This window comes from Ischnura elegans, chromosome 2, assembly GCF_921293095.1.
Source record: "Ischnura elegans chromosome 2, ioIscEleg1.1, whole genome shotgun sequence".
Classification (NCBI taxonomy): Eukaryota; Metazoa; Arthropoda; class Insecta; order Odonata; family Coenagrionidae; genus Ischnura; species Ischnura elegans.
This window is the reverse complement of record NC_060247.1, coordinates 136,308,398-136,380,486: the sequence shown is the minus strand read 5'-3', so window position 1 is coordinate 136,380,486 and position 72,089 is coordinate 136,308,398. Positions and strand designations below refer to the sequence as shown.

Sequence of the window (72,089 nt, the reverse complement as noted above, 5' to 3'; positions counted from 1 at the left end):
GTGTCATTTTGCATTTTTCTCACATCGCACTGAAATTCTGTCTCTATCGATAAAATTCAATTTTTGAGTTTCAATTTACATTTTTCTCACATCTAACTGAGATTCTGTTTCTAGCAATAAAATTTAATTCTTGAGTTCCATTTTGCATTTTTCTCGGATCTCATAGAAATTCTGTTTCTAGCAATAAAATTTAATTCTTGAGTGCCATTTTGCATTTTTCTCAGATCCCACTGAAATTCTGTTTCTAGCAATAAAATTTAATTCTGGAGTGTCATTTTGTATTTTCTTCACATCGCCCTGACATTCTGTTTCTAGCGATAAAATTCAAATTTTGAGTTTCAATTTGCATTTTTCTCACATCGCACTGAAATTCTGTTTCTAGCAATAAAATTTAATTTTGGAGTGCTATTTTGCTTTTTTCTCGGATCTCACAGAAAATCTGATTCTAGCAATAAAATTAAATTCTGGAGTGTCATTTTGTATTTTCTTCACATCACACTGAAATTCTGTTTCTAGCAATAAAATTCAATTTTTGAGTATAAATTCGCCTTTTTCCCACATCGCACTGAAATTCTGTTTCCAGCAATAAAATTTAATTCATGAGTGTCATTTTGCATTTTTCTCACATCGCACTGAAATTCTGTTTCTAGCGATAAAATTCAATGTTTGAGTTTCATTTTGCATTTTTCTCACATCGCACTGAAATTCTGTTTCTAATAATAAAATTTAATTCTGGAGTGTCATTTTGCATTTTTCCCACGTCGCACTGAAATTCTGTTTCTAGCAATAAAATATAATACCTGAGTGCCATTTTGCATTTTTCTCGGATCTCACAGAAATTCTGATTATAGCTATTAAATTTAATTCTGGAGTTTCATTTTGCATTTTAATCACATCGCACTGAAATTCTTTTTCTAGCGATAAAATTCAATTTATGAGTTTCAATTTGCATTTTTCTCAAATCGCACTGAAATTCTGTTTCTAGCAATGAAATTGAATTTAGAGTGCTATTTTGCATTTTCCTTTGATTTCACAGAAATTCTGATTCTAGCAATAAAATTTAATTCTGTAGTGTCATTTTTCATTTTCCTCACATCGCCCTGAAATTCTGTTTCTAGCGATTAAATTTAATTTTTGAGTTTCAATTTGCATTTTTCTCACATCGCACAGAAATTCTACTCATATAAATAAAATTTAATTCTGCAGTGTCATTTTGTATTTTCTTTCCATCGCCCTGAAATTCTGTTTCTAGCGATAAAAATAATTTTTTAATTTCAATTTCATTTTTCTCACATCGCACTGAAATTCTGTTTCTAGCAATAAAATTGAATTTGGAGTGCTATTTTGCATTTCTCTCGGATTTCACAGAAATTCTGATTCTAGCAATAAAATTTAATTCTGGAGTGTCATTTTTCATTTTCTTCACATCGCCCTGAAATTCTGTTTCTAGCGATAAAATTTAATTTTTGAGTTTCAATTTGCATTTTTCTCACATCGCACTGAAATTCTGTTTCTAGCAATAAAATTTAATTCTGGAGTGTCATATTACATTTTTCTCACATCGCCCTGAAATTCTGTTTCTAGCGATAAAATTCAATTTTGAGTTTTAATTTGCATTTTTCTCACATCGCACTGAAATTCTGTTTCTAGCAAACAAATTTAATTTTGGAGTGCTATTTTGCATTTTTCTCGGATCTAACAGAAATTCTGTCTCTAGCAATAAAATTGAATTCTGGAGTGTCATTTTGCATTATTCTCACATCGCACTGAAATTCTGTTTCTAGCAATAAAATTTAATTGTGGAATGCCATTTTGCATTTTTCTAGGATCTCATAGAAATTCTTTTTCTAGCAATAAAATTAAATTCTGGAGTGTCATTTTATGTTTTCTTCACATCGCTCTGAAATTCTGTTGCTAGCGATAAAGTTTAATTTTGGAATGCCATTTTGCATTTTTCTCGGATCTCACAGAAATTCTGATTCTAGCAATAAAATTTAATTCTAGAGTGTCATTTTCCATTTTCCTCACGTCGCACAGAATATCTACTAATAAAAATTAAATTTGATTCTGGATTATCATTTTGCATTTTTCTCACATCGCACTGAAATTCTATCTCTAGCGATAAAATTCAATTTCTTAGTTTCAATTTGCATTTTTCTCACATCGCACTGAAATTCTGTTTCTAACAATAAAATTTAATTTTGGAATGCCATTTTGCATTATTCTCGGATCTCATAGAAATTCTGATTCTAGCAATAAAATTTAATTCTGGAGTGCCATTTTCCATTTTTCTCACATTGCCCCGAAATTCTGTTTCTAGCAATAACTTTTAATTCTGGAGTTTCATTTTGCATTTTTCTCACATCGCACTTAAATTCTGTTTCTAGCAATAAAATTTAATTCTTGAGTGTCATTTGCATTTTTCTCACATCGCACTGAAATTTTGTTTCTATCAATAAAATTTAATTCTGGAGTGTCATTTTGCATTTTTCTCACATCGTCCTGAAATTCTTTTTCTAGCGATAAAATTCAATTTTGAGTTTCAATTTGCGTTTTTCTGACGTCGCACTGAAATTCTGTTTCTAGCAATAAAATTTAATTCTGGAGTGTCATTTTGCATTTTTCTCACATCGCACTGAAATTCTGTTTCTAGCAATAAAATTTAATTGTGGAATGCCATTTTGCATTTTTCTGACATCGCACTGAAATTCTATTTCTAGCAAAAAAATTTAATTATTGAATGTCATTTTGCATTTTTCTCACATCGCCCTGACATTCTGTTTCTAGCGATAAAATTCATTTTTGAGTTTCAATTTGCATTTTCTCACATCGCACTGAAATTCTGTTTCTAGCAATAAAATTTAATTCTTAAGTGTCATTTTGCATTTTTTTTACATCGCACTGAAATTCTGTTTCTAGCAATAAAATTTAATTTTGGAGTGCCATTTTGGCATTTTTCTCGGATCTCACAGAAATTCTGATTTTAGCAATAGAATTTAATTCTGGAGTATCATTTTGCATTTTTCTCACATCATACTGAAATTCTGTTTGTAGCAATAAAATTTGATTCTTGAGAGCCATTTTGCATTTTTCTCGGATCTCACAGAAATTCTGATTCTAGCAATAAAATTTAATTCTTGAATGTCATTTTTCATTTTTCTCACATCGCACTGAAATTCTGTTTCTAGCAATAAAATTTAATTCTGTAGTGCCATTTTGCATTTTTCTCGGATCTCACTGAAATACTTTTTTTGTATTTTCTTCACATCGCCCTGAAATTCTGTTTCTAGCGATAATATTCACTTTTTGAGTTTCAATTTGCATTTTTCTCACATCGCACTGAAATTCTGTTTCTAGTAATAAAATACAATTTTTGAATATCAATTTGCATTTTTCTCACATCGCACTGAAATTCTGTTTCCATCAATAAAATTTAATTCTTGAGTGTCATTTTGTATTTTTCTAAGATCTCACTGAAATTCTGTTTCTAGCAATAAAATTTAATTCTGGAGTGACATTTTGCATTTTTCTCACATCGCTCTGAAATTCTACTTATAAAAATAAAATTAAATTCTGGAGTATCATTTTGCATTTTTCTCACATCGCACTGAAATTCTGTTTCCAGCAATAAAATTTAATTCTTGAGTGTCATTTTGCATTTTTCTAAGATCTCACTGAAATTCTGTTTCTAGCAATAAAATTTAATTCTGGAGTGACATGTCGCATTTTTCTCACATCGCTCTGAAATTCTACTAATAAAAATAAAATTTAATTCTGGAGTGTCATTTTCAATTTTTTCTCACATCGCACTGAAATTCTGTTGCTAGCAATAAAATTAAATTATGGAGTGTCATTTTCATTTTGTTCACATCGCACTGAAATTCTGTTTCTTGCGATAAGATTCAATTTTTGAGTTTCATTTTGCATTTTCATACATCGCACTGAAATTCTGTTTCCAGCAATAAAATTTAATTCTTGAGTGTCATAATTAACATTTTTCCCACATCTCACTGAAGTTCTGATTCTAGCAATAAAATTTAATTCTGGAGTTTCATTTTGCATTTTTCTCACATCGCACTGAAATTCTGTTTCTAGCAATAAAATTTAATTCTTGACTGCGATTTTGCATTTTTCTCGGATCTCTCAGAAATTCTGATTCTAGCAATAAAATTTAATTCTGGAGAGTCATTTTCAAATTTTTCTCACATCGCACTGAAATTCTATTTCTAGCAATAAAATTTGATTCTGGAGTGTCATTTTCATTTTGTTCACATCGCATTGAAATTCTGTTTCCAGCAATAAAATTTAATTCTTGAGTGTCATTTTGCATTTTTCTAAGATCTCACTGAAATTCTTTTTCTAGCAATAAAATTTAATTCTGTAGTGACATTTTGCATTTTTCTCACATCGCTCTGAAATTCTACTAATAAAAATAAAATTTAATTCTGGAGTATCATTTTGCATTTTTCTCACATCGCACTGAAATTCTGTTGCTAGCAATAAAATTTAATTTCGGAGTGTCATTTTCATTTTATTCACATCGCACTGAAATTCAGTTTCTAGCGATAAAATTCAATTTTTGAATTTCATTTTGCATTTTTCCCACATCGCACTGAAATTCTGTTTCTAGCGATAAAATTCATTTTTTAAGTGTCATTTTGCATTTTTCTGACATCGCATTTAAATTCTTTTTCTAGCAATAAAATATAATTTTGGAGTGTCATTATGCATTTTTCTCACATCGCACTGAAATTCTGTTTCTAGCAATAAAATTTAATTCTGTAGTTCCATTTTGCATTTTTCTCGGATCTCACTGAAATTTTTTTTTGTATTTTCTTCACATCGCCCTGAAATTCTGTTTCTAGCGATAATATTCACTTTTTGAGTTTCAATTTGCATTTTTCTCACATCGCACTGAAATTCTGTTTCTAGCAATAAAATTTAATTCTTGAGTAACATTTTGCATTTTTCTCACATCGCCCTGAAATTCTGTTTCTAGCGATAAAATATAATTTTTGAGTTTCAATTTGCATTTTTCTCACATCGCCCTGAAATTCTGTTTCTAGCAATAAAATTTATTTCTGGAGTATCATTTTGCATTTTTCTCACATCGCCCTGAAATTCTGTTTCTAGCGATAAAATTCATTTTTTAAGTGTCATTTTGCATTTTTCTGACATCGCATTTAAATTCTTTTTCTAGCAATAAAATATAATTTTGGAGTGTCATTATGCATTTTTCTCACATCGCACTGAAATTCTGTTTCTAGCAAGAAAATTTAATTTTGGAGTGCCATTTTGGCATTTTTCTCGGATCTCACAGAAATTCTGATTTTATCAATAAAATTTAATTCTGGAAAGTCATTTTCCATTTTTCTCATATCGAACAGAAATTCTACTTATAAAAATAGAATTTAATTCTGGAGTATCATTTTGCATTTTTCTCACATCGCCCTGAAATTCTGTTTCTAGCGATAAAATTCATTTTTTAAGTTCATTTTGCATTTTTCTGACATCGCACTTAAATCCTTTTTCTAGCAATAAAATTTAATTCTGGAGTGCCATTTTGCATTTTCTCGGATCTCACTGAAATTGTGTTTTTGTATTTTCTTCACATCGCCCTGAAATTCTGTTTCTAGCGATAAAATTCAATTTTGAGTTTCAATTTGCATTTTTCTGACATCGCACTGAAATTCTGTTTCCAGCAATAAAATTTAATTCTTGAGTGTTATTTTGCATTTTTCTCACATCGCACTGAAATTCTGTTTCTAGCAATAAAATGTAACTCTGGAGTGTCATTTTGCATTTTTCTCGCATCGCACTGAAATTCTGTCTCTAGCGATGAAATTCAATTTTTGAGTTTCAATTTACATTTTTCTCACATCTAACTGAGATTCTGTTTCTAGCAATAAAATTTAATTCTTGAGTGCCATTTTGCGTTTTTCTCAGATCTCACTGAAATTCTGTTTCTAGCAATAAAATTTAATTCTGGAGTGTCATTTTGCATTTTCTTCACATCGCCCAGATATTCTGTTTCTAGCGATACATTTAAATTTTGAGTTTCAATTTGCATTTTTCTGACATCGCCCTGAAATTCTGTTTCTAGCAATAAAATTTAATTTTGAAGTGTCATTTTGCATTTTCTTCACATCGCACTGAAATTCTGTTTCTAGCGTTAAAATTCAATTTCTGAGTTTCATTTAGCATTTTTCCCACATCGCACTGAAATTCTGTTTTCTGCAATAAAAGTTAATTCTTGAGTGTCATTTTGCATTTTCTTCACATCGCACTAATATTCTGTCACTAGCGATAAAATTCAATTTTTGAGTTGCAATTTGCATTTTTCTCAAATTGCACTGAAATTCTGTTTCTACCAATAAAATTTAATTTTGGAGTGCTATTTTGCTTTTTTCTCGGATCTCACAGAAATTCTGATTCTAGCAATAAAATTTAATTCTGGAGAGTCATTTTGCATTTTCTTCACAACGCCCTGAAATTCTGTTTCTAGCGATAAAATTCAATTTTTGAGTATAAATTTGCCTTTTTCCCACATCGCACTGAAATTCTGTTTCCAGCAATAAAATTTAATTCATGAGTGTCATTTTGCATTTTTCTCACATCGCCCTGAAATTCTGTTTCTAGCGATGAAATTCAATTTTGAGTTTCAAATTGCATTTTTCTCACATCGCACTGAAATTCTGTTTCTAGCGATAAAATTCAATTTTGAGTTTCAATTTGCATTTTCCTGGCATCGCACTGAAATTCTGTTTATAGCAATAAAATTTAATTCTGGAGTGTCATTTTGCATTTTCTTCACATCGCCCTGACATTCTGTTTCTAGCGATACATTTAAATTTTGAGTTTCAATTTGCATTTTTCTGACATCGCCCTGAAATTCTGTTTCTAGCAATAAAATTTAATTTTGAAGTGTCATTTTGCATTTTCTTCACATGGCACTGAAATTCTGTTTCTAGCGTTAAAATTCAATTTCTGAGTTTCATTTAGCATTTTTCCCACATCGCACTGAAATTCTGTTTCCTGCAATAAAAGTTAATTCTTGAGTGTCATTTTGCATTTTCTTCACATCGCACTGATATTCTGTCACTAGCGATAAAATTCAATTTTTGAGTTTCAATTTGCATTTTTCTCAAATCGCACTGAAATTCTGTTTCTACCAATAAAATTTAATTTTGGAGTGCTATTTTGCATTTTTCTCGGATCTCACAGAAATTCTGATTCTAGCAATAAAATTTAATTCTGGAGAGTCATTTTGCATTTTCTTCACATCGCCCTGAAATTCTGTTTCTAGCAATAAAATTTAATTCTGGAGTTTCATTTTCCATTTTTCTCACATCGCACAGAAATTCTACTTATAAAAATAAAATTTAATTCTGTAGTGTTATTTTTCATTTTCTTCACATCGCCCTGAAATTCTGTTTCTAGCGATAAAATTTAATTTTTGAGTTTCAATTTGCATTTTTCTTAATCGCACTGAAATTCTGTTTCTAGCAATAAAATTTAATTTTTGGAGTGCTATTTTGCATTTTTCTCGGATGTCACTGAAATTCTGATTCTAGCAATTAAATTTAATTCTGGAGAGTCATTTTGTATTTTCTTCACCACGCACTGAAATTATGTTTCTAGCAATAAAATTCAATTTTGAGTTTCAAATTGCATTTTTCTCAAATCGCACTGAAATGCAGTTTCTAGCAATAAAATTTAATTCTTGAGTGTCATTTTGCATTTTTCTCACATCGCACTGATATTCTGTCACTAGCGATAAAATTCAATTTTGAGTTTCAAATTGCATTTTTCTCAAATCGCACTGAAATGCAGTTTCTAGCAATAAAATTTAATTCTGGAGTGTCATTTAGTATTTTCTTCACATCGCACTGAAATTCTGTTTCTAGCGATAAAATTCAATTTTGAGTTTTAATTTGCATTTTTCTGACATCGCACTGAAATTCTGTTTCTAGCAATAAAATTTAATTCTGGAGTGTCATTTTGAATTTTTCTCCCATCGAACTGAAATTCTGTTTCTAGCAATAAAATTTAATTCAAGAGTGTCATTTTGAATTTTTCTCACATCGCATTGAAATTCTGTTTCTAGCAATAAAATTTTATTCTGGAGTGTCATTTTGCATTTTTCTCACATCGCACTGAAATTCGTTTTCTAGCGATAAAATTCAATTTTGAAATTCAATTTGCATTTTCCCCACATCGCACTGAAATTCTGTTTCTAGCAATAAAATTTAATTCTGAAGTGTCATTTTGCATTTTCTTCACATCGCACTGAAATTCGGTTTCTAGCGATAAAATTCAATTTTTGAGTTTCATTTTGCATTTTTCTCACATCGCACTGAAATTCTGTTTCTAATAATAAAATTTAATTCTGGAGTGTCATTTTGCATTTTTCCCACGTCGCACTGAAATTCTGTTTCTAGCAATAAAATATAATACCTGAGTGCCATTTTGCATTTTTCTCGGATCTCACAGAAATTCTGATTATAGCTATTAAATTTAATTCTGAAGTGTCATTTTGCATTTTAATCACATCGCACTGAAATTCTTTTTCTAGCGATAAAATTCAATTTATGAGTTTCAATTTGCATTTTTCTCAAATCGCACTGAAATTCTGTTTCTAGCAATGAAATTGAATTTTGGAGTGCTATTTTGCATTTTCCTTTGATTTCACAGAAATTCTGATTCTAGCAATAAAATTTAATTCTGTAGTGTCATTTATCATTTCCTTCACATCGCCCTGAAATTCTGTTTCTAGCGATTAAATTTAATTTTTGAGTTTCAATTTGCATTTTTCTCACATCGCACAGAAATTCTACTCATATAAATAAAATTTAATTCTGCAGTGTCATTTTGTATTTTCTTTCCATCGCCCTGAAATTCTGTTTCTAGCGATAAAAATCAATTTTTGAGTTTCAATTTCATTTTTCTCACATCGCGCTGAAATTCTGTTTCTAGCAATAAAATTGAATTTTGGAGTGCTATTTTGCATTTCTCTCGGATTTCACAGAAATTCTGATTCTAGCAATAAAATTTAATTCTGTAGTGTCATTTTTCATTTTCTTCACATCGCCCTGAAATTCTGTTTCTAGCGATAAAATTTAATTTTTGAGTTTCAATTTGCATTTTTCTCACATCGCACTGAAATTCTGTTTCTAGCAATAAAATTTAATTCTGGAGTGTCATTTTGAATTTTTCTCACATCGAACTGAAATTCTGTTTCTAGCAATAAAATTTAATTCTGGAGTGTCATTTTGCATTTTTCTCACATCGCACTGAAATTCTTTTTCTAGCGATAAAATTCAATTTTGAAATTCAATTTGCATTTTCCCCACATCGCACTGAAATTCTGTTTCTAGCAATAAAATTTAATTCTGAAGTGTCATTTTGCATTTTCTTCACATCGCACTGAAATTCGGTTTCTAGCGATAAAATTCAATTTTTGAGTTTCATTTTGCATTTTTCTCACATCGCACTGAAATACATTTTCTAGCAATAAAATTTAATTCTAGAGTGTCATTTTGCATTTTCTTCACATCGCCCTGAATTTCTGTTTCTAGCGATAAAATTCAATTTTGAGTTTCAATTTGCATTTTTTTGACATCGCACTGAAAATCTTTTTCTAGCAATAAAATTTAATTCTTCGATGTCATTTTGCATTTTCCTCACATCGCACTGAAATTCTGTTTCTATCAATAAAACTTAATTCTGGAGGGTCAATTTGCATTTTTCTCACATTGCACTGAAATTCTTTTTTTAGAAATAAAATATAATTTTGGATCTTCAATTTGCATTTTTCTCACATCGCACTGAAATTCTATTTCTGGAGATAAAATTTAATTCTGGAGTGTTATTTTGCATTTTTCTCACATCGTTCTGATATTCTGTCTCTAAATATAAAATTTAATTCTGGCGTGTCATTTTGCATTTTCCTCACATCGTACTGAAATTCCTTTTCTAGCAATAAAATTTAATTTTGTGGTGTCATTTTCATTTTTCTCACATCGTACTGAAATTCTGTTTTTAGCAATAAATTTTTATTCTGCAGTCTCGCTTCGCATTTTCCTCACATCGCACTTAGATTCTGATTCTAGCAATAAAATTTAATTCTGGAGTGTCATTTTGTATTTTCTTCACATCGCCCTGAAAAATCTGTTTCTAGCAATAAAATTTAATTATGTAGCTTCAATTTGCATTTTTCTTACATCGCACTGATATTCTGTTTCTAGCAATAAAATTTAATTTTGGAGTGTCAATTTGCATTTTTCTCACATCGCCCTGAAATTGTTTCTAGAATAAAATTTAATTCTGGGGTGTCATTTTGTATTTTTCTCACATCGCACTGAAATTCTGTTTCTAGCAATAAAACATAATTGTGGAATGTCAATTTGCATTTTTCTCACATCGCCCTGAAATACTGTTTCTCGCAATAAAATTTAATTCTGGAGTGTCAATTTGCTTATTCTCACATCGCACTGAAATTCTGTTTCTAGCAATAAAACTTAATTCTGGAGTGTCAATTTGCATTTTTCTCACATCGCACTGAAATTCTTTTCCAGCAATAAAATTTAATTCTGGAGTGTCAATTTTCATATTCTCACATCGCACTGAAATTCTGTTTCTAGCAATAAAACATAATTGTGGAATGTCAATTTGCATTTTTCTCACATCGCCCTGAAATACTGTTTCTCGCAATAAAATTTAATTCTGGAGTGTCAATTTGCATTTTCCTCACATCGCACTGAAATTCTGTTTCTAGCAATAAAACATAATTCTGGAGTGTCAATTTGCATTTTTCTCACATCGCCCTGAAATACTGTTTCTCGCAATAAAATTTAATTCTGGAGTGTCAATTTGCATATTCTCACATCGCACTGAAAATCTTTTTCTAGCAATAAAATTTAATTCTTGAGTGTCATTTTGCATTTTTCTCACATCGCACTGAAATTCTTTTCCAGCAATAAAATTTAATTCTGGAGTGTCAATTTGCATTTTTCTCACATCTCCCTTAAATACTGTTTCTCGCAATAAAATTTAATTCTAGAGTGTCAATTTGTATTTTCCTCACATCGCACTGAAATTCTGTTTCTAGCAATAAAAGTTAATTCTAGAGTGTCAATTTGTATTTTCCTCACATCGCACTGATATTCTGTTTCTAGCAATAAAATTTGATTCTGTAGTGTCATTTTGCATTATTCTCACATCGCCCTGAAATTTTTTTTCTATCAATTAAATTTAATTATGGAGTGTCAATTTGCATTTTTTTCACATCGCACTGAAATTCTGTTTTTAGCAATTAAATTTAATTCTGGAGTGACATTTTGCATTTTTCTCAGATCTCACTTAAATTCTGTTCCTAGAGATAAAATTTAATTCTGGAGTGTCATTTTGCGTTTTTCTCAGATCTCACTTAAATTCTGTTCCTAGAGATAAAATTTAATTCTGGGGTGTCATTTTGTATTTTTCTCACATCGCACTGAAATTCTGTTTCTAGCAATAAAACATAATTGTGGAATGTCAATTTGCATTTTTCTCACATCGCCCTGAAATACTGTTTCTCGCAATAAAATTTAATTCTGGAGTGTGAATTTGCTTATTCTCACATCGCACTGAAATTCTGTTTCTAGCAATAAAACTTAATTCTGGAGTGTCAATTTGCATTTTTCTCACATCGCACTGAAATTCTTTTCCAGCAATAAAATTTAATTCTGGAGTGTCAATTTGCATATTCTCACATCGCACTGAAATTCTGTTTCTAGCAATAAAACATAATTGTGGAATGTCAATTTGCATTTTTCTCACATCGCCCTGAAATACTGTTTCTCGCAATAAAATTTAATTCTGGAGTGTCAATTTGCATTTTCCTCACATCGCACTGAAATTCTGTTTCTAGCAATAAAACATAATTCTGGAGTGTCAATTTGCATTTTTCTCACATCGCCCTGAAATACTGTTTCTCGCAATAAAATTTAATTCTGGAGTGTCAATTTGCATATTCTCACATCGCACTGAAAATCTTTTTCTAGCAATAAAATTTAATTCTTGAGTGTCATTTTGCATTTTTCTCACATCGCACTGAAATTCTTTTCCAGCAATAAAATTTAATTCTGGAGTGTCAATTTGCATTTTTCTCACATCTCCCTGAAATACTGTTTCTCGCAATAAAATTTAATTCTAGAGTGTCAATTTGTATTTTCCTCACATCGCACTGAAATTCTGTTTCTAGCAATAAAAGTTAATTCTAGAGTGTCAATTTGTATTTTCCTCACATCGCACTGATATTCTGTTTCTAGCAATAAAATTTGATTCTGTAGTGTCATTTTGCATTATTCTCACATCGCCCTGAAATTTTTTTTCTCGCAATTAAATTTAATTATGGAGTGTCAATTTGCATTTTTTTCACATCGCACTGAAATTCTGTTTTTAGCAATTAAATTTAATTCTGGAGTGACATTTTGCATTTTTCTCAGATCTCACTTAAATTCTGTTCCTAGAGATAAAATTTAATTCTGGAGTGTCATTTTGCGTTTTTCTCAGATCTCACTTAAATTCTGTTCCTAGAGATAAAATTTAATTCTGGAGTGTCATTTTGCGTTTTTCTCACATCGCCCTGATATTCGGTTTCTAGCAATAAAATTTAATTCTGGAGTGTCTTTTCGCATTTTCCTCATATCGCACTGAAATTCTCTTTCTGGTAATAATGAATGCATGCAACATAAATGAAAAACTATTTGCCGTCAAGAAGTTTAGATTCTTGCATTTGATTTCAAGTTTTTTTGTAGAGCATTTAAAACTAATTTTACTGGGGACAATAGATTCGAAGCATATTTAATTTATTTCTAAAACCTGGGAAAACTTTCGTCGTTAACAATTTGTATTTCATGAATTTCACGTTTAATTTAGCGCATTAAAAATTGATTTTCACTGGTGACAATAGATTATAAGCCTATTTAATTTAATTTGTAAACCAGTCAATCCCATTTTTCATCGTGAAATTTCAACTCGTAAATATATTTATATATAAAGGTTCAAATCACAGTCACTAAACATAGACACAAAAAAAGGAAATACTCACACGAAAAATATAACTGGGAGACTTTCGTAGCTGTAGCCACTTCTTCAGCCAAGGAAATAATGAGTAGGGAAGGAGTGTGTTGGAAAAGGGAAAAGAGGGGGGGGAGATGGGAGAGGTGTATTGGGGCGGGGCTAACTCAACAAGATACATTCAAACCCGGGTGCTTGTTGGCTTGCAAATGCCAGATGCACGCCAATTCGAGGGTGTGGAGATTGAGGGGCGAGTCAGTGGGTAACAGGGAGGCAATGATTGAAACAGAAATAAATAACTTGAACCAATCAACAAAAACCAACATACACAAAGAATTAAATTCAATCAAATACAGCAGAAAACAACTTGAACCAATTATCAAAAATTTACACATTACAAAAATTTCAGTTCAGTCTAATACAATGTATGAAAATAAATTGAAAGACACGACAGCATTGAAAATTTACAAAATTTTAAGTCAATCAAAATAGAGCATAAGAAAAATATACAAAACAACAATATAGTTCACACAAAACACGTCTATACAACGTACAAGCAGCCAATCAAGATGAGCTGCCTAACACCAAGTATAGTCTATTGCGGAACACTTGTAGGGATGAAGATTCCATTAGTGTGATGGTGAGGCTATTCCATAATTTTGAGGCGGCAACAGTAAATGACTTTTGGAAGGTTGTGGATGTATATATGATGTATAAAGATAGTTCGGATCGGCTCTGGTAATGGCATTAGGTAAAGTTGTTCTTTTGGGATAAAAATCTATGGTGAATTGCGGTTCGTTATTTTTAAACAGGGAAAACATGAAGCATGCCAATTTAAACTTCCTTCTTGTTTTAATATCAATCCAGGAGAGTTTGTTAAGATAGGGGGTTATATGTTCATCTTTTCGCAGGTTATATTTCATATTTTACAGAGGAATTCATCAGGCGTTGAAGCTTAATATGGAGTTCGGCTGTGAGATCATAAAACACCAGGCAACGGTAGTCGAAGTGTGAAAAAATTAATGTAGAGACAAGCTGACTTCTTACATGGATAGGCAGTAGTTTTTATGGAGTTTTAGTTGATGAAGAGAAGCATTTGACACGTATAAAATGTGATCTTTCCATGAAAGGGTATAACTAAAGATGACCCCTAAATTTTTAGCCGTTTTTGTGTATGGTTTTGAAATTCCCTGAACTTCGATCGTTGGCATATCGGCAATATTTAGCCTAGAAATTACCATAGAGTGGCCGATTATCATTGATTTGGTTTTATTACTATTTATTTTCAAGCAGTTGTATTGAGCCCATGACACAATAGCAGTTACATTGTCGCTTACTAATTTAATAATTTCGGAGAAATCGTGCGGGCACAGTGTATATAAATTTGGAGATCGTCAGCGTACATCATGTATTTGCATTTTTTGATACATGCAGGAAGGTCTCCCACGTACAGCGAAAACAGTAGTGGCCCATGAACTGACCCTTGAGGTACTCCATGAGAGATGGACACCCATTCAGACAAATTATCATTGGAGTCTTTTACTGATTGGCGTCGTCCGGTTAGATATGAATTAAACCAATTTAATGAAGAACAGGAAAAATTTAGATTTCTCAATTTTTATAGGAGCAACGTATGGTTTACACAGTCAAAGGCTTTGCTAAAGTCGAAGAGTATGGTCAACAATTTTTTGTCAATGGAAGATCTGATGTCATCAGAAACTTTGATTAAAGCCGTTTGAGTAGAGAGGTTTTTGCGAAAACCTGACTGAAATGGGTCAAATGACTTATTTGTTGTAAGGTAATCAAAAGTTTGTTGAAATACTGTCTTTTCGAGGCATTCAGAAGTATTGATATAGGGCGGTTATCACAACGATAAGACGGAATTTTGACTTTCTTAATCGGACGAATAAGGGAAAATTTCCAAAGTGTGGGAAAAATTCCAGATATCAGCGAAGAGTTGAATATTTCAAGTAGAGCAGGAGTCACAACTTCAGAAGTAACTTTCAAATATTTAACAGAGATGTCATCTATACCAACTGAATTAGATTTCGACGCAGTGAGTACCTTACGCAGAGCGTCTGGCGTAGCATAATTAAAGTAAAAGTTTTTATCGCTATAAGGCACAAAGGCGACAAGAGAAGGAAGGTTTGTCGGGTGAGCATCAGCTGAGTTCATGGGAGGAATACCACCCGTTGAAAAGTAGTTGTTTAGTTCATTTAGAGAGAGCCCGCTTTCGATTGAATTGTCCGGTTTTCTAATGAGTCCCAGGGTTTTAAGTTTTTTCCAGAATTCATTGGGATAGGCTGGTTTAGAGAGAGCATTTGTGTAGTACTCTCATTTTTAATTCATCAAGGAATTTTTCACAAGGTATGACAAATGATTGGTAAGAGGCAGGATTTTTCGTCCGAACGAAAATGCGTCTGGAAAACAGAGTTGAAGCTTTGCAGCATTGTATTAACATTGAGAGAATTGCACACATTTTTCCAATCAATGCTCAATAAGTATTCTTGGAAAGTTTCAGCATTGAAACACGCATTACTTATAATAATCAGAGGAGGCTGAGATTTTTTGGTAACATTTAATTTATAAGTTACCACAGACAGAACTGGAACTGGAGATTGACTAAAAGAAGAGACTTTATCTTGCGAGTCAGCAATGAAAAGATCAAGGAGCGTGTGGCTATTTTTCGGTATGATGAGTGGCATTCAACGGTAGATGGCAAAGATCATTGGAATATATAAAATTATGCAAGAATGTGCTGTAATAGGTATCGCGGTAAAGTCTGCATTGAAATCACCAACAAGTATAATATTTTTAAACGTTGGGCTAAATTTAGAAAATACATTTTCAATGTCTGACATATGCCCAACCTTTGGGGGTCAGTAGATAATGAATAATAGATATTTAGAAAATTTTACCCCCGCTATTTCGATGACCAGGAACTCGGGTCGTTTCTCGTGGACCTGAGGCGATGTATCCAGGACCTTTGAGTGCAGCCTTTGGTGTATAAAGGCACCGACCCCACCACCAACTTTGTTAATGCTATCGTGACGGATTTCAACCACGTTTCAGTCAAGCAAATAATATCAGCTGGATTACATGTGAAGTGGTTTCGAAACTCGTCAATATGACCCACCAGAGAGTGACAGTTAACGAGGCTTACTGTTATTTCACTCACAGATGTTTTGAATTTGGGAAGCAGTGGGGGGCCTCATGTTAATAGATATTACTAAGGTCTTCTTCCTTGGAGATTAAAATACGCTCACCACCGTCGCGAACTCGCGTATAGACACGACCATTGCGTACCCATAAATATTTAATCTTCCCTTCCGATTTTAAGTTTTTGGTGGCGGCGTACATCTTCCTGTTTAGTGGGGTCAGCGATTCATTTATATATAAACGAGCGTGGCTTGGGCCAGCGTCGGTGTTTATTTCACCAAGTGTTAAGTTGGGCATATTTCGCTTGGCTTGAATGAAGGCATTGGCAGTGCCAGACCTCACAAAACGTACAATTATTGAGGTCGGCTTCGGAGACTGGGAGGAACTAAATGAGCTTGCACGGGGTTTTAGTCGATGGGAAAAGTCGATGTCTTTGTTGTCAACCTGAAGCCCAAGGCCAAGGCCAACTTTGCACACTAGTTGTTCGACGTTCTCTTCATTCGAGACAGGGATGCTGGGCATGGCATGACGTAACCGGTTGTTCCACACGATTTAGTTGTTGTTCCAAGTCACCGAGATTTTTCTTGAGGCTCGTGTTTTCACTACTCAAGTGACTCAGCGACGCGTTTATTTGGGCCAATGAGGAATGCAAAACTTCAAGCAATTTAGTGTAATCACTGAGCTTATCTTGCCAAATTGACATAGAGTTGCGTATAGCAATCTGCTCCTCGCGGATTTCTCTAACTGCGATAAGCACCTCCTCAAGCATACCACTGGCACTAGGTATAACTAGGATACACTCCCGGGCCGGTTTTGATTGGTGTATCGTCACCACGTGCAGAACGCGCCGTAGAAAGACAGGGGTCACAGGTCCAGGTTTTTTGAAGCTCACCGAGTAATTGAACTTCATCTGCAGTAATTGAGGTAGACCTGATGTGATAGACTTCACGGCACTTATCACAAGAGACAGTGGGGTTGCCTCGTTTGATTGTTTGCCTGCAAGTAGCACAGCTGGGCACTTCGTAAGACAGGAGCGAAAAACGAGCAAGGTTCTACGGTCCAATCCGTTCAAGAGCTGCGCAGCGACTGAATGGGAAAATGGGATAGAAGCATGATAAATTTTATTAGTAAACATGGAAAACCATTTGCCGTCAAGAATGTTTGAATCTTACATTTGAATTCGCGTTTTTTATGTAGAGCATTCAAAACTGATTTTTACTTGAGACAATAGAATCGAAGCCTATTTAATTTATATTTAAACATGAACAATGTCTGTCGTTAAGAATTTTTAATTCTTAAATATGAAATCAGGATTTTTTCGCTCTCCTTATTGATTTTTACTGGTGACAATAAATTTCATACATATATAATTTAATTTGTAAACATGTGAATATATTGTCGAGAAATTTCACCTCTTAATTTTTGAGTTCACGTTTTTTTTTCTTTCAAAACTGATTTTCACTGTGGAAAATGTCGAAGGATACTAAATTGTATTTGTATACTTGAAAAACGATATGCTGTCAAGAATTTTTCAATCTTACATATGAATTTACGTTTTTTATGTAGCGCATTGAAAGCCGATTCGTACTTTAGACAATAGATTCGATGCCTGTTTAATTGATTTTTAAACATGAAAATACTTTCGTCGTTAAGAATTTTTAATTCTTAAATTTGAATTAATGTTTTTTTTACCGCATTAAGGATTGATTTTTACTGGAGACAATAAATAATATTGCATATTTTATTTATACTTAAAAATGAAAAATGACTTTCATTAAGAATTTTTAATTCTTAAATTTGAATTCAGGATTTTTAGGGCTAATTATTTAATTTTACTGTTGACCATAGATTCGAAGCATATTTAATTTAATTTGTAAACTTGAAAACCCATTTGTCGTCAAGATATTTTAATTCACAAATTTAAGGTCACGTTCCATTTAACATAATTAAAACTATTTTCACTGGAGAAAATGGATTCAAAGCATATATAATTTGATTTGTAATCATGAAAATGAAACAAGTATTCTAATTCTTAAATACGTGTTCACGTTTTTTTATCGCATCCCAAACTATTATTTACTAGTGAGAACGGAGTGCATTCAATTTTATTTGTAAACATAAAATTCCATATGCCGTCAAGTACTTTTAGTTCCTCAAATCGAATTCACGTTTTTTGTTTGGCATAATCAAAACTGAGTTTTCCAAGAGGCATGGATTCGAAGCATATTTAATTTTAAAGAATTAAAATTATTAAAGAATAAATTTAAGAATTAAAAACTCTTGACGACAATTGGTTTTCAAGTTTCAATCAATGGTTCAAAGTTTCAATCAATGTTTACAGATAAAATTAAATATGCTTCGAATATATTATCTCTGGTAAAAATAGGTTTTGAATGCGCTAAAAAAAGAGTTGAACTCAAATTTAAGAATTAAAATTGCTTGACGACAAACGGTTTTTAATTTTTACGAATTAAATTAAATATGCTTCGATTCAATTGTCTCCGTAGAATAAAAACGTGAATTCAAATTTAAGAGTTGAAAATTCTTTACGTCAAATCGTTTTCATGTTTAGAAATCAAAAACTATATGCTTCGAATCCAATGTCTCCAGTAAAATTAGTTTTGATGGCATCAAAAAAATAGGGTGAACTCAAGAATTAAAAATTCTTGACGGCAAATGTTTTTTCGTGTTTAAAAATAAATTAAATAGGCTATTCTATCTATTGTCTGCAGTAAAAATCAGTTTTAAATGCGCTACGTAGAAAACGTGAATTCAAAAGTAAGATTTAAAAATTCTTGACGGCAAATGTTTTTTCATATACACCAATTAAATTTTATATGCTTCGAATTAATTTTCCCCTGTGAAAATCAGTTTTGAATGCAAGCAAAACGTGAAATCAAATTTTAGAGTTGTAATTCTTTCAAGATAAATGGGGTTCACATGTTTACAAATTAAATTAAATGTGCTTCCAATCTATTGTCTCCAGTGAAAATCAGATTTTATGCGTTAAAAAAAACGTCAACTCAAATTTAAGAATTGTATTAAATACTACCACTGCATATTGTTTTGGTGCAATAAATTTATATACTCATAGTGGTGATAATTCAAACAACGAAAAAAATTAATTCAGAACTACGCAAAATTGGATTTATAAATTGGAAATAATATAACCTGCTCAACAATATCACCTTATGCGGGAGGTGAAATTAAAACTGGAGTGATAAATTCTTGTTCCAGCCTTTTTTGATTGTCAATAGACGTAACTTCATATTGATACAGCCCAAGTTTAAATTTTACCACTGCAAGTTATATCGGAACAACAAATTTATGTTCTAGGTATGCTGAGAATAGAAACAGCGGTAAAAAAATGTAATGCTGAAATTTTGAGAATTGGATTTTTAAATTGGAAATAGAACCTTCACAACAATTTTATGTTTTGTGATAGGTGTAATGAAAACTGACGCGAGAAAATTTAGTTTCATATTTTTTATGTCTCAAATGTAGCTATCGTATCAGAAACAGTCCAGGTTTGAAATTTTAAGACTGCAAATAACATCTACGGAACGAAGTTACATCATAGTGGAGGTTAACATTATAGTAACGAGGAAATTGGATATAAACTGTGGAGAATTTGAATTTATCATCGCAAATTAAAAATGCGCTACAATATCACTTTTTAGGGGAGTTGAGGTGAAAATTTGCAGGGGTGAATATCTTTTTCAAAATGTTAAAAGTATCAAAACAGAAATATGCTGATTTTAAACTTTATCGCTGCCAATAAAACGTGCACAAGAAATTAAATTAAACGGGAGATGAGGATAAAAACAACGAGAAAAATACCATGATCCAGGAGTTTTTTTACTTTCCTGTGTCAGGTTATTGCATAATATGAGCAGCGCATAATATGATTTCATAATAGTAAATAAAACCTGCACAAAAACGTTTGGTTTCTGCAACTCTAAATAAAATCTGCGCAACAAATTCACATTTTACGGGAGGTGAGAATATTTACTACGAGAAAAAATCATGGTTTAGGATCAATTATCGTGCAAATAACACCTTGATATTTCGAGAAATTTTTACGTAGTTAATCAATTTTACAATCTATGTCCATAATTATTGACAAGTGTGAACATTTCGAACTTAAGCTCCCATAAAGCTGATGTTCATTTCAATGGAGAAAATGATTGAAAGACTTAAAAATAACAAGAGAAAATTAGGATGGTGGACCTCTGAAATGACATTGTTTTACGAACACAATGTGAAATAATGTAATGTTGCCGAGAATGAAACCTGAACAAAAACAGTACATTCCTCGGGGTGAATGCAACGAAAATATAACTACAGCGAAAAAAAACGGCGAAATTTTTTTCTTTAATTTCGCAAGATATCTGAGAAATTTTGTGACCTTTTGATCTTTAAAAATGATAATTTTGATTTTGTTCCTGCAAAATAAACCAACAATGGAAAAAATAACGGCTAGCATATTTTTTTACCTTTTACGAGACCTGTTTTTGTGTCATAATGAGTGTGAATTTGGATTCTGTTCCTGCATATGAAACCTGTAACACAATCTCTCATTCTCTTTGGAATTCAGAATACATGTAACAAATGAAAAATCATGTTTTTTATCTTTTATACGACATATTTTTGTATCATTGTCAATGTGATGATAGATTTGGATCCATCTAATGAAGCCTGAAAAATAATTCCACATTTTTGCAAGGTGAGAATAAAGCCATCGAAAAACAACTAAGGCCATTTAATTAATTTTATATGTTGAAAATGACACATTTTTGTATCAATAACAAGAAAAAGTTGAATTTTGTTTTTGCAAGTAAAACCTGCAAAACGATTCCACATTTTACGACTGGTGAGAATAAAAAAACGAGAGGGAATCGTGGTTGCTGTGGTGAAATTATAAGAAGCAAGAGAAAATAACGGCAGAAGAATTTTTTAGTGTTTCCCAGGAGTTGATTTCGTATCATTGGGAATGTGAATTTGGGTTTTGTTCCTGGAGATAAAACTTGCAGCTTGTAAAGCACACATTTCGGGAGTTTGCAACGAATGAAATTAGAGACAAGAATCCTGGGGGTTCAAGGGGAACCCTATTAAGGGCACAACACACCGGGGCCAGGAACCAAGCCACTGGCTTATACGCCCAGACACCCGGGGAGGGGGAGGAGAGGAAGGAAAAAGGAAAAGAGGCGTCGCCGCGATGGGAGCCCGACGACGCCTCTGGGAAAGGGATAGGGTTGGAAGGGAGGGGAGGGGGAAAAACACCTTAACGCTACAGAGCGAGAAGGGCCCACTAAATATCATTTTCTTAATGCCTTTTAATGCCAATGGGCTTTTTAATCATGTCAACGTGAATTCGTGGAAGCGTAAAGCAACTTTTAATTATCTGCCAAGTAGAGAAATGGGATTGGAAAGAGAAGAAAAATGTGAAGGGTTCTACTCGAATTACACTATTGCAAGATACCACGAAGAAATGAGGTCGACAAATGAATATTACAGAAAAAAAGATTAAAGCATTAGTTCAACATTGAAACTATTAACGCTGTTCACGCACAATTGTTATTAATTTAGGAAGGTGATGAAAAAGTAATACAACGAATTGTTTGGTGTGCGCGTAGTAAAGGGACTGTTTTTTTTGTTATTTATGATAATTTTACCGCTCATTTAGATTGATCTAAATAAACTCGTAATAAAGGGAAGAATATATTTTTTTCAAATAATCTGTAACTAAAACCTTATAAATAATTTTAAAATTTTCGGGTGATAAATAATTGTACATTTCACTAATGAACCGAAAGAAAATTTCATTATTTTTATTTATTTTATTCTACATGAACCTACGCAATGTTCTCATCCTTTTGGAGTTGAAAAGTGAAGGTGAAAAAGAAATTTGAAAGATAGATACCTTTCATGTGATAAGTTTTTGTACTACTAACAATGTATACTTTTATTTCATATTTGTGCATTAATCCTATAAAACAAGCCCAGAGTTTTTTTTGAAGTGAAAATTAATGAAGCAAAATGAAATAACGACAATATTTTCTACGCATCACGACAAGGTTACTTTTATACTTTAAAAATCCATGTTTTTTTTTACCTATATCGATGTGATAATAGATATGGATCCTTCCATTGAAACCTTCAAAATAATTTCACATATTTGCGAAGTGAGAGATAAATTTCTTCATAAGATGTGCTTCATAAAAATAATAAGTCATTATTAGAAGGGAAACATATATCAGGTGCAGAGAAATTATTACGTTCCGAAGAGTGAGTTTCCGGAGATTTGAGGACAAAATATATATTTCCGGCGAATGACCGGCTACTGATGAAAAAGAATTTCATTGAGACAAAAGAAGCCTATGTTTGAAAAGAATATGTTTTTCGGTGCTTTTTAGTGTTTGGGATAAATTTTTTTCCGGAGATTAGAGGAAAATATGAATATTTTATGAAAGAATCCCTTAGCATTGAATAAACATTTTCAAGTACCAAAGAAGAACATTAAAGGCGCCTAATTAATTTTTTAATTCCTAGGAGGGAATTTGATATATTTCGGCATGCTGTACACATGAAAATTCATATTTAATACATTAACATATTCCAGGCATAGGAATTCATAGAAAATTCTAATTTCTGTTAAGAAACTCTTTCATTATGAATATTTAAAACTGCTCCTTTTTTAAATTTAAAATTTTTTTTTGCATCTCTGATGTCTTGAAATCACGGAATGTCTGTGACTCTCAAAGGTAAAAATTATTCCTCTCTATTTTTTCTGCTTCTATGATCTTCTGAGGGCTCGCCTAGTAAATGAAATTTCAAATTCTCTTGGGAAAACCTGGATTTGATTTTGTGATTTTTTTTAGTACGAAACCTCACACACAAATGGACATAATCGCATGGTCTTTCAGCTGAAAAATGGCTATGATTGTTGGAAAATGGATCTGAGTGATTTAACATTTCTTACGTTACGTTAAATAAAATTTACGTCGGCGAAAACAGGGTGAATTCTATTATTAAACAATGAAGGGCTTCTTAACTATGAAAAAAATAACGTATGGTTGGTATAAAATCAAATATGCACATTGATGGAAACCAGTATATTAAAGTGATTACAAAGATTTGCTAAACACCGAAAAATTAAAGGCCAAGGATAAATTTTTGAGGAACTCTCTAAAAGACCAGGGCTGGACTGGGCTTTATAAGTATATTCGAAGGAGACGAAAAGGGAATAATGCTCTGGAAAATATTTCTCTCAAGTGTGAACACCGTATTGTAAATGGTAATTATTCAAAAGCCACAGATTTTAAGAACTTATTTTCCAAAATTTATGGTGAAGTTGGAGTATTATCACCAATAGTTGGGGAAGATGTTTCTTTTGACCCTTTTGAAATCAAAGACCGGAAATCAAATATAAGAAATAGATTGAAAAAAATAAAAAGTCACGCGTCCTGTGGTCCTGACGGCCTTCCGGGGGAACTAATCAAAAGGTTGGGTATTTTTCTAGTTTCTTTTCTAAAACACTTGTTCACGGTAATAATTAACAATGGTGATTTACCCGATGATTGGAAAAAGTCATACATAGCTCCCATCTACAAAAAAGGGCCTCGAGATAGTGTTAATTCCTATCGGCCGGTTAGTCTAACTTGCATCGTGTGTAAATTAATGGAGCATCTGATAGCGGACTATATCAAGGAGGTCTTAAGAAAAAAGAACTGGTTTTGGAAAGGACAACATGGTTTCCGTAAGGGTTACTCCTGTGAAAGTCAATTAGCATCTCTTTATCAGGATTTGGTGGAGGGGCTTCAAAACGGGAGGCAAATCGATGGGGTTCTGATTGATTTCTCAAAAGCTTTTGATAGGGTAGATCATGAGATTCTAATTAAAAAATAAGCGCGCTCGGCTTGGATGGCTCGGCTCGGCTTGGTCGTAAAATGGATAAATTCCTTTACCTAAGGTAGATCACAACGTTTCATAGTCGGTGATATTTTTTTCCGATGAATTCGCTGCCGCTTCAGGGGTACCGCAAGGAAGTGTGCTAGATCCTTTGCTATTTATTATCTACGTAAATGATATTAGTGGGTATAAAGAGCCCAATGTAAATGTTTGCAGATGATGGCATTATTAATAAGTCATAGATAAAGTAGATGATTGTTTTAGCTTACAAAATGTCCTAAATACTTTGGATAAATGGTCTAAAGAAAATAAAATGGTCATCAATGCCAGCAAAACAAATCTAATTATATTTCAGAAAGGTAGGAGTTGCGTAAAAAATGATTACCATATCGGTTGAGTTACTGTCAGAAACCAAAAGTTGCAATTACCTAGGGGTGGCATTAAGCTGGGATTTGCAATGGGGACCACATATCGAAAAAACTGCGACCAAAGCTTTCTGGGCATTACATTTTTTGGTGAGGATTCTTGGAAAAAGCTGTAAAAAAACAAAGGAATTCGCGTATAAAATGTTTGTTACGCTTATTCTAGAATCTTCTTGCCATTCTTAATCTAGTTTGGGATCCTCACCTGAATCGGGAGATCAAGCAACTAACAAAAGTTCAGAGATTAGCAGCTAGGTTTGTTTTGGGAAATTTCAGAAGTAAGGTAAGCGTCACGGAGATGTTGAAAACGCAGGGCTGGAAATCTTTCAAGAAAAAGAGGAAGAAAGCACGCTTGAAGTGTATATTTAAAGCTTACAGTGGTGATCCTGCGTGTAGGGACCTAACAAAACGGTTAAAAGGACCAAGTTTTCTGGCGAAAGGGATCATAACTATAAGATTAAGGTTCCAAGGAAGCTGTCAAGTAGACTAAAATTTTCCTTCCTACATCGGGGGATTGGAATGGTTTACCGGAGGAAATTTTTTTTGAGCCCCTCCCAACTAACGCCACTATATTTATCAATAGGATAAATAAAATAGAATTTTGAGGGCTTTATAAACGTATATTTTTTGAATTTGGTGTTTCTTGTTTTTTTTTTTGCTTTGATCTTCGTATATTATTGTGTAACAATGGGTTTTGAGGGCAATGTAAATGTAGACATGCATTGTTTTCTGCTGATTTGGTGCTATGAATACATGGGGACATGTATTGTGTAAAAAATGGTTTTTCGAGGGCCTTTTAAAAATTATTTGTACTTAGTGTTTTGTTTTGTATTTTGGTTTATGTATATTTTTTTGCGTGAAAGTAACCTATCAACCAAGCTGGTACATTGCATTTTATATTTTTAGGTTATAAGACACGGTATCAGGCGTTATTTTGTGGAATTGCTTCATTATTGAAAGAAATAAAATAACTTTGTTTTATTCCACACTTTATTTGAATATCACGACCCGGGTTTCATCATCTAGTGTTATCATCAGATGTTCATCTAGTGTTATCATCAGGTCAACATCTAGTGTTATCATCATAACCTGATGATAAAACTAGATGTTGAAACTCGGGTCGTGCTATTCAAAATAAAGTGTGGAATAAAACAGTTATTTTATTTCTTTCAATATTTTTGTATTAATGTACTTCCTGACTTTATGTTACAACCCGAATTCATGGTCAATTTGTAACAACTTACGTAATAATTATAATAATAATAACATACAGAAGTAATTGATGAGAGTTAATTAATTTGAAGAAACTTATCAGAGATATCGCTTCAAAACTCTGTAGTAAAAAAGTAGTCTCTAAATTGTACTCTATTATCACAGAAACACTTCTGCAGGCGAATTTTCCACACATCGTAGGCTCCTTTGAAGTGAAGCAACGAAGCCAATTTCGAAGCACGTGTGCATGCCGCTTTGACGGCATCCAGGGTTCGTGGTTCATGCACTTTTATAGAAAGTGTTTCGTCGGCGAAAACAGGGTGATTATATTATTAAACTATGAAGGGCTTATTAACTATGAAAAAATAACGTATGATTGATATAAAATAAAATATGCACGTTGATGGAAAGCAGGCACATCAAGTAAAGCGATAAAAAAACATGGGAGCAGACGCGTTGGAAAGTCAGGAAAGCCGAGCGGAAGCAATAGACGCCTAAGCAGCTTTCAATGATCTGCCAAGTAGTGAAATGGGACTGGAATTAGAAAAGATATGTGAAGGGTGTTACACGATTTAAGCTACTGCACGATGCAATGAGGAAATGTGGTCTACGACTGAGTCACACAGAAAAAAGATCAGAGCATTCGTTCATCATAGAAAGCCTTAATACTGTGTATGCACAATAATAACTGGCTATTCTGTCAGGAAATTGAATGAAGCAGCAGCACAAAGATTTGTGAAGCATGTGCGTGGTATATTTTTGTTATTTATGACCATTTTACTTTGCCGCGTATTTAGATTGATAGATAAAACAGAAATAAATGTGGGAATCATTCAAATAATTTGGAAGGTATGACAAAAACTGAAAGAATAAGCTTGGTGAAGAAGAAACTCGCATAGTTTAAGCAATCCATGAAACGTAATTGCTTTTAGGATATTGAAAATAGAGTTTTTTGATCGACGCGGTTGAGAATACTAATTATGTAGTCAAGCATTTTCACCACCTTTCACTATAATCCCTTTCTTGTTTCCCTTTTCGGTAAAAATATTGCAACTCCAATCATTACCTGATTAAATAGAGCGTTGAAATTTTCAGGATATCTCAGATCTGAATGGCAATGCAATGTCCTTACACATTTTCTACCGCGACTGGAATAGTATCTCGAGTATTACTCAGAAATCAAAATGAAATATGGAGTTTGAAATGGACTCTAAAATCCAAATTATTTACCTTTATTTATGTTTAACAGGTGCCTGCATACTGAAGGAGCATACTTTGGTGATTGCTTGTGCTCTGAATCGGTACATCCATTAAATAAAAAAAAATGAATCTATTCGCATCACCAAAAGACACACCTTGTATGTATTCATTATTTTCGCAGTAGACGCATTAACCGTCTGATCAGAAGGGAAATATGTATCTACATCTACCACTACATAGTACCCCGCAAGCCGCCTAAAAGGCGCGTGGCAGGGGGTGTTAAGACACCAGCCATATACATTTAAAAAATTAAGTGCTCTAACGAAGTTGGGACTAGCGTTTATTGAAGTGCTTTATGGTTGGGGGAAAAAACCAATTCCCATATCTATCTGTTCGGCAAAACATCTCTCTTAATTTATCGCTTCTATCGGACCTGGAAATATAGTGTGGCTCTAATATTATTCCCTGTGTCGCTCTTAATGATATATATTTTCAATAGCGTGGTTTTCTATTATTTTTTATTGCGATATCGAAAGACTCCTCGAAAACTCCTGGACTACGTATTTCACGCTTTTAGATTTTTAAATGACGATATCTATTTTTCGCGATAAAATGAAAAGTGAAAAATTTCAAACGCGCGTAAACGCGACGGCTAAGTATGAATGCTGGGAAAACCCCGTGTGACGTCATTCTGGTTCCAGCTGATGCCGTGTGAGGTGACCTTGGGGGAAGGCTTTGAGCTCTGATACGATGCAGGCTGCTTGCAGACAGCCAAGTACCCTGCTAGCAGGTAGCGCTTGGCTTAAATAATGATTATTAATACCTTATCAAACGAAGAAAACTTTCCGACCTTAGGCAGTTTTAATAGGTGATTATTAAGACATGTTTCCTTGAGCTCTGTGCCTCATGCATTGGTAATCTCAGACGATGTAAAACTCCTATCTACTCGTATAGAAACTAGGTCCCTGTGACGTAACGTGGAGTGGCATCGCATGGGCGCCAATCTTGGACTTTTTCAAATGAGGCTAAAATTGACCATTGCCATTCGTCTAAACTGAATTTTCTGAAACCAAATAATTTGTATATTATGAATACACTAATGTTGGGTGACGAATCGCAATCAATGCCTTTCGTTTTCTTTGATGAAGGAAACTACCCTATTGTTCAAGCAATCTATGCCTAGCGCGCAGCCTCCGAGTCTCAAGCCTAATTCGCTTAACATCTGGGTAACGCTGTCTGTACGCCGGTAGCGGTTTTTGACGAAGCGAGCAGCCTTCCTTTGTATTTTGTTCAGTTCACGGATTAAGTCTTTCTGCGCCGGATCCCATACGCTCGCTGTATATTCAAAGTGCGGTCGGACGAGGGTGAAATAACACCTTTCTTTAACTTTCTCATCCGAAAATGTTCCCACAATACGCTGGACGAATCCTAATTTCTTGAGGGGTCTGCCGCAAATATTCCTTATATGTGTTCCCCACGAGAGGGTCGAGGTTATCGTATCTCGCAGGTACTTCACTTCGTCTGTTGCCTTTATGCTACCTACCAGGGAAACAAGAGTCCCCATGGCGAAGGAAATGAGTGAACGACCCACTCTCGGCGCGGGGCGAAACTAAATCCTCACGCGACCGGAAGTTGATGACCGCTCCCCTCCCACCGATATCGCGGCAGACACCCAGACGCGGCCAGCCTATCGGAAGGAGGGAGGAGGGAGATTATGGGTGGGGGGTTGGAATGGGAATTGAGCCGAATCGAAGATCGGATCTAGTGAGAGTGAAATGCTACCAGACACGCCGCCCAGATGGCAGCAGGTGTGGGGGGTGGGCGTTCCCATGGGGAGTGGGTTATCACTTCCTATTCGCGTTATTTACGTCTCGATTACGTGGTCTTGTCTGGTGAGAGTGTTGATGATAGGTGAAACAACAACCGGATCTATTAGTGTATTAAACGCATGAAATAAATAATGAATAAAGGCCAGAATGAATTCACGCCATAAGATTGATAATACACTGCGAAAATTCCGCAAGGAAAAACATCATTCGCCTTGACCGGAATTCGAACTCGGATCCCCTTATTCCCGATCGAGTACTTTGGCCAGTTAATTTATTTTCTTGTGGAAATGCAATGTGAAAATTTGTGGGCCATACCGGACAAGGCAATGAATGTGGATTAGGTATACCAGAGAGTTACTTACTAATGAAATACATAATTAGATACTGTAATCGACCTATTTCTATTAAATAATCCCAAACCAATAGAATTTTCATGTTAAAAAATTCGAGATGGAGAATGGTCTTATTTTTTGAAAATATCATTTCTCAGGTCATTAGTCACTGGAAGTACAAGAAATATATGGCTATATTATGTAGATTCATGTAATATATACGACTTAAAAACGGCCAAAATCGGTCGAGAAACGTTCAGGCCAGCGCAAAAATTGCTCCCTATCACAGGCAAAAACATTTTATCAGGGAAATGATTGCCAATGGAAATTTCAATTACAAATTAGCGGCGTAAAAATGTAATAGACAGCTTAGCCTGCAGTTACATCACTATACCGGTCTACCTTTCAGCTAATGAGTTCCATTAAAGTAGGATTAAAAAGGAACCCCAATTTTAAACAAACACAAATTTTATTGCCGAAGTACAGTGCCGAAGACAAATTATTTGAACATTTACTGCTTATACTTGATAAGAATTATTGATATGATTCTTTATGGTTGGAGAAGTACCTCAATTTCAAAGATCTTTTATTAAACGTGAGGAGGAGAACGTGAGAAATCATTAGTGGAAGCATTCGAGATGCGGTGCAACCGGAGAATGATGAATGGATTGACAAAGGAACTAGAGAGGAAGTGCTAAGAAGAAGTCTACTAAAAACCTTGGGGGGACATAAAACACCTCATACTTGGGACGACTTATCTGGCCACATTATGGGGCATTATGGCCTAATGAAAGTAGTCGATTAGGAACAGATGGAAGGGAAGAAGGGCAAGAGACGAATGAATTACATGGGACAGCTTACAAAGGATGTAAAACAGGAGAAATACGTAAAGCGGATAGGAGATCGGAATGGAGAGAATCGTCAAACAAATTTTACGATTGATAACTTGTGATGTGTGATGATAATCAGTGGCGGTTTTATGGGGGGGGGTCAAGGGGGCTATAGCCCCCCCGTGGGTATCCAATTCACACTAGATAGAACTGTAATTTTGTTCGGACCCCCGCTACTGCTGGGAGGTCTCTACTTAGCCCCCCCTTGTCCCTATCCTGGATCCGCCACTGATGATAAGGAGGAAAACATTAACCTAGAGTTCATTTGTTTCGGGTCCCGCAATACATTCCACTGAATGTTCGGTGGAATATATTCCGGGATTTACTGACAGACTCTTACACTACAGCAAATATTCCAGGCAGCGACGTGAATCGTTGAAAAAAAATGAGCGACTCTCAATTGATGCGAAACATTTCCAGACGGTGAAATAAATGCAAAAATAGTTCTCATGTTTCGCAACGGATGACTTTTTGTTACCGCACCAAAGTTTCGAAAAACGTCTTGTTTAAAATCATTAGGAAGTGTTGCCCCTGCTTAGGATTCACCCTGGAGTTTTTTAAAGCATGTGCCACAAGATTGCGTACCCTGATAGAGTAAGAACATCACGTCCAGATGATGACAAACATACTGCTTCCTACGTTGCACAAAACATCGACCGGTGTACATAAAAAAGGGTAATACTCCTCATATAGTACCCATTATTACTTGCAATAAAAATATAAACTATGAATTCATTAGTCATGAGATATCACAGGAAGTGAGAATTTTTTCCTAATACAAGGTAAAACCCTCAATTCCCACTATATGTATATGTTCACTGATTAACCGTTTTCGTTAACTTGTGGACCTGAAAACATAGTTTCCCACATAAGCAAAATGAGAGGAAAATTTAAATGTCCAACTGTAAGTAAATAATTTTATAAATAAGAAACTCTGAATGAATAAATTAAAAATTGGATTTCTCAAGATGATGGACCTAGGAGAATAAGGTTTAAAGGTGAGGAGAACTGCTGAAAATGAAGGTTTATTTATATATTTAGCTTCAAAGCTATTTATTTAGCTTTATTTAGCTTCAAAAACAGCATTTTTAAGGCCTTCACTTGGTGGGAACCTAACAAACAACAACGTAATCACAGATTTTAATGAAGACGCATTAGTAATAATAACGTGTCATCCGTATTATTGCTTCTTCATTACGTAAGTAGGTCGCGACAATTCTTCATATTTGCGTCATATTTCCATTTGAACGGTAACTTACCATTCAAAATGAAGTGACACTGTCTACTGCCTTTCTTGTCTACTTCCTTCAGTACGCAAGCAAGACAATGATATGTCTATTTGACGGAATTAATTTACTGCTCAGCGATATTGAAATCCACGTATCAAATCAAAGTAAAAAAATTGAATCAAGACTGTTGAGAGGAGAAAGGTGCCTTTTATTGGCGGAAGTGACGGCGTATGTAGAACGCACGAATCTGCGGAAATAGGTACATGCGTGCACGTAGTGCAACTCACTCACACTCTGTGAACGCGTGCGCGGGGCGGGTCTCTTGAGATTGGATTTATCGACGCATTGACTGTCTATACCCTTTTTTGCTCCACTGTCTGTACTCCGGACAAAAGGTTTCAGCGGGACTCTGCTTTCTCCACAATTTTTTAAAATGTCTCATTAGTCACGACTGGGGTGATCTTAGGGCACGCGGCAATGCTATCTCAACACTTTAGTACACTTGCACTAATACTCCGCGTATTAATGCCTCTTTTTTATAATTACTGATTTTCCATCAGTTGAAGACGTAGCTTTGCGATTGCAAATGCATGGAAGAAATTTCAAGGCCTTCTGTAAGATTTTGTATGAAGAATGGAGAGCACAATAAAAGTGTTTTAATTCTATACATTCATATTTCACAATATTTAATACACAGTTACATACACATTAAATTCTTTGCCAAACATCAATATTAATTTGAATGTGTGTAGTTCACGCGACTTTGCCCACCAGTTGTGTGAACTTCACAGACCAGGTTGAGCTCTACCTAAGTCTAACCCAATCAACCTGCGAATTGAATCACTGAGTCCTTTCTTTCAAGTCAGGGAATATTATACTCTTATATCACTCGCGAGAATTGGTGGTCGGTACAGCAATTTATTAATGAGTAAAAATTGAATATCGGGAGAGTCATATAGGTTCCCTGATTATTTTTTAAGAAAATAATATAAAAGATAAGTTTAAGGGACCTGGAGAAGTTATTAATTTCTTCGAAACCAGTCGCATCCTTCATTTGATGCATGAAAGTGGTCTTGGTGTTGAGTTATGGATTATTTATACTACCATTATGCTAGAAAAATATCCCAGAATAGCGCTTATTGCAAATAAAGCACAATCTTGTTTAAAAATTATAAACGAGTTATTAATATTTTCACGTCATAGTTAGTGCAAATAAAATCTATATCTGTTCATGCTACTTGTAGCGAAAATCACGAAATGAAATGGTTGGATGGTAAAAATAAATCTGATGAATACCTACCTACTGCTTTCAAACTCCTTATGCTGAAAGAAAAAAAAATAGCCATGGAATGGGCATTATGTACAGTTCTTCAATAGCGGTAAGCTATCTTCTGATGTAATTTCAAATGGATTCCTTTGCTCCTAAATTAATATTTCACATCCACCATCAGGCGCTCAAGTCGGTTACTAATGACATTATCAATTAGGATTCTTTTTTACTCGTTTAAACCTTATTTTACATTTATTTTTTATTGAATTATCTTAGATATCACACATACAAGAGTTTTCCGCTGTGCTAGCAGAAAATTCTTCCTTCTAAAAGGATTGGGACACATTTCTATTTGAAATATTTAACTATTAACTGGGCATTAGAATGTAGACAAATGAAATTTTAGCAGGTTATTTAGGCAGCAGGTTATTTACGCTGTTCAGCCTTACATGACTGAACATCGTAAAAAAACCTCCTGAGGTTCATCGCAATGTAAATGTACAAATAACAACTCAATGCTCAATGGATGCATACTTGATTTTGCGAACGATTTTCGAAATCTCAACTCCTAGCCATTAGTGAAGACAAAATTAATTTACTGCACTTTTTATTTAAAACGCCTCCAAGTCTCGCAAGTTTTTAAGGTGCATTAAAAAATAGAAATATAGTGCTATTCAACAAATAATAACTCTAGGTAAAAAAATAATTTCTTAGTCCTTTTATAGCTTCTTAAGGGAATTTTTCCAACATGTATAGTGACTGGACCTTAAAATTTTGATATATTTAAATTAGAGCTAAAAAGGAGGGTCCAAATGCAATTATGCGAAGGTATCGAAGCGACAGATATCCCATAAATTAACCTTTTAATCCAGGAAATGCTAGACAATGATTTTTGGCAAATCGTCAGATAGTTGCTATCGCATCAATCTTCCATCTGCCATCAATTATTTCATCTTGGCAATGAAAACTGGAACTAGAATGAAGCCCATCAAATATTTGGCCTGAAATAATTACAGTGTATGTAAATGTCATGGGAGCGTATATACTCCATGGAAAATGATACAAAATTTAACAGAATTTTTTCTTTAAAAAATATCACAAGAGAAAAGGCTACTTAGCTGCATATTTTACCAAAAATAGGAGTTAACGTTGAATACAAAATGTCCAGCGTGCCATTGTCAGTGGAAGTATAATATAAGAGAGCCACACCATTCAAATTTTATGCAGGCCCTTAGGAAAAGTGGGGGGTCACCGTCCTGGATATCGTACGAAAAATGCATTGGGATATACATCTGGGATATTTTTCAAAACAATACCTGTAAGAATTAAACATATAAGAATTATTTGAAATTGGTCAATTTTAATTTTCAGAAATTTACAGCCATTAAAAACACGGAAAATGGCTAGAAAATTTAAACTCTCTAGTCTCATAATTGTCCAGATTATAGAGGTTTGAAAATTGACTGTTTTCCCCAAGCTCACCAAAATTACTATTTTTGGAATTTTGTAAAAATGGCTGAATGACTTTAAGAAGAACATTCACCCCGAGAATTAAAGTTGGCCAATATGTAAATCATTCTTAAACGTCTACAAAATATAGAGCCGCATTTTTTATCTCTGGCTAGAGCTAACCATTGATGATACAGCCTTCAGCTTTAACTAGCGGTGGTTGGAAGTTCTGGTTTAAATTGAAGTCTGACCTTACTCCAAATATAGCCAGAACTTTCAATAACATCTGGGTAAAGTAAAATCCTGTATAATCCTACGGTTAACGTTTGCCAGAAATTATTAAACCGGCCCATATTGTTTTTTAAAAATATCATAGATGGTGACCCCGCACATCATACATTTAAATTGAATGGCTGAAGAGTTAAAATTAATAACTAATTAAAAATAACCAGTATCTGAATTTGCATGGTTTCCTCCGCACATATTGGAGTATTTTATCGTCCGGCTTACGTGTCACTGCTTCCGGGGAGTACGATGCGATGTCGGATATGCAATATCTTCCTTTTGGATCGCGTTTCCTTGGCGTGGGCTCGCGGGAGTGCACAATGCAAGGGGTTTGCGACCGCAGGACGCGGAAGTTCCCGGGCAGGAAGAAAGGGAATGGAGGAGGGAGGGGTGGCAAAAGGGGTTTTGGCTGGTGAGAGCGACATGGGAGGCCCCTTGGGGGGGTGGGGGGGGAGGGGAGGCTGGAGAAGAAAGAAGAAAGCGGGGAAAGGTCGTCGGGGGTCGGGCAGCAGGATCCGGTGAGGGAGGCTTCGCGGGGGGTGCCGGCCAAGATGCGTGTATATAAGATGGGCGGGACAGCGGTTCAGCATCATCACTCGTCAGCATCCCAATTGTGGAGTAGCAGGACCACGGACTGAGTGACAAGCCACCACGATGAAGCCTTTGGTAAGATAATTTTTTTCATCCATCTTAGAAGCTGTGAATCATATCAAGTACCGTAGAGAAAACGTTACACAGATATTAAACGAATTAGTCTGGTAGTCGATGGAGACTTGGAGGCTGCGCGCTAGGCTTAGACCGCTTTAGAAATTGAGAATATCTATTTCTGAGATCGACTCTCAGAACATCATATTAGAAACGCACTATATTTCCAGGTCCGACGGAAACTATAAATAGAGAGATATATTTTTTCTAACGGATAGGAATGGGAATTCATTATTTTCTCAGAACAATGAACGACTTTGAAAAATACCAGGCGGAACTACTTTAGAGTATTTCCTTTTCATTTTTTTATCGTCTAGTGTTCAAACACTCCTATTGAGGCGGCTTACGGGACAATATGTAGATGTAGGTGAGTTAGCATGGAAGTGACTGGTGCTCATGCATCCAGCTGTTTTTGGTCATTCGAGCTCTCCTCACCCCATCGATTATTTCTATAATACTGAGGAGTTCATCAGGGCGAGACATCAAACTTTTGGGATAAGGGTACACTTTTGAGTGTTGGATGCTTATTTAGGATTACCGTGACTTGAGGACATTATATTAAATAAATACATTCCAAATTACATTTTTTTTGTCTTCCAACTATTTTTTTCGATGCCTGTCATGAATTGATTACTATCTATTACTATAGTTATCCTCTAGCTAAAATAGTAGGTAAAATTGAAGAAAGAAATATTGAAGTTAACTAGTCGCTTCCCTAAGAGTAAAGGTTCTGCATCATAACCTAAGTTTTCTAGATATCAAATACAGATCTTCGTAATCTATATTACTTTTTACTTTCTCTGGTGGGTCCTTTCTCAATAATTATCCTCTTTTTTCCATTAACTAACTGTATTGTAACTAACTTTATTCAGCTCATCGATGCTACTTCTACATTACAATTTAACGGAGCTGAAACACAGGATACTAATGGAGAAGGAGGATCGGGTAGGTGTGCTGGCTGGAGTGCTCGCTTCCCACCCAGCCAGATACTAATTGCCCGATCTGCTTGCTCCGAATCGCTTGAGTGGTCTGTACTTCAAGCACAACATGCCGTCCGTCAGATGGGACGTTAAGCCGTGGTAGCCTATGCGCTTTTCGTTAAGAGCAGGCTAATGCCGAAGCCGCGTTTCTCTCAACCCCTCATCCTCTTACCTTGCCTCATGGCGCAATTGACCTCAGCAGTCGGTCGCCTCCTCCAACTACCATAGCATAGCATTTTAATAATGGAGGCCTTGATTGTAAGTTGCCTGAGATGACAAAAAGCTAGACGACATAGAATATTTTTAAGCATTTATTTGTCAGCTCCAAAATGGAACATTAAATAAACAGACAAACGAAACAAATATTAAATAAATAGAAACGAGGCTTTACAGATTTACGCATGAATATGTTGATGGCTAACTCACGTTTGTGGTTGATTTCAACTATACCACTCTGGTGGAAAGTAAATTAGAAAAAACTACGCGTTCTCAACGGATTGCAACATGTAACCTAGTTGCAACATAAATTAGGCGTTTCAGATATACAGGGTACATATTAACTTTTTTTATCGTTCCCTAAGGGTGGAGAATAGCATAAGTTTTTCATCATATATTTTTGTTTTCTACATTAACTTTGTGAAGAGTTCTCGGGATCGCCACCGGGTTAAGAATTGCATTACTGCCGACGTTTCGATATCCAACTTGGCTATTGCCCTCAGGGCTGTGAACTCCTCACCTCTATTACCTAGTACATGGTGTAGATATTCTAAATTAAATTTTCCTCCTTTTCATCAAGAATTTCTCTACAGCCTAAAGCCATGAGGTATATGTTCAATGTATTGGATTTTATTTTGCCATTATTGATAACCAATATTCATTTATGCGAAAACATCCCGGACTCTTGCATGAGAATTTATATGTAGGAGACTTTATTTGTAAGTTATCTCATTTTTCACCAATCAACTCATTTGAATTTGACTGAGGCCTATTTTCAGACATTTATAAAATCATTTGGATGGGTGGGGGTACGTATCACTCTGTATTGATTCCGACATCCAATTCTGTGGTGGAACATGGTAACCATATCTAACTATGTTTCTATGAATAAATTTCTTAACTTCACGAGTATTTATTAAAAATACGACATAACAAGCACGGTATTAATGACTTGATGAATTTTAGGTGACAAACTGTGTCGGGAATATTATTTATGAGCTAGTTTATTAGCTATTACTAGTTTATTTAGGTTATTGCGATGAGTCCACTGAAGAAGAATTTCCGCACTTATTCGCAGAAGGTATCCAAGTGTGACATGCTGCCAAGCGCACGAAAAAATAAATAGTTGAGAATTTCTTGAATCATAACGGCTGTCTCCAAAAACATCTAAATGCATGGAGATTCTAGTTAGACTCAAAAAGCTTATTTTTTTTAATCACACCCAGTTTTACCGATGGATACCTGAAATTTACTCAAAACTTGACGTTTATATGTATTTGCATGAAAAATATCTATTTTTTGATTTTATGATTATTAATTAATTTATTCACGATACAGCGAGCAAATGCATCGGGACACCGGCGTGGGTTGAATCGTACAAGGTACCAAACAAGCTTAACACTTTACCTTTGGAAATCGGCAATTGACCACTCGTTCATTGGAATAAAATTTCACCAAAGGTCTTTTTAGTACAAGTAATTATCGATTCAATTACAAGTTATCAACGAATATACTACTTTTTCTAAGATAGTACTTGATATTGGCTTAGTATATTAGCTCGCTCACTTCTCCACCGTCTTTGTAATCTCCAAGAACGATCAAAAGTCCACGTCAGTACAAGTGGAACGCGAGGAAACATTCAATCAACGCAATTCCAGAGCATCTCACGTGCACGAGAGGCAAATAGAATGTCGACCTGAGTGCGATTCTTGATTAATCGGATACTGGAACCCTCTCGCTCGCTTCGATCCTTCAGATTCACGGTAGGTGATATGACTGGAGAGGAAATTTCACTTCCTCTGGATGACCCACCCCGCCTCTCATCCAGCAACCCTCGAAGAGCGCTGCATTTTATCTTTCATCAGTCCATTCATCCCTGTGCTGTTTCATTTCTTCATTTTCAAATCGTGAAATAAACTTTAACGTGAAATGTGTGGCATGCATTCAGGCTTTAATTTATACGTTTCATCGATCGAGTAACATATTTACTTCTACGTGAAATATAATTCTAATTCCTAAATATGTTGTAATCCTAATTAAGAAAACCGGATTCCGGTCCATTGACCAGTTTGGTGGAAGTAAAATTTTATCATAATTTCGTTAGTATTTCACTTGCATTGCACCTAAATGTTGACCACAGTGTTATTAGTGGGCGATTTATAAAAAAAAACTCACAGTCGGAGAAACAGGTGTGCAGGAGTACATTTCTCTAGGAAGTGTTAAACCTTTGCCGGAATAAATACCTCGTAACACAGAGCGACACATTGGCACTCAATGACTACATGAGTACTGACTCGTGACTCCATGAAACTTACAGTTTAAGAGCGTTCAAATCTCGATTCAAGTTGTTGCAAAGGTAACATTTTTTAGGAATATACATCAATCTCGTTTACTTGACTACTCCTGTATTCACCGAAGCTAGCAGGAATATGTGTACTTAAGTACTCACATACGTAGTATTGAATCATTCCTGCACCCCTTGAAATGATGGCAACTATTCATTTACTTTTCTCCATTTTAGAGGTTAGCATGTCTGCTGGCAGCGCTGCTCGCCCTATCAGTGGCTGAGGAGGCGGAGAAGGAGCCCAAGAAGCCAGAGAAGCGCGGCATCTTCGGCCTCGGCTACGGGCACGGGGGCGGCGGCTTCGGGGGCGGACACTACTTCGGAGGATATGGGGGCGGACACAGTTTCGGGGGCTACGGAGGTTACGGCCACGGTGGAGGATTCGGATATGGCCATGGAGGAGGGTTCGGCCATGGTCTCTCCTATGGCGGCTACGGTGGGGGTTACGGTGGAGGCTACGGTGACGGCTACGGTGGAGGCTACGGCGGAGGATATGGCCATCACAAGACTATCACCGTGACCAAGGAGGTCCCGGTTCCCGTGCCCCATCCGGTGCCCGTTCCCGTGGTGAAACACGTCGGCGTCCCAGTCCCGCACCCAGTCCCGGTCCCCGTGGAGAAGCCATATCCCGTGCCCGTACCAAAGCCATACCCCGTCCCAGTTGAGAAGCCGTACCCCGTCCCCGTGGAGAAGCCCGTCCCCTACCCCGTGCACGTCCCCGTCAAGGTCCCCGTGCCACACCCCGTCCCTGTGCATGTCCCCAAGCCGGTGGCCGTCCCCGTCCCCAAGCCATATGCAGTGCCCGTGCCGCACCCCGTGCCAGTGCATAAGCCAGTGCCCGTCTATGTTCACGGTCACGGAGGGTACGAGGGAGGCGGCTACGGCGGAGGCGGCTACGGCGGAGGCTACGGCGGCGGCTACGGCGGAGGCTACGGCGGGGGCTACGGCTATGGTGGTGGTCACGGCGGTGGCTATCACGGGTGAGCTGGATGATATCCTTCTTCGAATGTGTTCCTAGGTCAGCATTATCGCTGACCCACGAGTGAGCTGAAGGGAGTCAGGCGTTGAAGTCACCGCCGCGGCGGAAGGGGGACTTCAACGTCCGACTTCCAAGAACACTTGGCCTGGGGTTGCTCAACTGTAGATATCCCCTCGTCCGTCGCTCTTCTATTCTCCTCAGTTACCAGAGATACAAATAAACAGTTACCAGTGCATATGTAGTGGAGTATCTCCTCTTCTATGTCGCAGTAGGCTTGTAAATATGCTGTTAAAACAACTTTTGATGGTAGAGAATAGAACGAAAGTTACCATCATCAATTACACAAGTCCTTAAATATTAGAAAAAAATGTTAAATCAAGTATTATTCACTGCCACTGATTATTGTAAAGTAGCTAGTTCTCTCATTTCGCCTGACTTACAGTGAAATGTATGTCGTTGAAATACAAATGTAAAACACAATAAATGAAAATATACACTAAAAATACTATTGTTTTCCTTATGGCACCATGATTTGACTGTGTCTTCAGAAATAACCACCTTGGCACATAATAAAAAGAATAATTGGTCTTGACGAATGACCTTTATTCTCTTGAGAAGCTATTTTTAAGTGTAAAATTTCCTCTGTTTTACCAAGGTGATGAAACTCTCCGCAAACATAGAGAAAGAAAAACCGATTTATAACAATATAAAATGCTTTCTGAATCACTAATAAAACTGTATTTACACTTTTGGGCAGTTCGGCGTCTCCGCTAGATACATCCTCGCTTGGATCCTGCTGGTGAATGTTTTTTTAAGGTATCATAAAAAGATACCACAGAGATAGTGAATGTTATTCACCGGATATAAAAAACACGGATAAATTGCTTAAATAAAAGTGATTACATCATACTTATTGTCCCTGAAAATGCCTACTTCAGCATGAGGGCGATTCACTCGTCAAAAAACCTGCTTAATGCGTGACATGGTTTTAAAAGTATAATTGGCATAATTTATTTTAATTCTACATTACATTTTACTGCAGAAAAAATAGATCGTATTAAATTTTCCGCTATTTTTCCGATACAATGAAACTCTTCACGAACATAAAGAAAGCAAAACCCATTTATTATAGTACGAAATGATTTCTGAACCGCTATTTAAAATGTATTACCGATTATGGGAAGCGCTGCGCCGAATGAAAGTCTTACTTCCAGGTCGATTCTCCTGAGTATTAAATCCAAATATACTAATCCAAAAGGAGTCAATCGATTTTAATCGATCTAGTTAAGTTTGAATTGGTGAACGAGGTTGAACAACTTTGACGGAAATACTCAGGAATCATACAATCGAACGTAGTTCGCCAGTTTGGGTGATTGAGAAATGAATCTTTGCTAACGTTTTGGAATTTAATGAACTCCATTTTCAGGGCTAAATAGAAAGAATTATGTGAGAGTTTAAGACTTTATTTTTACAAAATTGATGCAATTTTAAGAGGTATAATCCCTATAGAATTTTTAATATGGGTAGATAATTTTAAAATCAGGAGGTTAAGAAGGAAGCATTCAGGAAACGCCATGAACTAGGACATCGGCGCTCCCTTTACTCAGGAGCAGTAAACACTTTGCCGCTCCGCTTCCTCAATGGGTTTTTGATGAGCGCGGCTGAGATTGGCGATAAGGCGGCGGCGTGGGGGCGTAGTGGGCTAGGCCAACGCCTTCGCATCCTCCACAACCCGAGACACCCCACTCTCCATTTCACAATCGGAATCGCTCGGCTGGACAAGGGAGAGCCGGCGGCCGGGATGGAGGGGGTTTCCGCCAATGTGAGGGGAAGGAACCCGTTGAAACCGAAGCACCACAACAACAGGATGGCCGAGAAAGTGCACCGAGACGAGCCGAGATCAGGACCTGGGAATGCTTTACATAACGAGACCTGTATCTAGTCTGGGTCCCTCTCCAATCACTTTCACCACACATTTGATACAAAGCTTGTTCGATCCAATCCTGGATAGTAAATGGCGGACATTTACCATATCTGATATATGCATAAAATTGTATGTGATGTAACGAATGATAAAACTCAAATTACTGTTGACGATGACATATTTGGTAATTTTGACTTCTAATCGATACAATTAATAAATTTGATTTTCACTTGCAATCTATTCCAAAGATCGAGCAATTAATCGTTACATTTTAGTAATCAGAAGTAAAAAACTCAATTTCACGCGCACAGACAGATTGTGTACACTAGGAAACATCTCCGAGAAACGGTATATTAATGGAGTAAACCTGGACCGAAATACATCAAGTCAAACTTTCCGATATGTAATTCAGACTCCTGGTTGACGATGAGCAAATGTGAATCCATTGACCTTGCAACTCAGGCATAGGAAAGTGTATAATGCGCTATGTGCATTTTAATCAAATCATTTAATCAACTTAATCAAGTAGTAATAACATACAAACCAGCACAGTAATTATTATTTGGTGCAATTACATCAAATAATAAATAAAGTGTTTTATTTTAGCTCCTTAAGCAAACATAAATACATTTATTCTACTAGAAATTTAATCCTGAGCTTGAAGTTAGGATAGCTGCAACTGCCTTTTGATGAGTACGCGTGAAATTCAAATTTAAATTTTCACTTTTGATTACTAAACTGCTACGGATACTCGCACTAGCTTTGGAGTGGGTAGCAAGTGAAAATCACACCTATTAAAATGTATCGAATGCAAGAGAAAATGATCAAAGATATCATCATTAACAGTATTTCAATTACTTATACTTCGCTTAACAGAGGCGCAGCTAAGAATTAAGGCTGGGAGGGGGGGGGGGGGTTTAGGTGCAAGTAATATCGAGGTGTGTGGGGGTATGGAATACCCACCAGGATAAGCGGTAGATGCGAGATTAATAAATTGCGGAATTTTAAGATAAACAGTTCAAAATGGTGAGTTTTACGGCTTTCTGAGGGATATTTATTAATCCTTACACTATCCTAGTAGTAATATTAATCCAATGAAGTAAAATGGATCAAACTTAAAATTTCTCTGAGCTCTGGGTTTATCCTCCAAAACCCCCCTCGCTGCGCCACTGTCGCTTAATAACATCACTACTCGCGACGGGTGACCGCAAGGACTCGCAACCAGTCCTCGCGGTCGCCGATCGCGTGTGGAACAGTGGATCAAAGTCGTGTTATGACGCGGGGAGGCAAATGCTTCCACAGGTTAAAATGCCATCGAAGTAAGTGGTATCGAGACACCCGACGCCGGGAAGAAGAAAAAAAAAACAACTGCGTACTTCCAGGAACACGGACGCCTATCCCACCCCTCACGCCCAACAGAGGGAATTGACCACTTTCATGCGCGACGTCTAACGGACGGCTGATTGCGGCGCCCGTTGGATTTTTCCGTGAAAGTATTTCTGTCCGACTTACGCCGCGCCGTACACCCCCCAGCCGATCTCGAACGTGCCACGAGCCGAGCGGCGGAAAAATGAATAATAATCCGCGCTCGTTTCCTGCAATTCTCTTGTTGGTTAAATATGTGAAACGGCCGAGTCGGAAGTGTCTTGGAGCATAGAAGTGTAGGACGTCGTCTTGCATGGGAAAGTGTTGTGATGTGGTGCCCAGTCCGGGGGTCTGGCGTGGCATGGGATCGCATTAGAAAGCCCGGCGCCAATTGGAAGGGATAGAACAATTACTGCAATGTCCTTTTGAAAATGAACAAAGGGAGTCTTATCGATGCGATTCTGCTAGATAGCAAGACGATAGATGTGCGTAATATGTGTTGTTGTGACACGAAGTGGTCTTCCTTAGTATACTGCAGCTCTCCATTGTGCTTTATCCCTGGATAGTTCTTTTACATTCCTGGATAGAAACATTCTAATTGAAAACGAAGACAAAGCCGAGAGATGGAAGGAATACCTGGAGAAATTATACAACGGGAGCAAACTTAGCTCAAAAGTTCTCGAAGAGGAAAGTGAAGTTGAAAAGGATGACATTGGAGCAAGCATCTTAAGATCGGAATTTGACGCTGCAGTAAGAGACATGCGAAAGAATATGGCCCCAGGAATAGATGAGATTCCAGCAGAGTTAATAAAAAACGCAGGAGAAAAGGTCTTAACTCAACTGTATAAAACTATCTGCGATATGTACTCAACAGGAGATTTACCTAGTGACTTCGAGAAGAACATTATCATTCCCATACCCAAAAAAAAAACTGAGAAGTGCGAAGAATTTAGGACCATAAGCCTGACGACACATGCGTCGAAGATTCTGACAAGAATCATTTACAGGAGAATTAAACGAAGAGCAGAAGAATTCCTGGATGAGGACCAATTCGGATTTAGGAAAAGCAGGGGCACAAGGGAAGCAATTTTGGCTCTTAGGATGATCATAGAGAAGAGAATGGAGAAAAACAAACCAACCTTCATAGCATTTGTCGATTTAGAGAAGGCCTTTGATAACGTGGAATGGAATTCAATGCTTAGAATTTTGAAAGAAATCGGCGTACTCTACAATGATCGTAGAATTATTCATAGTTTGTATAAAAACCAAGTAGCTGTGATCAAATGTGGACCAAACGGTGCAGAATAAGAAAAGGGGTGAGACAAGGTTATGCGCTTTCCCCTTTAATTTTTAATGTTTACATAGAGAAAGCCATCAACGAAATCAAGCAGAAAGCTTCGGGTGTCAATATCCACGGAGAAAAAATTAGTATGCTGCGATTTGCTGACGACATAGCAGTCATTGCCGAGACAGAGAAGGTTTTGAAAAAGACGTTGACAAACATGGAAAGGACAATGGCCAGATATCAGCTGAAAATCAACAAAAAGAAGACTAAGATATTAGTTTGCAGTAAAAGAGAGGAGGCTAAAACAAACATCAACCTAGGAAAGCATAAGCTTGAAGAGGTGAACGAGTTCTCTTACCTGGGAAGCCGAATTACCAGCGATGGACGGAGCAAGAAAGAAATACACAGTAGAATAGCGCAGGCGAAGAGGGCTTTCTACAAAAAGAAGAATCTTCTTACAGCTGAAAATACCAGCATAGAAGTAAGGAAAAAATTCATCAGATGCTACATATGGAGTATGTTTCTCTATGGAAGCGAGGCTTGGACGTTGACAGCAGCAGAGAAGTCAAGAGTGGAAGCATTCGAAATGTGCTGCTACCGAAGAATGATGAAGATAAAATGGATTGACCGTGTGAGTAACCATGAAGTGCTAAGGAGAGTAGGAGAAAATAGAAGCCTCCTAAAAACATTAAGCAGAAGAAGGGACAACTTAGTTGGCCACATTTTGAGGCACGATGGTCTGATGAAGACAATCGTTGAAGGACAAGTGGAAGGGAAAAAGGGCAAGGGACGGCCCCGAATTAGTTATATCGGACAGGTTATAAAGGATGTAAAAGAGAATAAATATGTAGCTATGAAGAGATTAGCGGATAGGAGAGAGAAATGGAGAGCTGCGTCAAACCAATCTTAGGATTGTGGACTAATATGATGAGTTCTTTTACGTGCCTGGGCCTCTTTTTACCCCGTATCCTTCTTGATCTGTGGTAGGCACTTGTTTCTTGGTCATTTTCTTGGGCCTTTTCCATCAATTTTTCCTTCCATTGCATTTACCACGTCCATAGCGTCTTTTATTCTCCTATTTTCCGTATACATCCACATTTCTCACGCTATCCGTCCATATTATCCTCAGTATCCTCTTCCAGAACCTCGTCTCGAAGTCTCTCATTCCTTTTTCATAACTTTTTCCGATGGTTCAAGCTTCTGAACTAGAGAGTGCCTGGCTCCCCATATATGTTTTCACGTCTCTCTTGACAATAGTTATTTTCATGACATGCAATTTTGTTGAAAGTTTATTTCTCTGGAAACGACTAAAAAATTAAGAAATATTCTAATTTTCTTGAGTATAAATTAACTTCTCCCGGATTTACAGTCAGGTCGAGATCTCCATCATCGGCGAAGTTTTGATCGCCGATTCATCCGTCACCGTCAAGGCTGGGATAGTTACATTTATATGGATGTAAAGAGAAAATTTATTTGTGAAAATTTTATCCAATCAACAAATTACACCAGAATTTTCAGTCGACCTTTTGACACAGCATGTCAGAGGCATCGCACATCGCCTTACCATTTCAGCGCATAAAAGGCGTTACAGGGGAGGAAGATACCTGGGTTTACGGCTGGGATGACGAATAGGTCATGGAAACTTGGGCAATGATGGAGAACCTAAACCGGATACATACCCGGAAACAATTCGTCGACCGCAAAATCACCAGCGATGAAGCTTCGAGCGGAATCCTTGGCAGATGGATTTGAAGTAAAGTATTCCTACGCAGGAATTGAGCGATACGCCTTGACGTAAACTCGATCAGGACCCCTATTATGTGCGTCTATTGATTTAACCAATCAACCCACCTAGGTCTCTTCTTCTTCCACACGAGTTTCACGCATTTATAAGGCAAGGAAAGGTATTAATAATCCTTATTTAAGCCAAGCGCTACCTGCTAGCAGGGTACTCTGCTACCTGCTACCGGCGCACACATCCTCGCCCCAAGGTCACCTCACTGGCGGCTGCGGGAACAAGAATGACGTCACGCGGTTTTTTCCCAGCATTCACACTTAGCCGTTGCGTTTTCGTGCGCTTGAAAATTTTCACTATTAATTTAATCGCAAAAAATAGATATAGTCATTAAAAAAACTAAAAGTGTGAAATTCGTACTCCAGGAGTAATAATCTTTTGATATAATAAAAAAATTAAAGGAAACCACCCTATTGGGTTCAGAAAGGACAAGTTCTTTTGAAATGGCTTTTGAGGAAGTGTTACACTACGCCGTCTCCCGTGAGAGCAAAAAGACGGCATACTATTTTCAGTTACGCTTTTCAATGACTGGAAAGATGATAGGTCAAGCTTTCATTTTAATATCACACGGTCTTTTGAGGAGTCCTGTGTTTTTTTCTATGTTGTTTATCACGAAGCTCAATGGTGTCGTACAGTATGCATTTGGTTTAGTGCGTTGATTGGATCTTGCTGCTGTATTTCACGTATGTGGTCAGTGATGGAAAATGTGACAACAAATAACGAGTATACGGACGGTGATCCCTATCATTGTTGCTATCCCCAAAATGATGACGACCGATCCGGGCGCCCTGTGAAAGTGTCTACCCCCGAAATGATTGACAACATCCACGATATTTTTTTTTAAGTGACAGATGAATCAAAAAGCGCAACATAGTTGAGGCCACAGGAATACCGCAACGCACAATCGCTTTAAGTTTGCACGAAAAATAGGGTGTGAAAAAAATCTCGGCAATATGGCTGCCGCGTTTGCTCGCAGTGGAGAATAAACGAAATCGTGTGGTCAACTCCGAGGCTGATTTGGCGCTTCTCCGCCTCAACCCTGAGGAATTTCCCCGTCAATACATAGTCAATAGCAGTTGACGAAATATGGGTCCATCATTACACTACAGAGACAAAAAAAGTCGAAACAATGGAATTCTGAAGGTGAACAGTCTCCAAAGTAGGCGTAGATGGTGAAATGGGTCGGTCAGGTCACGGCGGAGACACTTTCGGATACATGTGGGATAATATACATCAATGACTAAAAAAAGAGGAAAGCGATAATGGGAGAATGGGGAGCGACAATTGAAAAATATAAAAAAATTGATCCAAAATAAATTGTATTTCTACCTTTTTCTTAAGACTTACTGAACGACCCTCGCATCTTGAAATTTTCAGCATGCACACAATAGATCAGGGGTCTCCAAAATACGGCCCGCGGAGGGCTTTCATCTGGCCCGCGCACTCGTTTCAAGTAGCGCGCGATTCTGGCTCGTATAGTTGGTATCGAATACTTCAGTCAACGGCAAATTTGCTATCCGGCCCGCGGGGCGATTCGGAACTTGGAATGCGGCTCTCGTGGCCTAGTAAATTGGAGACTCCTGCCAGTGGCGCAGCAAGGGGGGGGTTTGGGGGATAAAACCCCCCCAGAGCACAGACAATTTTTTAAGTTTAATGTATTTTATTCATTTGGATTAATAATATTTATAGAATAGTGTAATGATTAATAAAATATCCCTCAGAAGGATGTAAAACTCTCCATTTTTAACCATTTATCTTAATTTTTTTCTGGGGGAGGGCCCTCGCAACTCCCGCTTACCCTGGAAGGTATGCTACACCCCAGACACCCCAGTATTAGTTGTGCCTGAAACCCCCTCTCCCCAGCCTTAATTCCTGGCTGCGCTCCTGACCCCTGCATTAGATGATTGTTCGATAATTTCTTGTACCTCTCATTGGAAATTTTTTTCGAATGTTTCTGCGGATGTGAAATTCTCATAACGGGGTCTTCTCGGACCCGCAATCGCAGCTCATTAAAAGAGTTCGTTAGATATAAGGGAGATAAATACAAGTTAAAAAGTAAAAACGAATCTCCCCATCCTCTAATAAGTTTAAAATGATGAAAACGCAATAGTTTTTCGCCCACTTTTCGCGAGTCTTGCAAGCCAGCAGCATCGTCCGAAGGGGGCGGATGAAGGAGGTCTCGCGAAAGGGAAAACAGGAGCGAATTATCTGGAGCCCTGGTCGTCATCCCGGGAGCAGAAGAATGGGAGTTGCAAGGGTGGGCGGCAGGGAGGAAGGAGTAATGAGTTTGCCGCTCTCCCAAGCTGTTGCGCAGCCCTCTCGACGAAAGATTGATCTGGCTGCAAGAGGGTCGGTCTTTGGCGCACGTCTCCGGGTGTTACGGGCAAGGAGAGCGGCGACGGGGCGACCCCCTTCCCCCCCACTCCAACAGTTAAGATTCCATACACCAAAGAAGTGTGCCATTCCCATTAATACGAATGTTTCAGAATATGCATGCTCTAAGGTTTCTCGGTTGGATAACTATTACTTGGACCATTTCTTATTCTTAAATAAAGTGACGCGGGTTTCGATGAATAATCATCAACATCCGCTTTATTTAAAAAAAGTAAGAAGTGATAGTTATCCAACCAAGAAACCTTAAAATGGAATAATGGAATGGAATATCATTCCATTTCCTTGAATACCTCAGAGTTAAAAATGAGAGAGTTTGATGCATGCTCTATTAATTGTAGTTTCAGGCTGTGGATAATAATAAACAAATGCATGCTATTTCATGTAGAAAAGGTCTTTAACTTTTTCTAACGACCAAGGAACATGTAAGGCTAACGTTTCGGAACTTCTTTAAATTATTAAGGCTGTATGAAAATGTAATAAAATGTTTGGTTAAAAGAAGTTGTTGAAGGATGCAATCATGTCTCGCAAAAGCTAAGACTGCTACAATAATAAAAAAAGACAAATTTATCAAAAATGAACTTGAATTTTCGACACATATCCTTCATTTAAACATAAAATTAGTGTTTACCCACAATTACTAAGCTACATGGTTGCATTGCCATATTCATTAATTACATTACAATAAATTTTGCTTAAATCGTGTGGATTGTATTTATTGCTACAACAATTTATTGTTTTTGAAAATATCATTCCATTTCCTTGAGTTATATTTTTGATAAATTGAACTGTGAATCTAAAATGTTGGTATTTTCAAAGAGTGGTTTTTGTTTGCAATGTAGGTTGCAAGGTGAAGAAATTGTATTTTTCTTTTTTTATAGAGAATTAATGTTGAGAAATGCGGTTTGGTTTCATCAAACGTCAAAATAAAAAAATACCACTGATCGAGACATAGATATGCGTCCTATTAAAGAAGGTTCCGAGCTGAAAAAAATGAAGGCCATGTAGACTCAGACAGTTCGACGACTGGAGACGGAGTCTGTTGAGCGCCGAATCTCCTGCCTGTGGATGTGTGCTGATTTAGCAGGTGGCATGTTAAGTTTACTGCTCCCTATTTCCTTATATGTTTCATTCATTTGCATTTCGGAGAGGTGAGGGCAAACCTTGGCCTGGATAGATGAGCATCAGCGTGCGTGATGCACCTTGGGCATGCAATTCGATGTTCACTGCAGATAACGATCCATCAAAAATGATCTACCCGAACAAAAGACTTACCGTTACGATAAAAAGCTGCTAAAAAATCCTTGGCCAAAAACACCGAACAATTCGCAGGTTTGAATAAAAGTTCACACTAGTCACTCAGCTATGCAAAAGGCTAGGTAATTCTGGGAGGTTGCCAAACATTTTATGGCATTTTTGCTGAATCATTTTCTTCTCTGTTTATTAGTTTGCCCTTCCGGGAAAAATGCTGCAGCGCAAATGTAACCAATTTTACAACTAGCCATCGGCATCAAATTTTCAGTCCAGATCATACCCAGACAATAATGCGCTCTCACATTATTCATAATTCTTCAGGGGCAGTATTAGCTGTCATTTTCGTCAGTTAACATTTCCATTATTTGTTAAGCTGTAGCAAAAATTGTAACGATTTGCAATAATTCAGAACTACCTCCGGCCAGAGTCCTCTAGATTGCTCTCTCAACACTACTCTTTCATCATGTCGAGTCGTCGCATAGGCTTCCACTATGGGAAGCACGACGTCCGCCATTGTTAGTCCTGGCAGCCCATTTACCCATAAGGAGATGTGGGCAGATTTCTTCGTTTATTTGGTATGCAAAGAATGTTGGTAATTTTCGGATAGTTGATACTAATTCCCGAAACCTTCGGTAACATAAATACAAATTTTCTAGGCATGACAACAATGGAAACGGCGAAAATAAAGATAAAACCACGGCAAGGACTAAACGTATTACGACCTGATAGAACCCTTCTTTTAATGGGTTGACAGTCAATTGCGCTTAATAGTCACTGAAAATACTATTGTATATTGACAATCATGGACCACTAATACAGCTTAACACAAGAGCAATCAGTGACTCCGTTTAATTACTCTAGAAGTATTTTGAAAACCATTTTTCTATGTAAAGTAGCAAGGCTGATGCTAGAGAAGTAATGAAAAATGGTATAACTGAAAAATTGCAAGAATATAAACAAAGGAAATGTGAAATAAAAGAACTTGTAATGTATAGTTCAATTTTACATTCAAACAAACACGTCAATTAGAGAAGCTACCTCATTTCATAGATGATAAGCATTAACAAAGACTGCGTGCCTATTTTTCAACAACTGTGCTGATTTCTCAAACAATTATAGATGAATGATAATGTTAACAATTACTTCATTTAAAAATATACATATATAGTCATATCTCAGAAAAATACCAAACGTAGGTGACACGTATGGAAGATGAGAAATGACTTACACCACCTAAAGACACTATCATGAGGCATAATAGAAAAAGACAAACTACAAGAGATTTTAGGAGTCCATAACTCAGGGTAATAGGTGCTTATGACATGAATAAAAGCACAAATAAAGACATGCTCAGTATCTCCAGCTCCTAAGACTGCATGTAGCCATCAAACACACCCAACCCCTCCAAGAAACGAAACCTTGGAATCATCCAGCCATCGACTATGCCAAACATGAATTACACACAGGTGATTTTTTCCAAGGAACACTATCGAGATACCACAGGTCAATGATTTTGGTTTCATACAAAAAATTTGTATGAAACGATATACGATAAATAGAATATGAGAGGTCTCCTCTTTGGTGTAATAGGCTTAGGATAATTCGCGACGTCGAAAATCGTCGGAACATCATTAGGCTTTTAATTTATTCCTTTCTTTCGAGCGGATTCAAATTTTGATTCGTATAAGTGCACCTGTGGCAAGGAAAACGAAGATAACTCGCACGAAAATGTTTTCATAATGATAAAATGGCTAAATAATTACGTGCATGTACTGCATGTTGCCTTTCCCTGGGCTACAACCTTGTCGCGGTGGAAAGGCTTGCGCGTCCCTAGAGCTGCACTGGCGGGATTAATTCTAAATTATTCCCGGTAGGGCCTATCATGCTAGATAGGTCGAAGGGTAGGAGCCAGACGAAAGGTAGTCCACGTGATGGTGTCACGTGAAAAACACTGTTGGAATGGAAGTGGGAAACCCTACCAGCTATCTCTTCCCTGAAAACATGGAGTACAACCAAATGAGCCTCGGAATCTCATCGCCCGGGACCCGTCCGCAAAGGGCGGGTGTCGGGCACGGCAGCGAGGTCGGCAAGGTCCTCGGGGTCGTCAACATGCGAAATCCTTGCAGAGACATATCATCATCACCAGTAGCAGCAGCAATGAAGAGAGAAGAAGACCAAGAAGATGGAGAAGAAGAAGTCGGCTATAAATGTCGGGACGTGAAATGTGAGGACAATCATGAGGGCAGGGAAGTTAGAAAATATGAAAAGGGAAATGGATAAAGGGAGGATAGATATATTAGGATTATGCGAGGTGAGGTGGAGGGATGGGAGGGATGGAGGACTATTGGAGTGATGGGTATAGGGTTTAATATAGTGGTGGGGAGGTAAGTCAGCGAGGGGTAGCTTTATTAGTATTAAACAGGAAGATGGCTTAGCGTGTGGTAGGTATAGATCAGGTAAGCGATAGGATTCTGGTGATAGAAATTGAGGCGCGGCCCACCAACCTTGTGGTGGTCCCAAGTTTACATGCCCACTAGAAATCATAGGGAGGAAAAGGTAGATGAGGAGTATGAACAGCTCGAGGAAATAATTAGAGAAACCCCCGGTAAGAAAAATCTGGTAGTGATGGGGGACTGGAACGCTTTAGTCGGGGAAGGGAGGGATGAAACGAAGTAGGAGAATTTGGATTAGGAATTCGGAACGAGAGGGATGAGAAAGCAGCAGAATTTTGCAGGAGAAACAAGTTATTCATCACAAACACGTGGTTCAATCATCATAAAGGGCGAAGGTTCACATGGAAAAGTCCAAGGGATGTAGGGAGATATCAAATACACTACATTATGGTAAGACAGAGGTTCACGAATAGTGTGAAAAACTCGCGTAGCTTCCCAGCAGTAGATGCAGATTAAGGCCACAACCTGGTACTTATAAAATGTAACGTAAGATTCAAAAGACTTATGTACCAAAGTTATAAAGGCGAAGAAATGGAACGTAGAAAACCTGAAAGGGAGGAACCTGAAGGGGAGGAGCCTGAAGGGGAGGATATCAGGAACAAGTGTACATTAGTATACTGGAGACTGGAAGTACACAGACTGAAGAGGAAGGGTGGGATACTATTAAAACGGGAATAGTCAATTCGGCGGAGAAGTCAATTGGCTACGTTGACAGCAGGAGGATAAAGAAGCCTTGGATTACGGAGGGAATGGTAAAAGAAATGGAGGAAAGAAGAAGTGGAAGAACGTGGACACAAATGAGGGCAAAAGAATGTATAGGGAACTAAATAATCGATTCCTACGTGAAACTAAGAGGGCAAGGGAGGATTGGTGGAAAAGACAGTTTGAGGAAATGGAAAAGTTCCAGAAGGATGGAGAAGTAGGCGCGTTGTACGACAAAGTTAAGTCGCTATCGGACGGAAAAACAGGAGAAGCCATGTCTAAAATTAAGGCTAAAGATGGAAGGATGCTAACCGAGCGAGAATATGCACAGAGTAGATGGAAAGAATACGTGGAGGATCTCTATGAAGGAAAGAACAGACCGGAGAGATTGACTTTAGGGGATGAAAGTGAAGTGGGGGAGGATAATTTTGGGCCGGGGATATTAGAATCGGAATTAGAGAAAGCACTTCGTGATATGAAGGCTAGTAAAGCAGTGGGCGTGGACAATATCCCGTGTGAGCTTCTGAAGAATCTAGGGGAGGAAGTTAAGAAAAGGTTTTTCAAACTAGTACGCAGGATATATGAGGAGGGATGTTGGCCGGAGGATTTCGTGAAGACGGTTTTAATTCCGCTACCGAAAAAGAAGAAAGCTGTGGAATGCGGAGATTATAGGACTACCACCCTAATATCGCATGCGACGAAATTGGTGTTGAGGCTATTGAACAGACGAATGGAGGCGAGGGCAAACGAGTATTCGGGCGAAGATCTGTTTGGTTTAAGAAAAGGGAAGTCAACTCGTGATGCAATAGCGATAATGAGGTCCCTGGTGGAGAGGAACCTAGAATATGACCAGGACGTTTATGCCTGTTCCGTGGATTTTGAAGAAGCGTTAGATAGCTTGAACTGGTTAGAGTTAATGGAAATCCTCAAGAGAATAAGTGTATATTGGAGGGATAGACGACTAATTTGTAATCTGTATATGGCCCAGACTGCGCAAGTGTGGGTAGCGGACGGAGAACCTGGGTGGGTAAGCATTGGCCGAGGTGTGAGGCAAGGCTTCCTCACCTCTATCACCGCGTATGCCTACTTTTTATCGTATGCGCTGAGGAGATGGTAAGAGAAGCGTGGGATGAGTTAGAAGCTGGAATAAAAGTGGGAGGAATGATGTTCAAATAAGTGAGATTCGCAGATGATCAGGCGTTGACTAGCCAGTCAGCGAGGGGGCTTCAGGCTCTAGTGAATGCGTTATACGAGCGTTGCGAGGAGTATGGGATGAGGATTAATCACAAGAAAACTAAGGTTATGCGGTTTTGTAAAGCATCACGAGCGAGGAATGTGAGACTTAAGATAAAGGTGGGTGGTGAAGAATTTGAGCAGGTTGAGCAGTTCAACTATTTAGGCAGTACGTTAGAGGAAAACGGATACGGTAGTAAGGACATTAGGAAGAGAATTGCATTAGCAAAGGAGGCGTTCGTGAACAGGAAGGAAATTCTGAGAGGATTGTTATGTAAGAGTTTAAAGAAAAGGTTAGTGAAGAGTTTGATCTGGAGTGTAGCGCTTTACGATGCGGAAACTTGGACATTGAGGAAAGAAGACGAGAGATGATTCGAGGCATTCGAGGTGTGGGTATGGAGAAGAATGGAGAAGGTGAAATGGACGGAGAGGAAAAGGAACGACGAAGTGATGGATATGGTTGGCAATGAGAGGCAGCTTTTAGATGAGGTACGGAGGAGACAGAATTTATGGATGGAGCGAATAATTTGCGGAGAGGGGATGTTGAAAATGGTGTTAGAGGGTAGAATGTTGGGGAAACGAGGGAGGGGAAGGAAAAGAATAGGGTTTTTAGAAAAATTGAAAGGAAGTAGGCCTTACAGTGAATTGAAGAAGGCAGCGCTGGAAGGATAGGGAGTCTCCCAAATCACTTCATTAGTACTCCATGGAAACCTACCTTAATCTTAATAATTATAATCTGTATATTGACTATTATATCAATTAAGGAAGGTTTCGCTGTTTACAAATCGCATGTAATTACAAGGTGTAGAATGCAGCATGAATTCGAATACAATTACCTGCAAACATTCGTTACCAATAACGTATTTCCAAAAGGGACATAAATATTACATTATTTCAGTAAGTCTTTAATAAAAACTGGTATCATTGATTCCATCGCACGTAAAAGTTCCTCATGGTATTTCAAACGTGAAAGCACTTATATGGTTACAAGTATAACTTTCAAGGACTCTTACAAGTATAACTTTCACGCGACGAAATAATAACAACTAACCACATTCCATCTTGTGAATAGGTTGCGTATTCTGATGTTTATTGTTTAAATTAATCACTTGAATTTATCTCGGGTTACTTGTATTAGTTTTACGACACTATGAACGTTTTAAAAACTATTGCCACAAATAACCTTATAAACATGAAAAACTCTCAACAATAGCAGGAATTATTATGCACTATTTTCTGTTTACATTACGTACAACGTAAAACTGAGTACCAAAGGTATTAAACTTTGAAATAAATCACAGCCTTTCATCAACTTAAGCCGAAACTAAGTAAAAACTTGATTTTCATATGAATACTTATCCAATACATTGAATTAAATCAACTTCTATCAACTCATCTCACAAATTGTGGAAGACGGCTATGGTTGCCACTTATCCATCCCGCAAATTTGTAACCATTTCACCCTTACCTCAGGATTACAAGGAAAAACAAAAACACGGAACCCATCCCTGCAACTAATGGAACAGTTTGGTGCAGAAGAACCAGCCATCTCTCTTATTAATCAATTACAAAAATGGAAAAAACTGCACCTACTTGACGTTACGCCTATGCTACAACACAGCCCGCCATTAATGATTTGACCAACAATGGCGGATTGCGACGACTCAACTTCGTAGTTATTATATGGCAATATAGAGGACTCTGCCTCCGGCTATTCGATGCTGAGCGAGTGTAAACAATGAAATTTAGAAATAATATTACAATTGGGAGTTAGTAACGAGGAAGTCCTAAGAAGAGTAGGAGAGAAGGGAAGCCTCATGAAAACCTTAACAAGAAGACTGACAACCTTATAGGCCACGTCTTGAGACATGATGGCCTGATGAAGACAATCGTCGAAGGGCAAGTGGAAGGCAAGAACGGAAAAGGAAGACCTCGAACAAAATATATGGAACAAGTAAAGAGAGATGTGAAAGAGAAGAAATACGTAGGTGTGAAAAGACTAGCTGATAGGAGAACTGAGTGGAGAGCTGCGTCAAACCAATCTTACGGTTGTTGACCAGTGATGATGACGATGATGATTACAATAGGTTCAAAATTAATATAAAAAACACTTTTTATTTTAGGGCTCAAAGTCCTGCGTTAAATCTTAAATTATATTTTTTCTTTGAAAATATTCAATACCGTACTACAACTAAAATCTCCAATATTTGACGATGAATTCAGATCACTCAAGTTCCAAAAGTAGAGAGAATATGTTGGAACCTTGTCCCTATGCTGGATCTGCCGCTGATTAAGAGAGATATTATGCTAAACGGATTGGAATGAGAATTCGTTTTCCCCCGAGAAAAAAAGGACTTTAATAAATGTTAGGCAGAAATTCGTTAGAGTATTTTCTTTTTCTTACGGCTAGTGTCCTTAAACCTTCCGCCACGCGCCTGTTACGGCGGCTGGATGAGTAATATGTAACTCATTACCTCGTTCTGAGATAATCGGGTCGTCGCTGAGATAATCGCTCATGAGTAGAGATGCGTGAAAATCGCAAATGCGATAAATGCAATATAGATGCGATGTGCGCAAATAAATGTGACATAGATGCGATGACTGGACTTTTATGATTTTTTTACGCATATTTGCCTTTTCGACGGCAAAATTCGTACATATTGTGGCGAGCGCAGTTTAAATGCCCTGCCGACACTCACCGCTTAAAGCATGTAGCGACTGGCCAGCTGCTAGGAGGCTGGGACTCTACGTGGCCGCGAACTACAAGTGGGCGCGGGCAAGCTACACCTCCGCCACTATAAGTCTTATTCCTTAATTTGTTATTGTTCTACAGCATAATTATTAAAAGTATTCTGTATTTTGTCATATAACTGTGTTTCACTACATTTTATCGTCATCTTCCTCATTATGAAAATAAAAAATAGACGCTACAAAATGCGATAAACTGTAATTGAAAGTGCGGTAAAATAAAAATGAAAGTGCGATTTTCATGTATCTCTACTCATAAGTAAACTACGTGAGAACGACATTGGAGGCCCATTCGGTAGGAGTTCTAGACGTCGTGAACTTATCTGCGAACGGGTTACGGATTTCGAATAAAACATACAAATGATTGTTTATTAAATATAGGTGTTCAAAAGGTTTTGCCAATGCCACCCGACAGGTGTCGCTAGTGTTGTCCTTTTTTTCCGGCGGGTGATATAATCCCCTCGGTTCTGATAAACTTGGTCATGCTCTCGATTTTCAATCGGAATGTGCCTTGCTCTCGGTCGATCCCATTCCATTTTTACGACAGATTATTCGCCGCGAATCGCACGAGAAGTAGCCGACGGATCGCAATACAGAAAAATACCGGTCTTTCTATTTTTCAAAATCCCTCCCTTCGCAATCGACAATGAAAAATAAATGACTACGAAGCCCATTGAACCTCTCTCCTATCCAATCACCATGTCCGGGTGATTTGTAAGTGAGCTGCTTCTACTGGTTCTTTAACGCCTCCAGCTGCTTGTTTAGCTTCAGCTTAAAAGACTGTCGATACAAAGGTAAATGTGCATCCCTTACGAGGAATGATGAACGACTGAGGAGTCGGCGCGAGGGATTGAGAGCTCGCTCTTTGTAGCCGTGGGAACTGTGCGTCGCGAAACACTTGACGAGAAAACCTCCCCTTGCTCCCTCCAGCCCAACCCCCTCACTCCATCAAGCGGTTCTTCTAGCTACCCTTCCGATTCCACACGACCTTCGTGCCGTGAGATGGAGCTGTGCATTAGATCGAGAATTAGCAATTGAAGCTGCACTAGATATGTGGAGTTGCACCATTGAGTTCAGTAATAATGTTGCAAAAGACCAAAAAATTAATATAAGAAAACCACATTTTTATTTAAAGGCCCATGATCCCAGGTTTAAATTTTACAGATAAAAGACTATGTTCAAGACCAAAAACGTGGTACGAATTCATTTCTACACATTGAATCAAATCATGAACAATGATAAATATTAAAAAAAATTGGATAAAAAATTAAAAGAGAGAATATTCTACTAACTGTTGATAATTCTTTGAATTTAAAAAAAGTACTTATTAGCAGAATGGTAATAAAAAAGTACAAATAAAAAGAAAAAAATATTGTCCGCTGTTCTGACTATTTATTTTATTATGCCAAAAAATCTAGTTTAAATTTCTGTTTTACACAAACAACACTTTACACCAAGAAAGACACAGTTGCACTATTCTTTAAATTTTTTATTGTAAACTGGCTGGTTGGGGTGAGCCAAGGCACACAGCCAAACATTGGCGTCTTCGGCTATGTTATCCCGTGTAAGTCTCCTTAAATATTCATAATCGTATAGTGGATCATATAGTTTTTTAATAGGGTAGTTTCCTTCATCAAAGGAAACGGAAGGCATTCATTGCGATTCGTTACCCACCATTAGTGTATTCAGAATATAAAAATTATTTGGTTTTGGAAATCCCAGTTTAGACACATGGCAATGGTCAATTTTATCCTCATTTGAAAAAGGCCCAGATTGGCGCCCATGCGATTCCACTCCACGTGACGTCACAGGTACCTAGTTTCTATACGAGTAGATAGGACTTATACATCGTCTGACATTACCAATGCATGCATGAGACACAGAGCTCAGGGAAACATGTCTTAATAATCACCTATTAAAACTGCCTATGGTCGGAAAGTTTTCTTCGTTTGATGAGGTATTAATAATCCTTATTTAAGCCAAGCGCTACCAGTTAGCATGGTACTCAGCTACCTGCTAGCATCCTGCGTCGTATCAGCGCTCAAAGCCTCGCCCCAAGGTCACCTCACTTTGCGGCTGCGGGAACCAGAACGACGTCATACGGAGTTTTCCCAGCATTCATACTTAAGGTACGTTTTCATAGACGCGTTTCAGGCGAACCGACGCGATAGCGAAATTTTCAGCCAATCAGAAGCCCGGATTTCTTCGTGTGATATCGCGTACGTTCGCCTAGCTTCGCGTCTCCCGAGATGAAATATGTTCAACTTTCGACGCGTGGGACGCGTAGAATCTCAAACATGGCCGACCAGCGAGGTTTCGTTGATGAAGTTATCATTTCGGAAATCCGGGTAATTTGGTAGAAATGATTTTGTTTTTATTATTTGTGATGGCGATAAAGTTTTAGTTTTATTTACGTTCATTTTTCTGTTTATTTCTGCTTTACATTGCAATGTTATCCGTAAGCCGGTGCATCATAGGCAATAATTGAACAGCGTATTATCATGGATATTAAAGCTGTTAGGAGATGTTTGTGTATTTCGACACATAAAAACCTTAATTGGAGGTATTCTTGAGGCATAATCATTCGCGATCATGTTGAATGACGTGATTAAAGTCGTCATACTAGACGCAATCCATGCTAAGGATACCACCCAGCACGTTAAAATCACCTCTAGATCGATGTAAAAAGCGTACAAACAAAGTTTTCTTGCGCATATGCACTAGATATGGATATGGAGTAACTACTTAGTGCAATTGTGTGCATCAAGTATTACTCTTAAGCTTACAAAGGGAAAGTTTAATCACATCTTATTCACATTTCAACGCAAAGGTTGATTATGAACATTAATAAAGTATTAGTGTGTTTGTGTAGGCACTTATTATGGCAACCGGTGTAGCCCAGTGGTTAGCGCCCAACGCTACCATGCGGAGGGCCCACGTTCGATGCCGATAGCAGGAGTTTTTTTTTTTTTTTTTTACTTTTTTATGTATATTTTTGGCATAAACTTACGTTTAACTATTAATTTTATGATTTTAAATCATAAGAGTGTTTTATGGATTGAAAATATTTCACATGTGCACGCTACGTATGTTTTATTATCTTTTGATTTTGATAGTTTTTATCGAACTGCTGTGGCCATTTCGGTATCAATTACCAAACCAGTTTGATATAATTTATCAAATTGGTTTGGTAATTGTTACTAAATTTTTCAATGAGCCATATGACGACCGAAAATTTTGATAAATTTCATCAGAATTCGATAGTTCTAACTAAACCATTTCTGGGGACATTCTTAAGTAATTAAAAAATGACTCGCGGTCGTTAAGCCTCATCTCTTGGAGGAGATGATGGTAGTCTCCCTGCCTTCTGCGTTCCTCAAATATTGGGCGAACCCACCACCTTTTTCTTGCATATCGCCGTCTTCTTAGTAAAACAAGGCCCATTAAGGCATTAAACCTCCATTCCATTTGTACAGGATTCAATGGCAGTACTGCATCCATGTCTTCCCTTCAAATATGTTCGCAGAAATACACTCCAACTCTTATATCTGAAAGTTAGTTTGCAACATTCACACACGGTCGTGTCGTTTCTTTTTTTTATAATTTCTTCTTTGCCGTAGATGTCGCGCAAGCACATCCTACGCGCAGGTTCGCTTTCGCTTGCATGTGAACGGTTCACGCGAATACGTGACGCGTATCGTCGCGCGCGTGCGCCTCTGACGCGTCTATGAAAACGTACCTTTAGCCGTCGCGTTTTCGCGCGATTGAAAATTTTCACTTTTCGTTTAATCGCGAAAAATAGGTTTCGTCATTTAAAAATGTAAAAACGTGAAATACGTACTCCAGGAGTAATAATCTTTCGATCTAGGCAAAAAAAATTATAGGAAACCACCCTATTGTGACATATTTGCGTGATACCCCGAAAGTTTCAATAGAGCAAGGGTCCTAAACCCGCGGCCCCCGGGCCACATGCTGCCCCTAGAGGCCAAGGAAAATATTAAAGAAATATCGCAAGGCCAAGAAAGAAAGTATCGCAGCCACAAAAATAAAACCAAATATCACAAATATTCGTCTGAAGTAAGCAATATGAAAAATCGCATTGATAAATTGAACTTTTTAACCAATAAAGATCATTGCACTTTGAAATTATGTTTTTTTTCCATTTTATTGATGTGGTGGTAAAGTGACGTGGAGCATTGCGGCCCTCAGGACGACGTGAAATCAATTTTTGGCCCTTGAATGAAAAAAGGCTGGCGACCACCGCATTAGAGGATACTCTATGCGGCCACCAACTGCGTTATCGCCCACCGCGCATTTGAACCGGTTTACAAAATTCGCCACTCGCCGCGCTGATGGGAAGAGCTATCCGAATTCAACGGAGAAATAACCTATGCTTTTGGCTGTTTGTCAAAGTTTGTATTGCAGATGACATGATCTATCAAATTCATAACATTCCAGTGCTATTCCTCGCGAGTGCAAATCCCACTCTCTTGCAAATTACTAGAATCAAATGGAACACAACAGCATCATCAATCATCGCTCGACTGCAGAGAGTTTTGAAATCCAATTAAAATTTGCAACACAAATCAAGCTTCCTTGGGATTCGGCATAATTCAATAGCGTCCGATCTAAGAAAATTTAGAATTACTCTCAACAATCGACATATTTTCAAACATTTGTACACGATATATTTATCAATGGTTTAGAATTACATGGCTATTTTTACGTAGCGAAAATATCTCAGTCGAAGCTTGAGCCTTTCATTGCAGAGTAAATTGTGCATTGCCAAACAATAATGGGCTAGGTAATGAGACATTTTGATTAACTGTGTGCTTTATCCGAAATGTTTTCGTTGTCAGCGGGCAGTAAAGAATAAGAGGTGAACTATTTTGTGGTACTCGTACCCGAGGGTTACGGTTAGTGGAGCGAGGACCCTCTTCAGTGGACACGTGTGCCCACGCGTAAATGCATCACGTGACATGGGGAATTTTGTTATCAACGAGTCCGAGAGGAAAAATTCAACACAAACTAAAATGGAGTACAATGTATTTACTAATGTTCTTTCTTAATTTACCAACTAGGTACAGATCGCTGAACTTCCATTGGTTAATTTTTCTTGACTCCAAAATGCATAGCCACGGTCCACCATTTCGATAATCGGACGCAAGTCACGTGACAAAATGCCATGATGCCATAGAGACGCTCGAGATACGTTGCGATCAAGGCAGTGACGTCACTCCACCCTGTAATCCTAATCCACTGCCTCATTGCGAGTGGAGAGAAAATTTTCCTATGGCGTGTGATGACGATCAAATGGATTATTTCTCATATCTCCCTAAATTTAGCAGTTCCCTATTAGGGTGTTTTGTGGAGCATTTTGTTACACTTATCTATAAGTAAGAATTTATTTTAAAAACTTAATTAACCTTTTTTACAATATGCATTCCACAAAAGCTGATATGTATTCATAATAGACTTTCAAGTATTTTTATCTGTCTCATGTTTTGACTTACTTAAATCAAGTTTCGAATAATAAATAGGGGAGGCATTCAAGTGATGTAAAGATTATTTCTCGCTCACAATAGCTCCATGATCACTCCTTTTAAGAGGGACAAAAGACGAATCGTCGCCTCCTTTGCTGCGACGGAGGCATTGAAGTGCCGCTGGAGCGAAGCCACGGGCAAACTTCCAGCCGCCACTGCATGCGCTCGGCTCGATCCTCGAAGGAGCAGCCACCAGGGTGGAATCCATCCGTGTGCATCCGTCCAGTTGGCGGTTGTCGTGTCGCTCGTAAAAGCGGTGCGTGCGGAATTGAAGGTGCGCCCTTCGCCATGAAGGGCTAATGCCCCCCCAGGGGTCAAATGAAGCATTCTCCTTTACAACCGGTATCACTTCATGCGTATAAAATCCAATGATTCAAGCGGAATGGGGTGGAAGTTTCTCATATTAAAAAAAAATTCTTGCAATTTTCCGGGGCTATAAAATTTAGTACGACCTAGGTATTAATATCACTACATCATTTTTATTCAACTTCAGATGCATAGAGGATGTGTATTTTAAGCAATGAAGATGAATTTATTTTAAGAAATTTGTTTGTGATGTCGCTACATAACTCTGGAAGAGTCTAATGCATGCTTCTACAACATGAACACACTTCTAAGGGCGATATTTTATGTATCCCACATATTTCGTGAATCCCATTCATTTTTTTCTTCAAATCAACGGAACATAGTAACATCATCCATCCATAGGCCCATCACTATCTTTGTTTACAGCTCCACTTACAATGCATGCAAATATCTTTCTTTCCACCGAATAAAGTTATCAAAAACTACGTTTTGCCCGCCAATATCGTTCCCGTATGCTCAACACGACGACTCCTTTCGTGAATCGTGTGCATAAATAACATTGAGAAATTGCATTTTAAGCAATGATATAATGTTAATTCAAATAAATTTATTCTGGTTATCCCTTCAAATATCTGGTAGTCTACAAAGAAAGCTCCTTTAGAGTCAATGCACTTCTGCAGGTGAGTTTTCCACGCATCGCACGCTCCCTCGAAGTGAGCAATCGAAACATCATGCGTTCAAGCCGCTTTGACAACATCCAGGGCTCGTGGTTACCTAGCAGTTGGAAAATAATGGCATCATAAAAATACTCTGAATGTGTGATACTCACACGCCTGTGGCTTAGTCTGGGCCGAGCGCTACCCTCTCACCTAACCAAATCAACATTCGGGCTCAATCACTAGGTGGGTTACCACCAGGTGATACCCTGCTGTTAAAAATATGTATTACGTAAAAGAAATAAATTAAATCTGCAGGAACACCGTCATGGGCTTCCTTCCGTTTCCTCTCACCCTTACTCTCTGGTGATCTTCCATACCATCCTCATTTTTTGCTTTGCTCATCTCTTTCAAAGTTGCTTATCACGGCTACTTTTGACTTAATTTTATTCTCCGCACTGTCATCGTCAATTTTTTCACCGGCTTCTGTCCTATTTCCAGATCGAACTTAACCATTCATGCGTTAGTTTACACTCTAGTGCCAAATGGAATTTTTCATCCTTGAGTATCACCTCAGTTTGTCAAATTAAATTGCATTGATCCGAAAGGAAAGAGCATTTTGATGGCAAGCAACTCTTTCTCCTCATCTGATCGGAATACTCATTTCTTCTCATAATTGGACTCATCAGACCGTGAGATTGGGGAGAGAGACGCTCTTCAACTGTTGGTGGCCTGCCGCTCGACGGAATCGGGAGCATATATATACATTCGCGTGAAGTCATTCCACCGCCAACTGGAGCGTACGATCAAACTAACAATTGCCGGCGAGGATGGAAAACGTGGAGAAAAGCAACGACAGTGTGATATTTCAAATTTATCTTGGTGTCTTTACGAAATTGTTTCCACGTAAGTGATGTTATTGAACGACAAATTATTAAGTTTGAGCAGAGGCATAGGTGGACGGAACTTTCTTAAGGAATATATTTAGGGGGTTGAGAAAAATTGGGTCCCCAAATTTTAACTCTAGGTACAGCAATGTTGGAATTCGCCATGAAAAATATTTGGTTTAGCCGGGATTCAAACCCGGATAGTCGGTCAGTTATAGTATAATTTACATCACCAATCCATCTTATTCCACGAAAAATCTCAAGCTGGGTTTTTACCGAGCAAGGTATTGACGTCTCAAGTTCACTCTGTGGCACAGAAAATGGAGGTTGTGCTTAATGAGCCACTGTTAGGGAAATAAATCCTACTTTCCCGCTATCCCGCGACGGACAGTGGCGCAGCCAGGGGGGGGGGGGGTCCGAGGGATCCGGACCACCCCCGAAATATAAAAACACAATTATTTTCTTTCATAAAATACAACAAAATGTTAAAATATCATGAATTAAAAAAAATTCTTTAACAAATGAAGTATTTTCGATTATGAAAAGTGTCAAAATTAGGTTAAAATCCATTACTTAGTACTCTGTTTTCTAAAAAAAATCCCCCCCTGGCTTTGGACCCCCCCCCCCCGAACGAAATTCCTGGCTACGCCACTGGCGACGGACGCATTTCATAGCACTTTTTCATCCTTAATATACATACCCTGGCACCCGTGCGCGTGAATGAGGATAAAGTTACTTGTCTCATGCAGTACTTTCTTAAGGAAGCTGATTTTACCATTTTAAATATGCTAAAGTTATTTCTTTAGAAAATTTATAATGGCGAATAGTAAAGCAAAAATAAAAAAAATATACGAGAGTGGATTTATAGGTTAGCCATGGACGAGACGAATAAAATATCTCAATAAAAATACAATCACTCCTTTTCCTTTTTTACACACGCGTCTTTCTCGAGCGAATTTCTCCAAAGCGCTCAAATCCAAAGATATGCAAGTCTCAGTAGTTGCCTCTGTTTCCTGCAGATGTCTCTTTCAGTCCGGAGAGAGAGCACTGGCGTCAGCGGGCCTTCTTTATGGTGGAGAACGTTCGAAAGCGCAGAGTGTGGCAAAGTCGCATTTGTTCCAACTTTAAGCTTGAACGAAGGCGATCTTTCCGATAATGCCAGCCGTAGAATATGGAAAAATTATGTTTTCCTTGTCTCGAAATGACGCAAATGTAGTTAAAATTCATGTGCCGAAATTTGGTTGCTTTAAATAACGGGAACCCGTGCCCCAATATTATATTGTGCGCACAAAATTTGATCTTTTGGGCTGAAAATAAAACAGTAAGGAAGACGAAGGTGGAGTATCTAGGAATGGAAATAATTGTTGCGGGCCGTACACACAACCGTCGCAGGGTAATGAAAATTCTGTTCTTTGAAATCCAGACTAAAGCGCAGGGTGGCATGTGAGTCTGCAATGAATATGCATATACGAAAAACGAATACATCAGAATTACGTCTTAGGCCCTCATTCGTGGGTGCATTGAAAATCCACAAAATAAGACAAAAAGAATAAGAAACTAATTTAACAGGCGTAAATGGATGGGATAGGGTTGTGATAGCAATTCCTTAATTTATAGGATAGAAAATAATGCCTTCACCGGAGCAGGAACCGAGGTCACTCACATCTGCGCCTCGATTATGTAAATGTCACAGCGACGACGGCGATAGATGACCATCACGTTCTCCTATCACGTTCCGCTGTGTCGCGCGATCATGTAAGCCACCGTCATCGCGCGTAGCATATAGGTACTAGCGCGTGAGGTTGGTATCATTGAGAAATCTGAAGAGCCAATAAAACCCTTCGACACATCTCTGTCCGAGAATGCGTCGTCTGCGGAGTCTTCTAAATAACAATAACAAACAACGAAAACATGAAATGGAGGCAGTTCAAGGCTAAGTACTTCGCTTCGCCAATAGGATATATTATGATAAAGTACTCGTATTACGGTAAAGTATTGGGGAAAGTGTAGTATTACTTTTCGATGTGTGATAACGTAATCTATTTTCTAATGCTCGCCGGGAGATGCTGCAGTCATTATACATATTTGCTACATCGTAGAGAATGGTTGAAAAGTCGTGACCTTGGATTGAATCTAATTTATGTTGAAATGATAATGGAAGTGTAATCGAGCTAGCGATTTGAATGTAATTAGTTAATAGCTGATTTCTGATGATTAAAAAATCGAAAAGGAGTTTAACGATGTTTATATATTGGAGAACGTACTTGGAAAATGTTGATAATTAAACTTCGATACAAAGTAATTGACGTTTAAATCACGGATGTACTTCAATTATCAGTACTTTCAAATTTGCCGTGTGAAAATAAAGCTGCTCAACCGAATTCACTACCATGCGCATATAACAATTGAACAACGTGGACAACTAACAATGTCAAGAGAGCACTCCAGTAGAAATAATTAAGGATTTTATTGGTTTTTACTCGATTAATAAATATAATTAAATAAAAAATAATATTTTGCTAATATTTGCATTTAATGATCGTTTTTATGTCAGCATATGCTTATCACCATCGGTTTCGAACGCGATAGGCCGATGACATTCGCAGCGTGATAAAGAGTGCGATCACGGTTTCATAATCGCTGCTATCGCCCCCCCGTCCTAGGAATCGCGTTGCCCCTAGCAACGACATCGCTCTCACCCCTCTCACAGTTACATAATCTGGTGTTATAGACCGCTCGCCTCAACGCACTAGACCACAGAATAACAAGGGGGTGTCCATAAATTAAGAGGGGTGATTTTGGCGATTTTTGAAACCCCCTCCTCCTTCCCTTGGTGGGATATCGTGAGATTTAGCTCGACCTCGCCCTCCCTCCCTCTAATCTCACGTGACATTGTTCAAAATGCGTATTTTCTGTGCAAACACGTTATCATGGGCTTGATTGCGTTGGATTTATAAAAAACCACATATTCAACTATTTTTATTTAAGATTAGTTGAGACTAGCATAAGACTACTAACTAAGATCGTAATTTTAAACTTTTACTTTCGGAAAAAAATATTACGTGATACTTGCCTGGACCCCCTCTTTCCCCCACGTGAGATTGGGTGTGATTAGGCCTGACCCCTTATCTCCCTACCCCTCACGTAATTCATGGATGCCCGTTTAACACGTCATTGTCTAGAGCTGTCTCTGATAATGTCGTGTAAACGATGAAACCAACTGAGCAAATAAAATACAGTGGAAAATTAATACAGCTGTTTGTATCATATTACTATCGATGAATTTCCACAAATGAACTCGTCAACAATCGATTTGAAAAGTAGACCAAGGCGGTTGATGAGATGAGCTCTTCACCTTGGGGAATTAAAGCCGTGCGAAATATTTACTTGCGATTTTATCTCGAACCCGGGCCCATGGGGAAGAAAGCCGTGATATTTTTCCTGCAGTACCAGAAAATAACACCACCGTTCAATTTCCGAACATAACTCTCGGGACGTCTCCTTGTTAGGCGGCGCCGCGGCGCGGGGAAGTGTTCTTGATGGTTGATCATACTGCGGGAGACCCTATCTCATAAGCGCCTGGAGATACGTAAAAAAAACGAGGATGGGTTTATGGCTTTGTATAATCACGTTCACTTTATTAGATAGATTAACTTTAGATCTTTACGTGCTGAGAATAAAAATGACGTAACTTTCACTTTACGAGCCAACCTACAAAGCCCAGTTTTCTTATAATTTGACATGGTTTGTCTGGCATGGCATTTAGAGGAGGCGACTGACATATTAGGTCATTTGCTCCAAAAGGGATGATTAAGGAAGGAAGGGTGGAGAGAAACCTGGCGTCGGCATTAGCCGTCTCTAAGAGAAAGACGCCTAGGGTATCAAGGTTTAACGTCCCATCCGACGGAAGGAGTGCTGTACTTTAAATGCCCTCCACTAAGAATTTCACCGAGGGATCTCTGAAAATTCTCTGCTTCCTCCGGGATTTGAAGGTTGGAAGTGGGTGAGGCCAGGAGTGGACCTCGGGGTGGAAAGAAAACACTCCAGCCACCGCGCCAATCCCATCCCCATTTGTTTCTTGCGGAAAAGAATGCCGTGATATTTGCTGACTACCTCCTTTCACTCTCGCCACGTGACATTGAGTGAGATTCTGCTTGAACCCCTGCCTCCCCTCTAAAATTAATTATTGGACGCACCCAAAACAGAAATTTGCTTTTTAAGTATTAAAAGAAAATAGAGATGGCACTTTTCCATAGGTTTATTCAAAGTACGACGCGTTTGAACCGTGAGGTCATTATCAAGTACAAACGGTTGGAACAAAGGTTGAAACGCGTCGTACTTAAAATAAACCTGTGGAAAAGTGCCATCTCTATTTTCTTTTAACACTCAAAGGATGTCGCTCCACTACATTTCGCCTGCTTCTGTTAATTTGATCCAGACATTTGCTTATTTGGGGGGGAGGGGAATGGTAGTCTGTACTAAAATATTCTGTTGCCAATTCACCCACATCAGAAAAAAATAGATTAAATTAAAACTCGGTTTCATGTTTCATCCGCTTCACTACGAGGGAGCTGATGACGAACGCACGCAACGTATTTCACTTCTTTATGTTTTCAGTAGTTCCTAGCCAATGGCTGTCTACTTTTCGTATCAATTTTTACAGTTTCCGACTAGATGTGAGTCATGGCAATTCCGTCAGTGAATATTTTAAGGGGAAGGAAAGCTGTTTTTGGGAGTTTGTGCTTAGTTTTGTCAGGAAGGAAGTAATCCCAGAGATGAGCGATCAATGCATTATCAGTCAGAGGCGGTGATTCAGCAAATTTGTTCTGAGAGCTCTTCAGCAATGGAGTGGCTTTCAGGTCGTTGCGTAGGTCTCGGTTGCTGATGAACCGCGAAGCGCATGTCTAGGGAGCTAGTGAGACGGTAGCACGTAAGGATGTAAAAGAGAGACTAGGGAGGAGCCCTATTTGGAGCGAAGGGCTTTCCGGAGCGGAAACTTTTGAGACAGTGAGGAAGGAGGGAGAGGAGAGAGTAGAAACGTTTGAAATGTGTGAGTGGAGGAGAATAGAGAGGGTGAAGTAGGCGGAGAGGAAAGGAAACGACGAAGTGATTCATATGGTGGGTGGGGTGAGGGTGCTTCTAGATGGGATATGGAGGATACAGAAGGTTTGGATTGAGCGAGTAGGTACCTACTGAGCGAGGGGGGGATGTTGAAAATCGTGCTGGAGGCATTAATGCTTGGTAGCAGTGGCGTAGCGAGGGAGTAGGTGCGGGGGGTCCCGATCCCCTCCGAAGTATAATAGCATAATTATTTTTCTGATAAAAGAGAGAAAAATATCAAAAAATCATGAATTTACAAAATATTTAATTGAAAAATTTAAAGTTTTTTTGGATTATGAAAAGTGTTAAAATTAGTTTAAAACCCTCTACTTAGTACTCTGTTTTTTTAAATTTCCTCCCCCGGTTTTGGACCTTTCCCCCGAACCAAATTTCTGGCTACCCCGCTGCTTAATAGGGAGGGGAGGGGGGAAAGTAGAATAGGATCAATTGACAGAATGAAAGGAGGGAGAAGGCCGACTTGTGAACTAAGGAGGGATGGCCATGATGGAAGTGTACACGGCTGAAGTGATTCGCAAATGCTCAATGCAAACCTAATTTAACCGGAAGAGAGCTTCATTCGATGCTGAAATTAAAATTCCTTATTGGTTATTGGCAAATATTGTGAAATGTGCTGGAATATTATGACATGTAACTAGCGATGAGAGAAGCAAGAAAGAAATTATCTGTAGGATAGCCAGGGCCGGATTTACCGTAAGGCAAAATATACATGAGCCGAAGGGCGTCACAGACCAAGGGGCGCCTTGTGTTTGGCAACCGGCAATGCTCTGTACTGGAGGCGCCTCGAAGGGCACCGCCGCACAGTGGGCGGAAATCGAAAAAAGTGTGACAAAACCCTAAATTTTCACTATTTTTTTGGTAAACAAAAATGGTATAGTCCGATGGAATAATTTCCAAGGATTAAGGAACTATGGCTATTTCAATAATTGGTTCACCCATTAAATCATTAGAACCCGTTAAAGACGAGAAAAAATTATAAAAAATGTCAATTCTGAATTTCTGCAAAAATCGAGTAATTACTTTCGCTATTGAGCCGTTAATATGGTTTTCCATAAATTTCAACGTATATTTTATAAAAGAATAAACCTTTCCTAATAATTACACGGGATAGTTTATTTATTTTTATCAATTTTTCATATAATAATTAAACATTCAAAAGTGCATTGTTTTTGTACTATTTTTGACATAAAGTGGAAAAAAACTTTATGAGGGCGACGAGACTCGATCTTAAAATTCATATGGAAATAAAGACCTGAATCCTGACTATATAATCCAAAAGAAAAATCTTGCTCCAACTTGCTACCTTGCTTGTTGATAGGATATGTATAAAAAGTCAACGCTGCCGCCCGGCCCGGCCGCGGATTACCCTGATTTGGTTTTTGCTCCAGTTTAAAGCAAATAATGGTTCCACCACTATTATTTTTACCCCAATTGTTAGGATAGATGTGAAATCTAAAATTAAAGGCAATATTTTGTCCAAAAAATTTCGTACTCTCTTGTTGCACATAGAAAGTAGAAAATTCGCCGCTGCCGCCGGTCACCCATGAGCCCCACCTATAATGTGACCATACGTCGGCAGAGTGCTTTGTTCCCTTATTCGTACTTATTCTCACATACATATGTACAGGGAATTTCCCGCACTTTAGGTCCCTTCAAACTAGAAATCCCTCCGACCTTGAGGAGAGGGAAAGAATCGAAGCAGGCGCGGTCAGTGCACACGACAGACAGACCGCAATTGTTCCTTGGGGCGGTAATCCGCTTCCACTACTAGTAGTTCTCTAAGTAACACCTCTTGACTACTCCAGCTTATTGTTCCTCCAAAATGTGGGGCTCTTGAATTTGGTGTTTGGGGCTAGGTTGTTTCTTTGAAACTCGCCGCTATTTGTTTTACCACCGCAGCGCACGTGCATCGGTTATTGCCATCCAAAAGATCGCTTCTCTGGAACACGCTAGTGAACGAGTTAGCTGGCGATTTACCGGGCGGTTTTCCCAAAAATAACACGTTCTATTGTCTTAGATAATGTCTTGCTTCCTCAGTTTTACTCATACGGTCAGTCTAACTTAGCTGGTGAGTGTTGAAACATCGACGTCTTTTAGCCACAGTGACTACTGACAGAGGAGTTCTCCTAGGTGAGCCCATCGATTGGTTACCGGTTGTCGAACTTACTCTAATACAGAGAGGTCGTACACGACGGAGGGAATACATTAATCGGTCACAGGTATGATTAACACTACTAGTTGGAGAAATATTTTATGTCGATAAGGCAACGTTAGAAAATGAAGCATTTTTTTGTGGCTTGTAGATTTAGAAGCTTTTAACTCCGACAGGGGAGAAAATGAAGAGGAGGAAAGTGACTCGAAAAGAACTGTACGATGCTATGTGCTAAGGAATGGTGTAGACGGTAGAGTCGAAAAAACTATTGGCATTCAAATTTTTATTAAAAAAATTAGCATTGGGGGAAATGCAGAGATAAAGGATTTTTTGGGAAATTAGCGACTTCTAATTGATGAAGATCGTTTCCGCGAGTATTGCTCTTCCACTGCCGCCCTTTATGTGGAGCACTCTGAATGGTATTATATACCCCCAACTGTGCATAAGATTCTAATACATGGAGCGTGTATTGTAAACGCAGCAGTGCTACCCATTGGACAATTGTCGAAGGAGGCCCTTGAGTCGAACATAAGGATATTAGGAGGTTCAAAGAGCAGCACTCCAGAAAAATTTCCAGTGCAAAATTTTATTTTTCTAAGACTTCGTCTATCTTCGGACGCAATAGTATCCTCATCAATCGATTCGAATCACGGAAATGTGAAGGTACGTAAGGGAGCTAGGAACCTCCTTCTGATTGACGAGAACGCAGAGTCAGATGGAGACGAGAATGATTCAGGTAACGAAGACCTATAACTGTATTTACTCAGGTATGCATTATTTCCATTTCATTAGTCATTCATTTC

At 37.7% G+C, this 72,089-nt stretch overlaps 1 protein-coding gene across 1 annotated transcript; it reads left to right on the top strand.

Annotated features, from left to right (window-relative positions):
- Nucleotides 1-34,848: 34,848 nt before the first annotated feature.
- Nucleotides 34,849-39,980, top strand: LOC124154665 (annexin B11-like). The gene is made up of 2 exons (XM_046528527.1): nucleotides 34,849-34,916; nucleotides 38,673-39,980. The coding sequence occupies exons 1-2, from the start codon at nucleotides 34,905-34,907 to the stop codon at nucleotides 39,477-39,479; spliced, it is 819 nt and encodes a 272-aa protein (XP_046384483.1). The 5' UTR covers nucleotides 34,849-34,904; the 3' UTR covers nucleotides 39,480-39,980.
- The last annotated feature ends 32,109 nt before the right edge of the window (nucleotides 39,981-72,089 follow it).